The 68981-nt window shown below is 48.0% G+C and overlaps 1 long non-coding RNA gene across 1 annotated transcript; it reads right to left on the bottom strand.

Moving 5' to 3' along the window:
• Positions 1 to 39462: 39462 nt before the first annotated feature.
• LOC144889520 (uncharacterized) lies at positions 39463 to 53863 on the bottom strand. Its single transcript, XR_013621833.1, has 4 exons — positions 53137 to 53863; positions 44456 to 44481; positions 41148 to 41273; positions 39463 to 40153 (listed from the first exon to the last, which is right to left on the bottom strand). It is a non-coding gene; the product is annotated as an uncharacterized LOC144889520 (long non-coding RNA).
• Between the last annotated feature and the right edge of the window lie 15118 nt (positions 53864 to 68981).

Below are 68981 nucleotides of genomic sequence, written 5' to 3'. Positions count from 1 at the left end.
TCTGGTTTAAAAAGGCCAGTGCAAAATGGGCATTTCAATCAACATGCCACGATTGTCAAGGGATCAACGGCAGCGTGCCCTGGGCATGCTGCAAGGCGGACTGAGCTACCGTGAGGTGGCACGTCGCCTTGGCTGTTCACACCAGACGATATCGGCCTTGACTCATCGCTTGACTCATTGCTGAAACAAAACCTTGACTCATCGCTGAAAGCGACCTCGTTCCACTGCGCCAAGGTCCACCGCTGATGCTGCTGACACCATCTCTGTCGGTTGCGGCGATGGGCAACCGTCATCACGGGGCCTCTGTATGGTCTTCTGGCAGTCAGACCATAGTCATGCAGTCGTCTTCGTGCAGTATCATTGGAGATCCGTGGGTTTGCACGCCCCGGAGTTTCTGCCACAGTGCGGGATGCTGGACGGAATCGATCCCGCAGGTGACTTCGGATCATCTGCCTGTCCTGCCTTGCAGTGGTGACTCTTGGCCTCCCTGATCGAGGTCTGTCATCTGCAGAGTTGTGGAGGGTGTCTCTGTCCACCAGGGCCGATATCGTCTGGTGTGAACAGCCAAGGCGACGTGCCACCTCACGGTAGCTCAGTCCGCCTTGCAGCATGCCCAGGGCACGCTGCCGTTGATCCCTTGACAATCGTGGCATGTTGATTGAAATGCCCATTTTGCACTGGCCTTTTTAAAGCCAATATCAAGACATCACGTGCAGCTCATTAAAATCATCCCGTACCCCTTGGCTAATCACTGACAGTCAAAACGGCTGTTCAACAGCTGTGCTATGAAGTGACCATTGAAGGTTCAAGTGACCATCCGTGACCGTTTTGTCTGATAGTGAGGACACTATTGTCCACAAATAAGTTCACACATTTACTACACGCAGTGTTATTGTTGATATTTAAAGATTTCAAAGGTGGTAAGTTTCTTTTGCGTTTCAGTATATATATATATATATGCATATATATAATATATACATATATATATATACATATACACATATATATATACATATATATATATACATATTGTAACGGTTTTGAGAAGTGTTACGGGTTTTGAGAAGTGTAACGGGTTTTGAGGAGTGTAACAATTTTGGAGGAAGGGTAACGAATGTGAAGAGTATGGTTTTGTTATGGTAATGTAAACAATGGTCGCAGCCGTCCTCCTAATTAATTTCATAGAACATACACGCAGGTCACGATATATCTTTTAAATAGTGTATTTCCTTATTCCATGTAGGCTAAGTATGTGTTTTCCACTAGATTGACTTTGCATTGTATCAAACAAAATAAGCGTAGGCCCTTTTCAATTTCCCCAAAACCTCCTTTCCAATTGCCTTCTGCATTTTGGGCGGTTGCCTTCAATCCGCCATTGGCCATGAGGCAGGGTCGGAGAAGAAAGGCGTGTCTCCACCTCGTCATGAGAGGGAAGAAGTGAACAGGCCCTAACAGCCAACCAGCACCGCGGTGAGTGACCCGGTAGGCGTGCCCTCGGAGCCGGCGGCTTAATTCCGCCGGAGGATATAAAAGCAAATGCAAGGGACTGCTTGACGAGTTGAGTGAGAGGGTTCCGAAGAAGAGGAGATGACCTGAGAGAGGAGCGCAATCCACCGCAAACACCACCTGCCTGCAATATCCCTTGTCGTTGGAGAGACGCGCTGAACGGTGGGAGACGGCTCCACCCCAAAGAAGAGGAGCAGGGGCACCGAGCCAGCGCGTGACGGCCGCAGCTACACGACGGAGGGTTTTCCCGCCAAAACCGGGAGGGATTGAAAGCCACTGCCTCCGACCTTGCCTCCCTCTCCAGCAATCTACCTCGAGCCCTTACCTGCCTGCAATATCCCTTGTGTAAGTGTGAACGTCTTGTCCTACTCGTTGTCTGGGGATTAAGTAAAATGAATAGTGTAAGTTAACGATTCGCTGTGTTACTGCTTCTTCCATCTATTGCTGTAAATAATATTGGTCGCTCTAAAATATTGCTTGTGTGTGTATAATAAATCTGTTCTTCCTCCGAACTCTGTCTTCCTTCTCTCTTCTTCTCTTTCGGTCGCTTTAGAGGTTTCCCGATTGAATATCTGTAGCGCGATTAGTCAACGCTCGGGTGGAATCGGGCCAATTGGGGATCCTGTAACGATCGCGGTTGACCATCCGCTCGGCCCAAAGTAACATCTTGTCCGCGATCTGTAACAATATATATATATACATATATATATATACATATATATATATATATATATATATATATATATATATATATATATATATATATATATAAATATATATATGCCGGGACGAGGACTTAGAACTTGGGACTCAGAGAACGCAGAGGACTCAGGGTAAAGGAGCAACGGATATATTTATTAGAACTCGATTACACAAGCTTGCGGAGAAGCAAATGCTGCTAGATACTCACACAAAGTGACCAACATCACAACAAGATGCTCTGAAATAATTCACTTAGAACTTGCTTTATATAAGGAATATCGGGGTTGGGTTTAGCTCACAAGATACAGAGACAGGATGGGCTCATTTGGCCCTCCCACCATAGTCCCATCCTGTTGTTCAGTTAATTAAAGAAAGTAAAGGAAGTTCATCCAAGGCCCTTTATGGGTAAACTCAGATAAGGGAAAGACCAGTCATTATGTGGCAACAAGTTTACAACTTTCAGTATAGAAACTTGGGTATGGGAAAGTACAAAGGGAGGGGATACTCATAAATGTGTCATCCCACAGGATATTGGCAAAGTTATGAAGCAGACAGAAAGATAACAGCTGCAGAACAAGGCCATGAAGGGAAGTAAGAGATTGTGCCCACACAGGCCAAGGGCTCACAGGAACAGAACTCCTTATTAGGATATTACACATCCTCAATGCACAAGAAAGAACTAAGTATTATAAAAGAGTACAGAAATCAGTCAAAGCAAAACACATATTTGGTTATACTTGGTAATTGGTAAAGCAGCAAGGATCAACAAAGGGGGAGGGGCATTACAGCTCCCAGCATACCGCCCTTTTGGATCTAAGATACAAAGTTATCTACGAGCCAATCAAAGGCCTTTATTTCAATCAAAGCAGCAAACAAATCGATGCAGTAAAGTCCTTCAACATATCACGCGAAGGCAGCCCGGCGAGCATGTCCCGTACGCAAAGCACCACACAGCACCGGCAGGATGATTCACGTCTGTATGTGAATATGCAATGTAAGGCCGTAAAAGCAGGGTGATCAAATGGCATGACAAAAAATCCCCCAAGAGAGGTGAGACAAACAGTGTAAAATGTTCACTAAACATACCACGCGGATGCAACCCAGTGAGCATGTCTCGCACCCCAGGCACCACACCGTACTCAGCGGAATCCGCGGGTATGTGGGTGTAAGTGGGTGTATGTGGTTGTATGATGTAAGTCAGGTGTAGATGGGTGTATGAGGTGAGGCCGTAGAGGCATGAAGATCGAATAGCGCGTTGAATCCCCAACGAAGACCTCTGGTTCCACCGGGGTCCACACCCAGGGAGATCTCCGACCCACCCTTGGTCCACAGAGGTGCAGCCGGACTCCCCCCTGTCTGGAGCTCGCCCAGGCTTCCCCAGGTGAAATCCTTGGAGATCTCAGCGCTCAATCGATATTCATGTTCATGAGGTCTCTTACATGCTGTGGATCTGGGGAAGACACAACATCGTCAGTATCAGGTGGCTCAAACTTATGGCCATAAAACAAAGCATAACGATCCAAAGGAGTGAGAGCAACTTCCTTTGGGTCAAAGTCGAGGTCGTCCGAGGCGATGCTGCTTCCACCGTCGTTACCCTTGGACGAATCATCGAGACAGTCGGAGTCGGAACTTAGAGCATCTCCAAGGTAAAGCTTCTCACCATCCAGGCTTGGGTTTGCAGTCGGGTCCAGATCCTGGCCTGGGTCAGTGACGGTTGATTCACTGTGAGCTGGTGAGACATAAAGGTGAGCCCGGGAAACATAAAGAGGCAAAGCCTGCATTGAAACATAAACATCAGTCGGGGATCTTGGCAAGTGGCCCACTTCATCAACAGTAACTTCGTTCTCAGGTGGCGTAGGCCTGCGGCGTCGGTGGCCAGCAACGGTCATAGCCTTACACATCGAGAAGAAACGAGCAGAGTCCCTCAGGAACTCGTTGGCATCAGCATGCGCCATGTTGGGGTCCAGAGTAATCGGCCTCCTGGCAGCCTGAAAGGCTCTGAGGTCCTCAATTGTGTAATCGACATCATTATCAGTAATATCAACAAAGGAAGAACAATCTTCGGAAGCGGAGATCTCATTGTCGCGGCCCAGAGACTCGTTCAGGTCGTTGTTCCAGGATCCGCGATCTGCAGTCACTCTGGCGGCCGGTGTGTCATCGGAGCCCGCAGCCAGCTTATCGATCAACACCATGGCCTTTTCTGTTGTCGTCTTCAGTGTCCATCCTGTGGTAAACTTTCTCACACACGCAAGGACTAAAGCCTTGATTATTACACAACAGATTACGATTCCAAGGACTATTGCCAGGGCGGTCAGTATCCACTTTACTATCGTACCTGTCCATCCTTTAAACCAGTCAGTAAGCCATTGGTGGGAGGCTTCCCGATCCATTCGATCCCTTGTCAATATATGTGCACTCTCTCTTAACCTTATAATAGCAGCACTGACTCCTTGTGAAGGGTCAGGAATAAAAGTACAACATTTACCCTCAATTATCCCACATACCCCTCCTCGTTCTGCCAATAGCATATCTAACGCAACCCTATTTTGCATAACCATTGTACGCAAGTGGACAACCGTGTCCAACATTTCATCGTGTGCTGTAGCGGTGTCGTTGGCCACCTTTTCTAAGATTAACGCAACCTTGTCAATGCGGTAACTACTCATGGTCGTCCCAGCCCATGGGAAGAAGAAACCAACGGCTTTCTCCCAATCGGCGCCGTGTAAGGTGGTGGTGCCGTCGTCGTGCCAATAGGTGCTTCGTGGTGTCCTTATGAGTGCTGGGGTATTATATAAGTGTTGTCGCATTTCCATTTCTGGGAAAACAGATCCTAAATAGCAAGTTCCTCCCCAATTGTCAGGTAAATACGGGTAAGCTTTGTTTCCGCATACAAACATGGTCCCGTGCGGAGCCACTAAATGGGTAGTCATGCAAGCGCGAAGGCCTGGGGTAGTGTTTGTCCCGTTTTCCCCTTCCCATGCCAACTGAAGGTGTGTGAGGTTATGTAAGGGCGAACTTGTAACATTTACTAGCAGCGTGTGCTTCCCTCTCCTAAAGTCCGCGAGGAGGGTAGCACTACACACGGATTTGCCTACCATTACTTGACCCTTTCCTTCTAAGCAGAGGGCCCCCCTTGCCGGCTTGACCCAAATCGGCGCCGGGCGTTCCTCAAAGTGTCGAGGCTGGATGGGGGGAGAGTACTGAAAAACTCGTTTACACGCGGTTCCGTCAGGACCTTGGCTTGTCAGGGTCGTACTAATGCATTTGGTGTCCAGTGGCTTTGAGCACAAATCATTAAGTGATAGGGGTAACACTACCATTGGTATGCCTGCTGTGCTGGTGCGGGGGAGGTGCATACACATCCAACACTGTGTCCTATTCTGCACTGTGGCCATGTGCCGTGCGACCTTCCAGTATGTGTTCTCCTGTGGCTTGCTTCTTACTTCCTGGGCAGGCGGGGTTTTAATAACGTAGGTGGCACAACTAGGCCGTAAGTAGGGTACAGTTCCATTTGGGATTAGCGTGCGAGGGGGCCATATTCCACATTCGAGTATCATTGTTGTATCCGGGCCAATGGGGGTATAATGCAATAAGAGGGTAGTATTCTCAATGCCTTTGCCCCATTGGTATCCGAGGGTACGTCGACCGCTTATGTTCCCTGTGTATGTTCCATTTTTCACTTGCCTGACCTTAGTCAGGACTAGGCGTGGTCTTGTCATGCGTGCCTGTGATGTCTTATTGTGTACCACTATAGCTTCCCCCCATCTTACAGATAGCCATTTAAAGTTTGTTTCCAAGTTACAGCAATTCACCGCTATTTGGTCTCCCCAGCGAGCCGTTATATACTTGACGGGGTGGAGGGGAAATGTTGCGTAGTTGTCAGGTCCTGGGTATTTGGGGAGATCCTTTCTCGATAGCTTAAAACGCAAGAGCCTATCCTTGGCAGGAGGTTTTCGGCAATTACCCAGAATGCCCATCACTGCGAACATCATCACCGCCCTTAGGAGACTGTAGTGCCCTAGACGGTGCATTGTCTTCTGCGGTGTCGGGTGCGGTGTCTTGTGTGGCTTGTGGTGCGGGAATGGACAACTTACAGTGAGTGGCGTGGATCCACGAAGGTTTACCCTCGCAGAAGACTGCCGTCGGTGTGACCAGTAGCACCTGGAATGGTCCCTTCCACCGTGGCTCCAAGGCAGCCTTGCGGGTGAAGTGCTTTACGAGCACCCAGTCGCCGGCCTGGAAGTTGTGGATGGCGTGGCCTATTGGTTCAGGCAGCGCCTCTCGTACTCGAGCATGGATGCTGCGTGCCACATTGGACAAGCCTATGCAAAATCTCAAAAGCATGTCATCCATTACTGGCAAAGCAAGGGTGGACATGTCCGTAGGTGCTGACACGGGCAAGCTCATAGGGCATCCCATTAATATTTCGTGGGGAGAAAGGCCCGTCATGCGACCCGGAGTGGAACGGATGCTCATTAATGCAAGCGGAAGAGCCTCCGGCCACCTCAAGCCCGTGTCTGCGCAAACTTTCGCTAGTTTGTTCTTTAAAGTCTTATTCATTCGTTCCACAAGTCCCGAAGACTGTGGGTGGTAAACGCAATGGAAGGACTGTTTGACGCCCAATGCCTTCAAAATGCCCTTGACCACCTGCGCTGTGAAATGGCCCCCTTGATCTGACGAAATTATCTGGGGAATGCCAAATCTGCACATAAAATCCCGCACGAGGCGCTTCACTACTGTCGGGGCATCGGACTTGACGCATGGGTACGCTTCGACCCATTTGGTGAACGTATCTACGATTACCAACACATAGCGAAACGACATGCTTGGTTCCAATTCTGTAAAATCGAACTCGATAGTTGCGAACGGCCCACTTGGCGGGGGCCGTCCCCCGTCATGTGCATGTCTCGGTGGCGCCCCTCTATTGTGTTGCTGGCAAACCACACACGATCGACACACTTCGGACACAACACGTGCCAGTCCTGGCGCTGCCCAAGTGTAGTCTATCTGGCCCATCACCCCCCTCTGGCACACATGACCATTTTGATGTGCCATGCGTGCCAGCCAAGGCAGTAGGGCCTGAGGTGCTATAGGTTTTTCATCAAGGGTCCACATTTCCCCTGGCCCAGAGCGTATCGCGCCTCGTTTGAGCCAGACCTCGTGTTCGGCCGTCGGTGCAGCGTTCTGCAAATTTATGATATCGTCCTTAGTCGGTGTGGCGGGTGGTCCCACCGTCGGTATGTCAGCAATCTGTGCGGATGTCTTTTGTGCTCGTGTCACCATCGGCATGTTGCGTTCTACCTGTTGGTTGGCGGCCCTTCCTGCCGCCTCGTCCGCCCTTGCATTGCCCCGGGCAACGTCAGTGTCCGCCCTTTGGTGGCCACGACATTTGATTACCGCAATAGCGCGGGGAAGTAAAATGCTTTGGAGGAGCCCTTCTACTAACGCGCCATTTTTTATCACTGACCCGGCAGATGTGAGAAAACCTCGCATCTTCCATATGGCTCCTTTATCGTGGACTACGCCGTGCGCGTAGGCCGAATCTGTGTAAATATTGACGGCAAGGCCTTCCGCCAAGCTGCACGCTCTGGTCAGGGCGCACAGCTCCGCCTGCTGTGCGGAAAATGTAGGTGGAAGACGCCCGCTTTCTACCGTTTTGCTATCCGAGCACACAGCGTACCCGGAAAACAGGGACCCGTCCCATGCACGCCTAGCTGATCCATCGACATAATATGTACAGTCGGGGTATTCTAAGGGATGGTCCTTTAAATCCGATCGCACCGTGGAGACTAGCTGCACAACGTCGGCGCACACATGGGGTTCGCCCTCCTCGGGGGTGGGCATCAGTGAGGCTGGGTTGAGTGTCGTGCAACGTTCGATTTTGATGTTGGCTGCAGTGATCAGTGCGGATTCGTATTGCATTAATCTAGTGTTAGACAAATGCTGTGTGCTTCGCTGTAACAACAGTGAAGTGACGCAATGTGGTACCCGTAACGTTACTGGGTGTCCCATAACGATGTCCGCTGTCCTTTCTACTGCGTACCTGGCCGCCGCCACGGCTTGCAGGCACACCGGAAACCCTCGTTCGACCGGGTCTAACTTTTTACTAAAGTAGGCTACCGGCCGCTCCTTATCCCCATGGGTCTGTGTCAAAACTGACTGGGCGAAACCTCTCACGGCGTGAGTGTAAAGGGTAAATGGTTTCGCGTAATCCGGAAGTCCTAATGACGGTGCCGTGACCAACGCCCGCTTCAGCCCGTCAAAACATCGCTCCAATTCATCCGTCCATACCAAATAATCCAGGGCGGTTGCTTTGGTCGCCTCATACAGTGGCTTAGCTAGCAGCGCAAAATCAAGTATCCAAGTGCGGCAGTATCCCGTCATACCTAGAAAGCGCAGCATTTCTCGTTGCGTGCGAGGGCGAGGCAACGTCGTGATAGCGGTCACCCGTGCAGCATCCAATTCTCGTTTCCCGTGCGAGATGGCGTGTCCCAAGTAAGTTACAACTTTCCGCACAAATTGAAGTTTTGGTCTGCCTACTTTGTGGCCTTTGGCCGCCAAGGCCTTTAATAGGGCCATGGAATCTATTTCGCACGCCTCCTTAGAAGGGGAGCAAATCAGCAAATCGTCAACGTATTGCAACAACACTGACCCTCCCGTCAATTCCACATCCGCCAGGTCGCGGTGCAGCGCCCGGGAAAACAGGGTGGGGCTATCTGAAAACCCTTGAGGTAGTACTGTCCAAGTATACTGGCGCCCCCTATGGGTGAAAGCGAATAAGTATTGTGACTCAGCCGCGATGGGCACAGAGAAAAACGCAGAACAAAGGTCGATAACTGTGAAGTATGATGCGTCCGGCGGGATTGACATCATGAGGGTTTCTCCATTTGGAACTAGTGGGTGTATACCTTGTATTACCTTGTTCACCTCCCTCAAATCCTGTACGAACCTCCATTTGTCCTTTGTCGGCTTCTTTACTGGCAAAATTGGTGTATTACATGGGCTGTTAGTCTCCACGATAATTTTCTGTTCCACTAGGGATTGAATTACTGGTGCTATGCCTACGTCAGCCTCAGGTCGTAGCTTATACTGTTTTACGTTTGGCAAGCGCATCCCTGGCTGCACTGATATCACTAGAGGTTCGGCGTCTCGCATTCGCCCAACCTCACCGTCTGTCTGAGGCCATAAGTTGTCTGGCAGCTCCGCTAGGAGGTAATCTGAATCACCCGGGTCCGTTAGCACTGCCCTCACGGGATAGGTGCCTTTGGGGGGCAACTCTGCCTCTTCGAACACTCCGTCCCTCCGTTCTGCCTTAATGTCAATTGAGAACCCTTCACCGTTTTCGAGCCGTTTCAAAGTCCAGCGGCCCCTCTTACACCGATAACCATGTAAGGGAACTTCTCGTAACCGCCCTACCATCCAACCTACACTTTCCGGCGGCCACCCTTTGGCAGTAGTGAGGGTAACATGGGCGACCGCTCCTTCGGGGTATTGGGTCAGCGCATGCTGACTCGGGGTTAGGACTACCTCAATTCCTATTCCCTCACGCCCGATCCATACCCGTGACAAGTGTAGAGGCGTCCATTTGCCCAGCTTCTCCTTAACCCTTTCCCGGTAGTTCTCGTCCTCACCCGTTGCATCATAGTACGCAGTGCAATGGGGTGGATTATCCTTTAAGTCCTTTATCGAAATTTGGTGTAGTTGCATCCAATCTCGCAGCACTGAACTGTCCAAACACACATTATCTATGATATATGTCCAAGCAGATAAAGCCCCTGGATCCAAGCGCCACCAATACGCGGTGGGGCCGGGACGAGCCAGAGCCGCCATCAACAAGTCGCGTTTAGACTCTGCGACATCTACGAAAACTCCCTCCTCTGTACATGAGATTTGACAGCCCAACCGGCACAGTAAGTCCCGTCCCAACAGATTTGTCGGGGCGGTAGTGGTCATCAAGAAAGCGTGTTTAGCCTCCAGCGGGCCGCATGTTACTCGCACTTCCTCCGAAATAGGAAGCGCTTGGGGTAAGCCTGAAACGCCCAGTATTTGAACATTTCTGGCCGTGGGGCGCAAAGATGGCAATTGCCCCTCGTTAATTGTGCTGCGAGTCGCACCTGTATCGACGAGAAATTCTAATTGTTTTCCCTCCACGTCCAACGTCAAGGTCGGTTCCTCTGTCGGTGTCATGGTCAAGAGAGGGCACTCCTTGGGCGACTCGCCGGCGTCCCGTCAATAGGCCCCTCTATTGTACTGCGGTGGACTATTGTACTGGGGTGGAAACCCCTTGCGAGCACTTGGGCAATCACGTCTCCAGTGTCCCATTTGCTTGCAATAATGGCACGGCTCCTGGGGGACCGACGGTGCGGAGGGCATAGGTCGTCCTACTACAGCGCCCCTTCCCCCCTGTCTGTGTTCTGGCGGCCCCCACTGGGACTGGTTTACTGGTTGCCATTGCGGCGGACCCCGAGGCGGGGCCCAGGTTCCCCTCGGTCCATTTTGCATCCCACTATTGGGGGGTGGCCCAGGGGTTTGGAGAAGGGGTCTTGGTGGGTACCAGGTTTGGGGAGGGGGCCCTTGTACAGTCCAAGTTTGAGGGTTTTGAGGAGGAGGGGGAAGAGGGGGTGGTATTGTCCATTGTTGTTTTATCTCATCCATATTAATTATTCCAAAGTCTTCATCCGTACAACCATCGCAGTGGCGGGTTTCGTGGTGGATCCACTCTCCGTTAGGGAAGTGGCCCTTATAGAAAGACGGACACCCCCTGCCTGAGTCCTCATCATAACCCCGGACAGGCCCCCACTTCTGGCACTGTTCACGTATGTGGCTCTGACTCTGATTCCCTTTTGCATTTTGATTAAATTGAGCCCGTTTCTCTTGAACAAACATTTGCAATATTTCCTCCTTAATATCCTTTTTCTCCTCTAAGGAGGAGCCTGGGCATTGTTCCAGCTTGTCGCATAATTCGTTGGTTGTCATTCCCTTCCAGCCGAAGAGGACGGACTGTACCTGTTTCTTTAATGCCGGCCGAAGCCCCTCGATTAAATATTGATTCACCAATGGTTGGGGTAGCCCTCCCAGCTGCATCGGACCCAGTCCTCCCCAGCGAGCGATGGCCTTTTCTAACCTTTCCCGGTAATCTCCAATTGATTCTCCTGTCTTTTGTTTTATGGCCCCAATTTTTCCCCAATCCGGTCCTCCTGCTGGCAACAGCGCCAGCGCGATGGCCTCCAGCAGCCGGACCTTCAGGTCGTCCCATTGCTGCACTGTTATCTGGGCTGGTCCTACTGCCCTTGGATCTTCCATTGGCCACAGTGCTCTTTGTCTAGCCCTGTCCCACACCTTAGGTGGGAGCACGGACACTCCCATATGAGTTATGTCTCGATAGTCGCATTCGCCCTCTAAAACCCAGTTTGACATGGTTGGCACTATCTGTCGTGGGTCTTCGATAAGCAAATGTTGAACCCTTTCCCGCATTACTGTTAAAGTGGATTCTTTCCACGGTACCCTTTCTCGAACCCCCTGACCTTGAGCATTAACTCCGATAACTTGTAGGGGGCACAATGTTTTCCTTCCCCTTATTTCCTGACATTCCAATGGGGCGGTTGGTGAGGTCTCTTTCCCATTGCAACCTAGCAGCGAGGGGTGTAGCCCATCCTGACCTATCGGTGGTGGGAACCCTGCGGTGTCTGTCCCGTCATCTATCCCGTTAGCCCCGAGCTGAGCAAACAGGTTTCCCTGGCTTGAATGGTTCTGGGGGGTAACGGCCGTCATGCCGTGGGGTATCGAACCCTGGGGTAATTGGGGCGCGATGGTAGCGGGGTTGTAGGGAGGTGGTGGCGGGAGCGCAGAAAGGATAGGTGGTGCCCGGAACCCCGGGGCAGGGCCCAGGTCTGGGGTTGGGGAGGGCAGATGGGTCACTACCTCCCCTCTCGCGGGGTCTGGGTTTTCAACGAGCGGCATCAGTCGCGCGTTGGCCTGCTTTTCTATTTCCTTAATCGCTTCCTCCTGCACCTTGTTCGCCTGTTTCCTCAGACCCTTGAGTTTTGTTACCTCACCAGCCAAGCTGGCCTGTTTCGATTTAGCGTGTCGCTTCATCGCTTCCTCCTTCCACCAGCCAAAGACTTTCCAATAGTCAGGCGGGAAGTGTTTCGTGGTCTGTTCAAACTTTTCTAATGCCCCATACAACACGTCCAATTTTTCCAACGCAAAAGACCCTTCTTCGGGCCACGGTTCGCCTAAATCCTTAGTCAGCGCAACCCATGACTTCCCTGGTCTCGCAGCAGCATAGCCATACCTCCGAAACATAAAAAATGCTGGGGTATTTCTAAGCGGTTCACCTGCCTTTACAGTCTTATTACCCATTCTGTTACCCATCCTATGAAAATTTAGTTTACCGACGTAGCCTTGTACTCGTGAGGATCGCCCGCCTCGCGGTACGGCCGTCTACCTAATTCTTGAGAGGCGCGCAGCCTTGTACTCGTGAGGATCGCCCGCCTCGCGGTACAGCTGTCTACCTACCTACTCCGTAGCCTTATATCCGTGAGGTTCGCCCGCCTCGCGTGATATGGCTGTCTATCCTTTCAATCTTACTTAAAATTCCGACGTCTCCCGGGTAGGCCTCGGATCGGGACGCCGCCCTTATCTTTACCTTTTCTACCCAGAAATCTATCACCCCTTACCCTTTGGTACCCAACGTGGGGCACTATCCTCTTACGTAACGTTACCCTGACGAGTCCATAAACAGTCAGTTGCTCCGGGACCCAAGCGGTCCGTAATTAAATTTAGGTTCGTGGAACAGGTATGAACAGGGAACGGAACGGACGGCACCCGAGCAAGAGAGTGGTTTACAATTTGGCCTGACCCCAGGCTATAAAAGAAAAACAAAAGAAAACCACTGCTCACCTGACCCGGATCAATTGCCAGCGCTGGTCTCACCACTCACTTGCCTGGGACCGCGTCCCGGACTGCTCGACTGATCCCACCGCTGCCACCATTTGCCGGGACGAGGACTTAGAACTTGGGACTCAGAGAACGCAGAGGACTCAGGGTAAAGGAGCAACGGATATATTTATTAGAACTCGATTACACAAGCTTGCGGAGAAGCAAATGCTGCTAGATACTCACACAAAGTGACCAACATCACAACAAGATGCTCTGAAATAATTCACTTAGAACTTGCTTTATATAAGGAATATCGGGGTTGGGTTTAGCTCACAAGATACAGAGACAGGATGGGCTCATTTGGCCCTCCCACCATAGTCCCATCCTGTTGTTCAGTTAATTAAAGAAAGTAAAGGAAGTTCATCCAAGGCCCTTTATGGGTAAACTCAGATAAGGGAAAGACCAGTCATTATGTGGCAACAAGTTTACAACTTTCAGTATAGAAACTTGGGTATGGGAAAGTACAAAGGGAGGGGATACTCATAAATGTGTCATCCCACAGGATATTGGCAAAGTTATGAAGCAGACAGAAAGATAACAGCTGCAGAACAAGGCCATGAAGGGAAGTAAGAGATTGTGCCCACACAGGCCAAGGGCTCACAGGAACAGAACTCCTTATTAGGATATTACACATCCTCAATGCACAAGAAAGAACTAAGTATTATAAAAGAGTACAGAAATCAGTCAAAGCAAAACACATATTTGGTTATACTTGGTAATTGGTAAAGCAGCAAGGATCAACAAAGGGGGAGGGGCATTACAGCTCCCAGCATATATATATATATATATACATATATATATATACACATATACATATATATATATACATATACATATATATATATATACATATATATATATATATATACATATACATATATATATATATACATATATATATATATATATACATATATATATATATATACATATATATATATACATATATATATATATATATACATATATATATGGTATCTGTAATCTGGTTCTCCAACCTAATGCGCGGACAACATGACGTCATCGCCATGCACGTCCGCCTTGCCTGCAAAGTTCCAGAGGAACCATCTAGCAGTGCGTCATTACGGATTATAAATACAGATACTGTCACAAGTGCATGCAAAACTCACAGTTACCGACCTGGTTTCGCCCTTGTTGGGGCTTCATCAGGGCAACGCAGTGAGGCTTTCCATACACTTGTAACTCTGTGACCCTTTCGGTTTTTATATCAGTCACTATGCGACCTTCATATCATCAGTGGAGAACCGCCAGCAAGGTGTCCCATACAGCTGCTGCTGCACCTTGCTGGGAGCGATACGCACCGCCTGCCACGCGGTGACGTTATCTCTGGTATCCACTCATCATATGGAGTCGACCTGGTTGCGGTTGGGAGTTACTAATAATGGTATCTGTAATCTGGTTCTCCAACCTAATGAGCGGACAACATGACGTCATCGCCATGCACGTCCGCCTTGCCTGCAAAGTTCCAGAGGAACCATCTAGCAGTGCGTCATTACGGATTATAAATACAGATACTGTCACAAGTGCATGCAAAACTCACAGTTACCGACCTGGTTTCGCCCTTGTTGGGGCTTCATCAGGGCAACGCAGTGAGGCTTTCCATACACTTGTAACTCTGTGACCCTTTCGGTTTTTATATCAGTCACTATGCGACCTTCATATTGTTACAGACGCGGTTTTGGATGTTATTTTACCGAGCGGTTTGGTATCACCGCGTCCGTACAAGTTATACCCAATGGGCCCGATTCCACCCGAACGTTGACTAATCGCGCTACAGATATTCAATTGGGAAACCTCTAAAGCGACCGAAAGAGAAGAAGAGAGAAGGAAGACAGAGTTCGGAGGAAGAACAGATTTATTATACACACACAAGCAATATTTTAGAGCGACCAATATTATTTACAGCAATAGATGGAAGAAGCAGTAACACAGCGAATCGTTAACTTACACTATTCATTTTACTTAATCCCCAGACAACGAGTAGGACAAGACGTTCACACTTACACAAGGGATATTGCAGGCAGGTAAGGGCTCGAGGTAGATTGCTGGAGAGGGAGGCAAGGTCGGAGGCAGTGGCTTTCAATCCCTCCCGGTTTTGGCGGGAAAACCCTCCGTCGTGTAGCTGCGGCCGTCACGCGCTGGCTCGGTGCCCCTGCTCCTCTTCTTTGGGGTGGAGCCGTCTCCCACCGTTCAGCGCGTCTCTCCAACGACAAGGGATATTGCAGGCAGGTGGTGTTTGCGGTGGATTGCGCTCCTCTCTCAGGTCATCTCTTCTTCTTCGGAACCCTCTCACTCAACTCGTCAAGCAGTCCCTTGCAGCCGCTTTTTATTACCTGCGGCGGGATTAAGCCGCCGGCTCCGAGGGCACGCCTACCGGGTCACTCACCGCGGTGCTGGTTGGCTGTTAGGGCCTGTTCACTTCTTCCCTCTCATGACGAGGTGGAGACACGCCTTTCTTCTCCGACCCTGCCTCATGGCCAATGGCGGATTGAAGGCAACCGCCCAAAATGCAGAAGGCAATTGGAAAGGAGGTTTTGGGGAAATTGAAAAGGGCCTACGCTTATTTTGTTTGATACAATGCAAAGTCAATCTAGTGGAAAACACATACTTAGCCTACATGGAATAAGGAAATACACTATTTAAAAGATATATCGTGACCTGCGTGTATGTTCTATGAAATTAATTAGGAGGACGGCTGCGACCATTGTTTACATTACCATAACAAAACCATACTCTTCACATTCGTTACCCTTCCTCCAAAATTGTTACACTCCTCAAAACCCGTTACACTTCTCAAAACCCGTTACACTTCTCAAAACCGTTACACTGCACCCTCCTTTCTTCAGGCCCGTCCTCGGGCCTACTAAACTTAACTGAGTGTGACACGTAGGTGTAATTCCCTCTACAATTAACCTGACCCTGAGTGTGACAATTTTAAAACACAAATAAGTATGTCCCCCTATTGCATTGCATCCTGTCTAACAGACTCAAGCCCACAGCTAACCGAATTACGGAATTATTCTCAAACTATACATTTACGGTGGGGAGCATTATTTACAATGACGTGATTTCCTATTTACAACGCAACCCAGGACCTGTGTGTTTTTTTTTTTTTTTTCTTTTTAGGGAACAAGAGAAAGAGAAATTCCTGTTGGGAGGGAGGAGACAGCACGCATTGCATCGATGCACCAGTACCAATACCACCAAAGCACCCAAAAGCACCACAAAGCACCAAAAGCACCACAAAGCACCAAAAGCACCACTCGGTGCGCAGTCACCATGGTTCACAACAAACACAACAAAACAACTGGTGGTGGTCTTCTCCTTGTCTGCTGGGCCGATGTTCTTCCCGACGTCTTCTGGCTTCATGCGGCCTAGTTGGAAATAATAAAAAGCACAACTCGTGTCCATTTTTATTTAGGGCCTCAGGGGCCAACTAAGGGTGGTCCACCTGTTTGGCATAGGTGCCACCTTACCGAGGTCCGCAAGCAAAATTCCCTGGCCACTATGGCCGGTCTCCAACAGAGGTGCCCTGCCCCAGAACCTGGGGTCCATCAAGTGGTACTTGGCCGCAGAACAGCGGTCCATAAAGTGGTACATCAACGCAATGCGTGCTGGTTCTGGGAGTCTCGGGCGCACAATGGCCACCTCACGCACGCTCCCCTCGGCACCCAATGGCGCACAGGTCATGTGGGAGACAAAAGAAAGACAATGAGCGAGGGGTAAGGTCACAAGGGTCCACGTCAATAAGGCAATGCAAGGTGAAATGCGTACGGAGGGCGAAGTGAGAAAGCTCGTCCCTACCGTACGTCACCCCCCTGTCACCTACCCCATTCTTGCCCTTACCCCATATTTACAAAATCTACCCATTTACAAATTCGTCACTACTGTCACGTCTTCCCCATATTTCCCTTATACCAAATTCGTCACCACAATCCCTCTACTTCAAAATTTGCCATCATCAATTCATCATCAATCCTCATAAGGAGGGAGAGATGGAATTACAAAGCACAATGTCACACCCACGTCATGATGCGTCTCACAATCCAAACATTTGCATCATAAAAAATAATCAAAACATGGCATGGTGTGGAGTACCTGTCACCTCAGGTGAGTGGATGCAGATGGTGCGAGGAGATCCTTCATCCTAACTATCCTCTAAATGATTTTAACACACTTTACACTACCCGGGGTCTTTCCCTGCCAAACCATTGGCAATCTTACTCTATGTGGTTTTAAAAACCAATTCCCATTGACCAAACTGTGGTGCTTTTCAATTTGGGGTCTCACTCCCCCGATTCATCTCCCGGTGCCCTCGCACAATTTCTGGGCTGTGACGTGTAGCTCTCCCAGCAGGTCCACCCACCTGCACACCTCCACCACTGCAGTTGCCACCCGAGCTTACCTAGCTCCTCACCCTAACCTATCTAACTGGGGAAGACCCCTCTTGGATCTGTCACCCCACTGGTGCCCTCTGGCACTGGGCTCCCCGGGTCCGTCCTCCGGATCCTCGGGCCCCATCCACAACAACTACTACCGGCTCCCAGAGCCCACCTGCGGCCTCACCTGGCCGACATCCTCACAGTGGTGGAGTGCCCAAACCAACTACACACACTAACAGGCTACACGCCCAGCCATTTCCACAACACTAATGCACCCATCCAAATACCATTCTTCCACTCGCACCACAGATGCCAATATCCAACCACAATTTACCTGTACCCTCTACCTAACACTTACACTACCCGCCCCGGGTATTCGTGATGGGGGTCCACTCTTCCCCCATTCACACCTTCGCACCATCCACTCCACTCCACAATTTCCACCATACTCACTCCACGACCATCCATTCCAATACCCCATATATTCCACACTACCATTTATTCCACATAGCCACATACACCTGTTGTTGCACACCTGTGCATTCACACCTGGTGCCACCTGCACCCTCCTTTCTTCCTGGACCACTTGGTCATCACAATACACAATCACCATCACTCACTCATACACTGCTCCATCCACCTGTTCAGTTGCACACCTGTGCACTCACCTGGTGCCACCTGCACCCTCCTTTCTTCCTGGACCACTTGGTCATCACAATACACAATCACCATCACTCACTCATACACTGCTCCATTCACCTGTTCAGTTGCACACCTGTGCAATCACACCTGTTCAATCCTCACACACACGGCATCATCTCAGCTAACTACTCCCCTCTGAAACTTGCGCTTCCCAGTCGTCCCTTTAAACTATTGCGCTCCCACGTCATTATCATCCACGCTAATCTACCTGCGTCCCCACTGCAGGTATCAGTCACTAACTAACCTTAACGTTACCTAATGTCATCTTTGCTAGATCCCTACAATATAACCTAACCCACCCGGGCTAGTTTTCACTGCCATACACCCCATAATCTAGTGCGCATTTGCCCCACAATGTGAGGGATGGTGGATTTGCCATCCCACCACATCGGGGGTCTTCCACTATGAATTTTGCACATCCAAATTCCAACCAATCAAAAATTTTCCATTTACTGCCAATTCTACCCACTATTATAAATTTCGTATCAAATCCACTATCACTATCACCATCATCACAGTCCACTTATCCTAGCCTCGGTGCGTCATGACGTCATTAAACTCGGCTTTGTACAGCCGAGCAATGAATTCGGGTGGTTTGGTCGCCTGCAGGTTGAATCCGTCCGGCTTTCGGTTCAAGGGAGGTGGTTTGGTCGGCCCGAGATTCCACGCACCATCTCGGCGCGGCACCTTGCGGTCCCGGGCCCGATGGCTCAATCTCCCCCGGTCGGAACCCCGTCCCCACGAGGGGGCACCGTTCCGCCTCCTCCCACTCGCCCTTGAACCGGACCGGTCGCCTCGCCCGCCAAGGCCCGGACTCGACCGTGCGGGGCGGGGCCAAGCCCGAATCGGCAACGACGCTTCGAAGAGAAGCGACGCAGCTTCGATCCGCGCCGGGCCCTGCATCCAACAAATCACACCGCGCCCCGAGTGCTCACATCGGCTATCCGTCGCCCTAACCGCTAAACCGATTACCGTCGATGCTTCCCTTGCATGCTCACACCACGCGACCCGTTTCACACTCACAAAGCCCGGCGTTCCAATGCCGTCCGTACATTCCACCAATGCTCTCCCTGTTACACACCACACCTCTCGCGCACACTCTTGCGCACACTTTGGTCCACACCTCTCCTCCGTTACGTCCTCCGTAACACTCACCATGGGCGTGCACTCTTGCATCCACCCACTAACGCGCTCACATGGGCTCTCCCACACCCGCGCCACCACCAATTCAGGTGTGCTTTCTCGCACACGTTCCACCACCACCTTACTCTCCGTGTCACACTTCGTACACCCCGACGTGCATTCTCGCTCGCACTCGGTTTCACACTCGCGCTCCGATGTGCCCTCTCGCACCTGCGCCATCACCAACTCACTATTCGTGTCACACTCCGTACACCCCGACGTGCATTCTCGCTCGCACTCGGTTTCACACTCGCGCTCCGATGTGCCCTCTCGCACCTGTGCCATCACCAACTCACTATTCGTGTCACACTCCGTACACACCGACGTGCATTCTCGCTCGCACTCGGTTTCACTCCCACACTTTATAACACACCCACTCGCCGACGCACACCTTTTCCTCACACGGGACCCTTCACCAACGCCCGGGGGCCATATTGACCCCAATCGCGCGACAATTCTCTTCGCGCCAAACCCCTTACAAAATCTCCCGGCACCACACACAGCCCGTCTCACCTTCGGGGTTCTTCTTCCTCCCTGCACCAACACCTGCAAATCTTTATAAGGATTAGCAAGTACGGCATCAGGATGTGCATTCAGACTTTGAGCAATTTCCATTCCTTCCTCCGACTGTTGCTCTTCTCCGTCTGTCGTTTCTACAATTTCAATTATACCCACTACTGTTTTTTCTTTATTCGCCTCAACGACCGCTGGCTTTAATAAAATTTTCTCTCCTACCTCAGCGGTCGCCGGCTGCCCCATACCCCGGGTCGCGATCTCTATACCCGTCATTGTACCCCCGCTTTCCTCCGCTTCGCTCAACCAGCGCTTTTCGACCCGCGTTACCTCGTCGTGCACCCTTGGGACCCTTTCGCCCAACTTGCGGTCTCTGTCCCTCTGCTCCCTTTCCTCCCTATCGGCCCTCATTCCGTTTATTGTTGCTTCAATTCGCTCACCCCGAGCATCCATTTGGTTCCCCATTACCCCCATTTGGTTTCCCATTACCCCTAATTGCTCACTGTGAGCCCTCATTTCCTCCCTCATTGTCTCGCTATGCTGGGCCATAAGGGCCTTCATTTGTATGAAAAAAAGGTCCAAATTTACCAGCGGCGCTACTACGGTCGCGGGCGTGGCAAAATTTGGTGCCGCTACACCCACGTGCGCGAGGACGCCATTTTGCGCGTCTGACACCCCCTCAACCGCCTCCTCATTGCTCTCCTCCTCCCTTTCTTCCACATACATTTCCCCTGGTTCCTGGGTTACCCCTAACCCGTCTATCTCCCCCACCGACATCCGATCGCCTTGATTGTCCATGGCGCGATCTCAAAATTCGGGTTTTTATAAAACACAATTTCGGCAGCTCGTAATTTTGACCAAAAATTTTTTTCAAAATTTGGGCCTAACAAATTTAGTCCCAGGTCCGAATCCGACTCCTCGACACCAATTGTTACAGACGCGGTTTTGGATGTTATTTTACCGAGCGGTTTGGTATCACCGCGTCCGTACAAGTTATACCCAATGGGCCCGATTCCACCCGAACGTTGACTAATCGCGCTACAGATATTCAATTGGGAAACCTCTAAAGCGACCGAAAGAGAAGAAGAGAGAAGGAAGACAGAGTTCGGAGGAAGAACAGATTTATTATACACACACAAGCAATATTTTAGAGCGACCAATATTATTTACAGCAATAGATGGAAGAAGCAGTAACACAGCGAATCGTTAACTTACACTATTCATTTTACTTAATCCCCAGACAACGAGTAGGACAAGACGTTCACACTTACACAAGGGATATTGCAGGCAGGTAAGGGCTCGAGGTAGATTGCTGGAGAGGGAGGCAAGGTCGGAGGCAGTGGCTTTCAATCCCTCCCGGTTTTGGCGGGAAAACCCTCCGTCGTGTAGCTGCGGCCGTCACGCGCTGGCTCGGTGCCCCTGCTCCTCTTCTTTGGGGTGGAGCCGTCTCCCACCGTTCAGCGCGTCTCTCCAACGACAAGGGATATTGCAGGCAGGTGGTGTTTGCGGTGGATTGCGCTCCTCTCTCAGGTCATCTCCTCTTCTTCGGAACCCTCTCACTCAACTCGTCAAGCAGTCCCTTGCAGCCGCTTTTTATTACCTGCGGCGGGATTAAGCCGCCGGCTCCGAGGGCACGCCTACCGGGTCACTCACCGCGGTGCTGGTTGGCTGTTAGGGCCTGTTCACTTCTTCCCTCTCATGACGAGGTGGAGACACGCCTTTCTTCTCCGACCCTGCCTCATGGCCAATGGCGGATTGAAGGCAACCGCCCAAAATGCAGAAGGCAATTGGAAAGGAGGTTTTGGGGAAATTGAAAAGGGCCTACGCTTATTTTGTTTGATACAATGCAAAGTCAATCTAGTGGAAAACACATACTTAGCCTACATGGAATAAGGAAATACACTATTTAAAAGATATATCGTGACCTGCGTGTATGTTCTATGAAATTAATTAGGAGGACGGCTGCGACCATTGTTTACATTACCATAACAAAACCATACTCTTCACATTCGTTACCCTTCCTCCAAAATTGTTACACTCCTCAAAACCCGTTACACTTCTCAAAACCCGTTACACTTCTCAAAACCGTTACAATATCATCAGTGGAGAACCGCCAGCAAGGTGTCCCATACAGCTGCTGCTGCACCTTGCTGGGAGCGATACGCACCGCCTGCCACGCGGTGATGTTATCTCTGGTATCCACTCATCATATGGAGTCGACCTGGTTGCGGTTGGGAGTTACTAATAATGGTATCTGTAATCTGGTTCTCCAACCTAATGAGCGGACAACATGACGTCATCGCCATGCACGTCCGCCTTGCCTGCAAAGTTCCAGAGGAACCATCTAGCAGTGCGTCATTACGGATTATAAATACAGATACTGTCACAAGTGCATGCAAAACTCACAGTTACCGACCTGGTTTCGCCCTTGTTGGGGCTTCATCAGGGCAATGCAGTGAGGCTTTCCATACACTTGTAACTCTGATGAAGCCCCAACAAGGGCGAAACCAGGTCGGTAACTGTGAGTTTTGCATGCACTTGTGACAGTATCTGTATTTATAATCCGTAATGACGCACTGCTAGATGGTTCCTCTGGAACTTTGCAGGCAAGGCGGACGTGCATGGCGATGACGTCATGTTGTCCGCGCATTAGGTTGGAGAACCAGATTACAGATACCATATATATATGTATATATATATATATATATGTATATATATATATGTATATATATATATATATGTATATATATATATATGTATATGTATATATATATATATATATATGTATATATATATATATGTATATGTATATATATATATGTATATGTGTATATATTGTTACAGACGTGGCTTGGATGTTATTTACCGAGCGGTTTTATGGTATGACCACGTCTGCACAAGTTACCCGACTATACTCGACGTTGACGAAGTCGCGCGATGCTGGCTCAATAAGAAAAAGAAGACACCCGGCTGGGTTATAATGACACAATACGACACCAGGGGTTCAGTTCTCAAGACCTCCGGAGGAGGTTATATTAAGGCGGAAGGTTAGATTACAACTACAAGAGGGACAGCATAGAAAGACAAGCACTTAGACACAATCTTATATTATTCCCGGACAGACGACAGACAAACGGGACAAGGCTGACTCACACGGGGGTTGATGAAAAGGACAGCGGGTATCGATGGCTCAAGGTGCACTCTTGGCTCAAAGCAGGGTCCAGTACGGTCCGGTCCGGTCCAAAGATGCGGGGAGGTATCGTCGCGCTGGGGGTGGCGGTGGCTTCTCTCTCCAAGCTGAGGCGCATCTGACTCAGCGCTCGCAGGTGGCTTTCCTTCTCCAAGCTGGGTGCGCATCTCTCGTCACATCCGGCGCGTGGCCACGTATATCCGGCGGGGAGTGACACGCCCTCGGCTCGTTAGCTCCGCCTCGTGGAATCGGCACGTTGCTTCTCATTGGGTGCGTGCGGGGGGTTTACCAGGCTCCGCCCTTGACGAGGAGCTGACAAGGAGCCCCTTCGTGGTAACCCCGTGGAGCGCATGGTCTATGGCGCTAATCGAGCCGGTGTGAGGACGCATCCTCCCCCGCTCCGCCGCCATCTCCTCTGTTGTTGTTGTAATTGTTGGGGAAGAAGATGGAAGGAGGTATGGGAAAGGTCCTAAACTCACTACTGATGCCATATAATCACATTCTGGTGCAACGAAGAGTCATAATTAATGGAGACGAGGCCTTAACTGACATAGAATAAGAATAACTAGGAAGATGTCCGAAAGTTGTCTACGTGTGGTGCGGTGGACCTGGGCACGACATTTAATGGGGGAATAAGGGGAAGGTCGGCTCTACTGATTGTTATTTACATGCAATGGGACTAGGGAATGGGGGATCGGGGAAAGTTGGGGAGTATTGGAGAAAATAGGGAAATATTTACAAGCGGATATGGAGGCCAAATTCCATATTCGCAACATTGCACCCTTCTCTACCCTCGGGGCGTCCCGACCCGATAAATTTTTACCTACTTTAGTGTGGCACGCAATGTAGTTCCCTCTACTATTAACTCTACCCTGAGTGCGACAGTTTTACAGATATTCACAAATGAGTAAATATGTCCCCCTGCGACGTTGCACCCTTCTCCTCACAGAAACACACCCACAGGATAACCGAATCCGGAAAGAATTCTCAAACTAAACATACAGCCGGTAGGGAGCATTATTTACAAGATTACGCTGATACCTACACTACGATCCAGGACCTGTTTTTGGAGGAACACATGCAGATGTTATGCATAGAGAGGGCGCGCTTGCCAGCATCGATACACCAACACACGAGTGCTCTGTGGCCGACGGCCTTTAATAACGTGCAGAGCACCCTTCCCGAGCATCAAAAGCACCACCCCACCACCAATCGGTGCAGTCACCATTGTTCATTGGAATAAAAATAAATTCGACAACCCCTAACCCTGCAGGTGTCTCTTGCTCTTCTTGTGGTGCACTTGGTGGTAACTAAAAGTGGTTCACCTGTATGGCATAGGTGCCACGTTGACCCATAGGTCCATCCCCGGGTGGTGCTTGGCCGCAAACGAACTGCGGTCCATTGTGGGTGGCCACAAACATTGCGGTCCATATGGTGTATCGATCCCGGCAGCAAACAGCGAAAGTGCAGGCCCACAACTGCGCAGCCAGCACCTCTCTCTCCTCTCTCTCTACCCCAAAGCCAGATCCTCGGAGGTGGGAGACAAAAGAAGAAACAAGTGAGTAAGGTGGTAAGGGCGCAAAAGTGCACGCAATGTAAGGTGATGCACACTGGGGGCACATGGGAACCAGGTGAGACAGGTACGTTCCTATCGTACGCCCCCCCCCACCAGGTAACCTACATGGCCCCTCCCTTACCCCTTACTGCATCCACAAAACACAACACTACCCATAAACATCTACTTTACAAATCGACAAACATCCCTACTGTCTTCCCCGTTCCTCCCATAAACCAAATTCGTCTTCTCTCCCTCCTAACCAATCAAATTTGCCATTTTCAACTCTCATCAAAATTTGCCATCTCCAACTGCACATCAAAATTTGCCATCACCAATTCATCATCAGTCCCTCCTAAGGAGGGAGAGATGGAATCACCCCAATGTCTCATCCACGTCGTGATGCGTCTCACAAATCCACAGCAATCTCATTTCTGCAACACAAACAAAGAAAACACAGGTGTGGAGTCATCATCATCACCACAGGTAAGTGGCTGCGTATGGTGCGACAGGTTCTTCAATCCTAACTATTTCCTAAATGACTTTAACAACTTTACACTACCCGGGGTCTTTCTCCGGCCAAACCATTGGCCCTCTTACTCTATGGGTTCTAAAAACCAATTCCCATTGGCCAAACTGTGGTGCTCTTCAATTTGGGGTCTCACTCCCCCGATTCATCTCCCGGTGCCCTCGTACAATTTCTGGGCTGTGGCGTGTACCTCTCCCAGTGGGTCTACCCACCTGCACACCTCCACCACTGCAGTTGCCTCCGAGCTTACCTGCTCCTTGCCCTAACCTAACTACCTGGGGAAGGCCCTCTGGCACTCTCCCCACTCGGTGCCCTCTCTGGCACTGGGCTGCCCGATCCACACCCGGGATCCTCAGGCACCCACTCACAACTACCGGCTCCCAGAGCCCACCTGCGGCCTCACCTGGCCGACATCCTCACAGTGGTGGAGTGCTCAACCAACTACACACACTAACAGGCTACACGCCCAGCCATTTCCACAACACTAATGCACCCATTCACAACACCATTCTGCAACCGCACCACAAATGCCAATATCCAACCACAATTTACCTGCACCCTCTACCTAACACTTACACTACCCGCCCCGGGTACTCGTGAAAGGGGTCCACTCTTCCCCCATCCACACCTTCGCACCATGCACACCACTCCGTACCACTCACTCCAACTCTCTCCACACACCTGTACCTGCACACCTGTGCTCTCACACCTGGTGCCACCTGCACCCTTCTCTCCCCAAGCGCATTCGCGCTGATCCACACACTCACTACTCATACACTGCTCCACACACCTGTCCAGTTGCACACCTGTGCAATCACACCTGTTCAATTCTCACAAACACGGCATCATCTCAGCTAACTACTCCCTTCTGAAACTTGCGTTTCCCAGTCGTCCCTTTAAACTATTGCGCTCCCACGTCATTATCATCCACACTAATCTACCTGCGTCCCCACTACAGGTATCAGTCACTAACTAACCTTAACGTTACCTAAGGTCATCTTCTCTAGATCCCTACACACAATATCCTAACCCCCCCGGGCTAGTTTTCACTGCCATACACCCCATAAGCTATTGCTCCTTTGCCCCCCACATGGGAAGGATGGTGGATTTGCCATCCCACCACATCGGGGGTCTCTCACTACCAATTTTGCACATCAAATTTCAACAAATTAAAAATTTGCCAATCACTGCCCATCATCTGCCAATCACTACTGCCAATCCCTTGCCAATCATCAAATTTTGTTTTTCTCTAATTTTGGGTCCAAAACACTAACCTCATCACCCAGTCTACTCACTACTGCCTCTCGGTGCGCCAATTCCTGTCCAAAGCCCGGCTTCGTAAAGCCAAGCAATGGATGCTGGTTGTTTTGTGCCAGCGGCTGGCTGCATCCTGCCTTCGGTGCAGGGAAGGAGGTTTACCCGGCCCGAGATCCCACGCATCACCTCGGCGTGGAGCCATCCAATGTCCCGATCTCGACCTGCCGGCACGTCTCAACAAAAAGTGGTCGCCATGACGACCCTTTCTATCGGGCTGCCAGCTCCGCCTAGTGGAGCACGGACGCGGCCGTTCAAAGCGAGGCCCGGCACGCACCGAGGGCCCGCTTCGGCTAAAAGTCGACCTAACCTCTAACCTGGTTACCGTCGATGCTTCACCTGGACGCTTACACCCCGCAGCCCGTTCCTTGCTCACACATCCAGCCGTGCCCATGCTCCTCGTACCTTTCCTTACACACCCAGGTACACTCATTCCACTCACAGCCTTGGTCACACACCTGACCACCGAACATTTTGGCACACATTCGTTGGTCGCACACCTCACCAATACACCGCTTCGCGCCCTCTCCTCGGTCACCTCCTCTGTGACAATCACAGGTGTGCCCTCATTCGCACACCCAACCACGTGCCTCACCACCAACTCCAGCGTGCATTCCCACTCACGCTCTACCATTCCAGGTGTGCATCCTTCCATCCCAGGTGTACATCCTCGCTCACCTGTCACAACTAACTCACGCTCCATGTCACTCTCACTACTTTCACCTCCATTCCTGACAGCGCACTCACCCTTACTCTTGACAGCGCACTCTTTCCTCGTGCACCTGCCCGTCACACACCTTTCTCGCGCACACTCTCCCGTTACACCCTCTGTAACCCTCACCACAGGTGGACACTCTTCCTTACTTCTGACAGCGCACTCTTTCCTCATGCACCTGTCCGTCACACACCTTTCTCGCGCACACTCTCCCGTCACACCCTCTGTAACACTCACCACACCACGCTTCCATGTGCTCCCTCGCACACGCGCTACGACCGACTCACTCTCGCCAGCACACTCACTCCTTGGCACGCACTTTTTCCTCACACACCCCAGAGTCGGACTTTCTCGCACACCTCCTCTTTCGCACACCAGACCTGTCGCACACTTCACCAACGGCCTCTCACGAACACCCGGGTCTATCTCGACCCCCAAGCTTATTAAATCCCCTGGCGCATCATACGCACGACCATATTGGTCACCACTTACACCGGGTCCTCTTCCTCTTCGCTTCTCCTCCATCACCTGCGAATCCCTCATCCGGTTAATGAGCACATCATCACGATCCGAACACAGACTTTGGACCAATTCTTTTACTTCCTCCTTTATCTCTTTCTTATCCTCTCTCCGTCGCTTCTTAATTTCGCTCACCCCTTCTTCCACTTCTTCTAATTTGTGCTTCACCTCTTTTATTCCCCGGTACGTCTCCTCAAGCTCATCCTCTAAGGCTACCTTGACCGTTTCCAGGTGCGTCCTCACCTGCCGGTCCTTCGTCTCCATTACCTCTATCACCTCGTCCAACCTCGTTGTCAGTCCCTCACGTACCATCTGACATTCCCTCTTTGTCGCTATCAAGTCGTTTTTAATTTCTTTTTGTGTCGCCTTTAAACCTCCTAATACCGCAGTGTTCCTTTGAACCTGCTCCACTAACTCCGTTTGTCCCACCGTCAGCTGCTCCACCTCCTGCGTCAGGTCCTCTATGCCCCCTTGTAATTTTACAGTCCCCTTTCTCACCTCCTTCTCCATGTGCTCCTTACAGTGCCTCACCTCCTCGCGCACTCCTCCGACCTCCTCACTCACTCCTCTTCTGATCTCCTCTCCCATCACTTGCATCTCCTGCCCAGATGCCACCCTCATCTGCTCCATTTCCTCCCTGTGAGCATCCAGTTTGGTTTCTACCCCCATTCTGACCCCCTCTATCTGCTGCTCCATTTGTTTAACTTCCCTTTCCGCTTGGTCCCTCATGTCCCTCAATTTGCCTTCCATACTGTTTTCTAACCCCTCTAACCCATTTTTCACTCCCTCTATCTGATTCTCCTGGGCAGCCATTCTATTTTCTACCCCCATTAACCCATTTTTCACTTCTTTTATCCCGTTGTCTAACCCCTCAAAATTATTGTCTAACTTCCCAATTTTCTTGTCTAACTCCTCAAAATTATTGTCTAACTTCCCAATTTTCTTGTCTAACTCCTCAAAATTATTGTCTAACTTCTCACCGGTACCCCTCGCTTCGTCCCTCATTACCCCCATTTGGTTTCCCATTACCCCCATTTGGTTTCCCATTACCCCCATTTGGCCCTCCATTCGCCCACTATCAACCCTCATTTGCTCACTCTGAGCATCCATCCGGTTCCCCAATTGGTTACTCTGCAGTTTGAGGGACGCCTGCATTTGCGCCATAAATTGCTCCATGAGGACCTGCATCTGGGCCATCCCTCCCACTTGTGCAGCGGGTGCGGCCGCCGTAGCTATGTGCGAGGCGCCATTTCGCGCGTCTGCTACCCCCGCTGTTTCGCTCTCCTCATGTCCCTCATGTCCCTCAATTTGGTCCTGGACCGACCCTGCTTCACTCTCCCCTACCGGACTCCAGCCGTCTTGATCCGCCATAGCGCGACTTGCAAAATTCGAGTTTCGTAAAACAAAACAAATTTCGGCCGCTCCAAATTTTGACCAAATTTTTTTTTTCCTCTATTCGTTTTTTTTTTTTTTTTTTTCAAAATTTGGTCGGGCCTCGAATCTCACTCCCGACACCAATTGTTACAGACGTGGCTTGGATGTTATTTACCGAGCGGTTTTATGGTATGACCACGTCTGCACAAGTTACCCGACTATACTCGACGTTGACGAAGTCGCGCGATGCTGGCTCAATAAGAAAAAGAAGACACCCGGCTGGGTTATAATGACACAATACGACACCAGGGGTTCAGTTCTCAAGACCTCCGGAGGAGGTTATATTAAGGCGGAAGGTTAGATTACAACTACAAGAGGGACAGCATAGAAAGACAAGCACTTAGACACAATCTTATATTATTCCCGGACAGACGACAGACAAACGGGACAAGGCTGACTCACACGGGGGTTGATGAAAAGGACAGCGGGTATCGATGGCTCAAGGTGCACTCTTGGCTCAAAGCAGGGTCCAGTACGGTCCGGTCCGGTCCAAAGATGCGGGGAGGTATCGTCGCGCTGGGGGTGGCGGTGGCTTCTCTCTCCAAGCTGAGGCGCATCTGACTCAGCGCTCGCAGGTGGCTTTCCTTCTCCAAGCTGGGTGCGCATCTCTCGTCACATCCGGCGCGTGGCCGCGTATATCCGGCGGGGAGTGACACGCCCTCGGCTCGTTAGCTCCGCCTCGTGGAATCGGCACGTTGCTTCTCATTGGGTGCGTGCGGGGGGTTTACCAGGCTCCGCCCTTGACGAGGAGCTGACAAGGAGCCCCTTCGTGGTAACCCCGTGGAGCGCATGGTCTATGGCGCTAATCGAGCCGGTGTGAGGACGCATCCTCCCCCGCTCCGCCGCCATCTCCTCTGTTGTTGTTGTAATTGTTGGGGAAGAAGATGGAAGGAGGTATGGGAAAGGTCCTAAACTCACTACTGATGCCATATAATCACATTCTGGTGCAACGAAGAGTCATAATTAATGGAGACGAGGCCTTAACTGACATAGAATAAGAATAACTAGGAAGATGTCCGAAAGTTGTCTACGTGTGGTGCGGTGGACCTGGGCACGACATTTAATGGGGGAATAAGGGGAAGGTCGGCTCTACTGATTGTTATTTACATGCAATGGGACTAGGGAATGGGGGATCGGGGAAAGTTGGGGAGTATTGGAGAAAATAGGGAAATATTTACAAGCGGATATGGAGGCCAAATTCCATATTCGCAACAATATATATATGTATATATATATATATATATATATATATATATATATATATATATATATATATATATATATATATATATATATATATATATATATATATGTATATATATATATATGTATATATATATATGTATATATATATATGTATATATATATATGTATATATATATGTGTATATGTATATATATATATATGTATATATGTATATATATATATATGTATATATTATATATATGCATATATATATATATATATATATACTGAAACGCAAAAGAAACTTACCACCTTTGAAATCTTTAAATATCAACAATAACACTGCGTGTAGTAAATGTGTGAACTTATTTGTGGACAATAGTGTCCTCACTATCAGACAAAACGGTCACGGATGGTCACTTGAACCTTCAATGGTCACTTCATAGCACAGCTGTTGAACAGCCGTTTTGACTGTCAGTGATTAGCCAAGGGGTACGGGATGATTTTAATGAGCTGCACGTGATGTCTTGATATTGGCTTTAAAAAGGCCAGTGCAAAATGGGCATTTCAATCAACATGCCACGATTGTCAGGGGATCAACGGCAGCGTGCCCTGGGCATGCTGCAAGGCGGACTGAGCTACCGTGAGGTGGCACGTCGCCTTGGCTGTTCACACCAGACGATATCGGCCCTGGTGGACAGAGACACCCTCCACAACTCTGCAGATGACAGACCTCGATCAGGGAGGCCAAGAGTCACCACTGCAAGGCAGGACAGGCAGATGATCCGAAGTCACCTGCGGGATCGATTCCGTCCAGCATCCCGCACTGTGGCAGAAACTCCGGGGCGTGCAAACCCACGGATCTCCAATGATACTGCACGAAGACGACTGCATGACTATGGTCTGACTGCCAGAAGACCATACAGAGGCCCCGTGATGACGGCTGCCCATCGCCGCAACCGACAGAGATGGTGTCAGCAGCATCAGCGGTGGACCTTGGCGCAGTGGAACGAGGTCGCTTTCAGCGATGAGTCAAGGTTTTGTTTCAGCAATGAGTCAAGCGATGAGTCAAGGCCGATATCGTCTGGTGTGAACAGCCAAGGCGACGTGCCACCTCACGGTAGCTCAGTCCGCCTTGCAGCATGCCCAGGGCACGCTGCCGTTGATCCCTTGACAATCGTGGCATGTTGATTGAAATGCCCATTTTGCACTGGCCTTTTTAAACCAGACCAGACCTTATGGATATAGCGGGGGGACTGGGATGCGGCGTACGTAATATTTGTACCAACTCTCTCTCTCTCTCTCTGTCTCTCTCTCGTAATGTTCGCTTCAGAAGGTACCCTCGCGCAGATCTCTCAGCAGTGCGCTCTCTCAGTAGTCCAGTCCAACGTCCCTGAGCGAGTCCCTCATAAAGCGCCTCTCCCGCAGAAGTCCGTGAAAGGGCTTTCCGCTCGCGGTTATATCACACGGGTGTTGATTAAGCCACGCTTCATCGAGCCACGCCCAGTCGCCCACCAGCGAGCTCACCTCAGCCCTGGTTGGTTGGCGAGGGCTCGCTGGCTGCACCTTTGACGGCGAGTTGACAGGGGCCACGCCTCCTCCCGGCGTTCCGCCCTTCTTCTCCAGCTTGACCGCGTGCTTAATGGCATTTACAACCAAAAGCGCGTAACACCAATTTCCGAGAGAGACTGGCAAAATGTATGGAATGGGGCCTATGTTATTTGATTAATGCAATGCAGATTCAACTATTGGGAACACAGTCTTATCTGAAACACATACTAAGGAAATAACTAAAAGTCCTATGGTGTCCTACGTGTTGTTGTGGCCTAACTATGGGTGCTCCTATTACCTTTTACAAATGGAATATTTACATGAATTATTTACAAGTGTGGGTTCTAAAACCGCAACAATATATTAAAAAGATTTAAAACAATGATGTATAACCCTCACTGATTTGAACTTTCTCCGACCCTGTTTTTCTCTTAGAGATTGAGAAAAACCGATGTCCTCAGTCACGCGAAGGCATATTATCTATGAGAAACAGAAGGCTTTGTTTATTTTGTAAGATGTTAGAAATCTCTGTTTTCTCTATGACTTGACATTTTATGGCTGGGAGAGTTGCATTTGAAGAAAGAAAAGAGCTGACCCAAGGAGTGAAGACACGCAATGCTTGTTATCTTTTTGAACCTTACCTGACCCTGCTCTTTGATCTCTGACCATAAAAAAAAGCCATGCCACGGCACCCTCGGAGAGTTCTTGGTTCAGTTGTAATGTATTAAATGCAGTGTGTTGAATGTGGCGTAGTGATTTCGTTTTATTCGTGTATGTGTAACTCAAATGGAAGTGTATTCTGGAAATACCTTTGGTGAAAGTGAATCAAGTATTACTATGTGTCATTAAATCATTAATTGTCTTCTGAGACGAAATGTGGACATTTAATTCTCTTGAGTCTTGTCAAATCAATTCAAAGGCTAATATTAAATTTAAAAATTCCACAACAAGAGCAATCGGTTGGTAAATAAGGGATGGGTAGGGATCCAAAGTTTGGGTGGGGGGAGGGTGTGGGTCGGGGGTATAATGATGAATATCGACCCTTTAGGTATTGGGTACAGAGAGTCGGTATTTTGTGAATACGGTATTTGAATTTGTCCATGATCAGTATTTATTTATTAGAATGACAATTTATTTTCATGTTCAGACTTTTCTTAGAAATTTTCGTTTTTCTTCGCTTTGCATATTTTCTTTTAGTATTTTTTTTTTCTTTCTAGAAAGAAACTTTCTCAGAAAAGACTCTTCTTAGATTTAAAATTGAAATACAACAGAAGATAAAATTTGAATTCCATCGTTTTTTTCTCTGAATATTTTCATTTTCTTTTGCAGATGAAAATCCAGAAGATGAGGAGACAAACGATAGTCAGGTAGACAGAGAAGCAGGTAGACCGGTTACCTAACCTTTTTATCTTTGTTACCCCTAGAGTTATTCAGGGAAGTTGAGATTACCCCCATCATGAAAATTGCTGAAAATAAACGACAAAGGATTATCTGAGGAATAGTTTCTTACTTTGTTAATTGCGAAAATCTAAGCTTTTTCAAGTATATTGGTTTGTCTTGTGCGTTATTCTGTCTGTTTGTCTGTCAATCTTGACAGGTCAAGATTTTAAGCCTATCTTCACAAAAGTTCACTAGATGGCAGAGGTGGTCAAAAGTAAGAAGCCTATTGATTTTGAGGTAAAAAGGTCAAAGGTCAACTCAAGGTCAAACTTCTTAAATCCTCAATTTTCATCTGAAAAATCATCACTTTTCTTCCGATTAACTTGAAAAGTAAACAGCAATTGCATGGTGCATCATTGAATTGGGAAAGCAACTATTTTGAGGTCAAGAGGTCAACTCAAAGTCAAACTTGTTGTGGACGGATGAAAGATCTCGCGAGATCTTGCCGGCGAGGGCACAGTTTTTTGAAGCTGCGCAGGCTCTCCACGTTTTCGAAGATAAGTAATTGGCCACAATTGTATTTTTGTCGAAACTATTTATCTTTCGGTGTGTGTACCTACAATGTGTCCCGAGGAAGATTCTCTGTGTTAATCTTTCATATCTGTATAAAAACATCGTCGGTTATTTCGTGCCGCGTTTTTTGCGGCCTTCTACCTAGTTTCCTACCTTGAGGCTTTGTTTTCTCAGCGGTCGATTGTGGTCCATTTACTTTTGTTCAGTTTTTCCCAGTCTTTTCACCCCATACTTCCTTGTTTAAAATCTGAACAAAAAAACAAACAATAAAAAAACCAAAACATTTCCTTCTTTGTTCTTCTTTTTTGTTCTTATTCGTTTATTCATTGTTCTTATTCGTTCGTTCGTTCTTCGACCACGTGTTTCACCCTCAATTCCCCAGATAGTTTTCACTGTTCAATTTTAAAATGTTGAAACTTTCCCCTGAAGTGCTGTATTCTGTCGTATATGATAACACTTTTTTCTTCTTCTTTAAAAGGTTGCTTTTGACTTTCACACCAAATCAATTCATTCCAAAAAAAAATTCCATCTCTTACAGTTCCTCTTTCCTGCATTTCCTAAACTCACCTCTGCACTCCGCCCCCCCCCCCCCCCAGCATCCTTCAACGTATCTCTGACTCGAAGGTCACAAGAAACTCATTTTGCAATGAATGTTCGTTTCCCATCAATCGTACAACACTTTCTAAAATCCAAACTTACCCCGCCCCTCCAAATCCTCCCCATCACCCATCCCTTTCAAATCTCTCTCCTTGCCCCTTCCCTCCTAAACTCCCCCCGCACCCCTCCCCTCCAAGACTCCCCCTCACCCCTCCCCTCCTAAACTCCCCCCTCACCCCTCCCCTCCAAATCTCCCCCATCCCTATCAAATCCACCCTAGCCCCTCCCCTCATAAACTCCCCCCTTACCCCTCCCTTCCAAATCTCCCCACCCTCATTTATTCTCCATTTCCCCCCTCTCACCCCTCCTCCTCAAAGCGTCCTCCCCACTTCTTCCCCCTTCCAACTCTCACCTCCATCTCCCCCAACCTCTTCCTTGCTCTGCCCCCCCCCCCCTCAAATAACACCTCACTGTTCCTCACCCAATCACCATCAAACCTTTTGTCCACCCCATCCTTCCCTTTCTCCTAGCTATTCTGAAATCTCTGACACACTTTCAACAGCTCTCCCTACCTCTTCCACATCTTACCCTACTCACCCCCCCCCCCCCCCTGTTCTGTGTCCAATGCTCCCCCTTCCTCTTCGTTAATGGTATGGACCTCAAACATCCGGGGCCTTCGCTCAAATTTGACTGATCTCTCCATACAGGTTGCTTCTGACAAACCAGACTTGATCTGCTTAACAGAAACTTTCCTTCTTCATGATGTCTCTGATTCCTTAATATCTCTCCCGGGTTACTCCCTCCTCAGGTATGATAGACCTGAGCCTCGTCCTGGAGGTGGGGTTGCTATCTTTATCAAAAACTCTCTTCCTCACTCGCCCTGCACTGCCATCTCTCCACCTCACCCCAAGGAGTACCTCTGGCTACGGCTTCCCATTCGCTCCCACCTTTTGTTCATACGTGTGTTGTACCGTCCACCAAACAGTGATGACTCCATCTACATCTTGCTGTCTGATAATATGGACCAACTTCTATCTACTCATCCCAACTCTCTCTTCCTCATATGTGATTTCAATTGTCACCATACCAGTTGGCTGGGTGTGGGTACCACTCTCACCAGCCATGGCTCCTCAGCAAAGGACTTCTGTGACTCACTGGGACTGACACAATCTGTCAATTTCCTGACCCGGATCTCAGTCAACGGAGCATCTTCTCTTCTAGACTTGGATATGACTAACTTCCCTGCAAATGTCTGCTGCTCTTCTTCTGCTCCAATCGGCTCATCTGAACATGTGCTTGTTAAAGTGGACATCTCTCTGACCATTCTCAGAGAGCCTCCTCAGCGTCGACGAGTCTGGCATTTCACTCAGGCCAATTGGCACGGTCTTCAAGGAGCCATCAATCATCTGGACTGGTCTCCCATCTCTACTGCCTCTGACATCAACTCATCCTGGGAATTCTTCCAAACTAAATTGCTCTCTCATGCACAGATTTATCCCATCTTGTCTTCAGTTGTCATACCCTTCCTCCCGTCCATGGTACATGGAATCTTGTGGTGAGGCAGTTGCTCAGAAAGAACTTGCCTTCGCCTCCTGGAAAGCAAATCCAATGGAAGGAAATCTCATTTCCTTTCACAAAGCCCGAAACAAGTGTGTGTCCACCCTCAGGAGAGCCAGGAAACAATATCTCTCCACTCTCAAGACCGAACTCTCAAACCTGTCTCCCTCTTCCAAATCCTGGTGGCGCCTGGTCAAATCTGTTTCTGGTGTTTGCTCCCCCTCCATCCCCTCCCTTACCTCAAACGGCTACACAGCTGACTCCGCACGTGACAGAACTGAATGCCTCAACTCTGTGTTTGCCTCTAAATCTCATGTCCCAAACCCATCCCTCTCTGTACCCACCGTACCCAGTCGTACCCAACTGCTCCTGGACTCTGTGTCCTTTCCTCCTGACAAGGTGGAGAAGTTTCTGTCAACCCTCGACTCTGATTTTGCAACTGGACCAGACGGCATCAGCCCACGGGTCCTAAAATCCTGCTCTGCCACTCTATCTCACACTCTCTCTGTTCTTTTCACCCTCTCTTTTGCTCAAGGTCATCTGCAGCATGTTGGAATATCAGCAAACATGACCGCTTTACACAAAAAGGTGAAAAACAGATCCTTGCAACTACAGACCAATCAGCCTGCTCCCAATTATCAGCAGTCATGGAATCCATCATTGCTTCGGATATCGAATCCTTCCTCTTCTCCAATGGCTTGATATCCGATCATCAATTTGGATTCAGACCAGGTCATTCTATTCTGGACATGTTGCTTCTGCTGTCTCAACAATGGATGGAGGTCCTCAATGCCAAACAGGAAATCAGAGCTGTCTCCCTTGACATATCACGTGCCTTCGATACGGTCTGGCAGCCCGCTCTGCTCACCAAACTCTCCTCACCAAACAAGTGGAACATGTCTTTCAATCCTGATAAATCTCACACTCTTACTATGTCTCTCCGAAAAGACCTACTGGACAATCCTCCCATCCACTTTCTGAACAATCCTCTCAAAGAAGTTCTGTCACTCAAGCTTTTGGGTCTCACTATCTGCCATGATCTTTCATGGGAAAACCACATTTCAAATCTGGCCTCCAAAACCAGTTGCTCCATCCTCCATTGTGCGAAGTCCTTCCTTGGCACATCTGAGCTCCTCACCACATACAAGGCTTTCATCCACAGCTCAATGGAATACTGTTCTCCCCTCTGGGCCGGTGCTCCTGCTTCACACCGAGCTCGGCTTCACACTTGAAACCAAAGCTTTCAGAATCATTGCAATCTCCCGCGATGAAGCTTACTCCGAGGGCCTCTCACTTGCTCACCGCAGGCAGGTTGGTGGTCTTTGTCTTCTACCAACTCCTCTCCGGCCTTGCTCCCCCAGCTCTCTATGGGCTCTGTCCCCCAAATATTCCTACAAGTCGTACAAGATCCGCCTGCAACCCTCTTATGGTTAAATTGCCAAAATCAAGACTCTGCTCACCTTCACTCCTCTTTTCTCCCGCATCTGGAACAAACTCCCTCTCTCTTCAATCCCACTCCTCCCTCCAGGTCTTTAAAACAGCTTCTCTCCCATCTGAAACGGTATGGACCTCACCCACATTGGAACCACCATCTCTTATCTTCCCCCATCCAAACCTTGATCTTTTCTACCCCCACTAATTTCACCCCAGATCCACTTTTCTGAAATACCAACTTCTTTCCTGGAGGTCCTTGCAGTATCCTTGTGTTTTATACTTCTCCCAAACGCCTCCGCCCCCCCAAGCCCTCTCCCTCCCACAGATCTGATGTCCCTGGTCTCAAATGTTGTTTGTGTGCTTCCCCTTCTCTCCCCATCTTGTCTACCGCTCCCCTTATTATATGTTTTGTGTGTCGGTTTGACTTTTTGTGTGATTAATGTTAGCTCTTTCACGAGCCTCGATCTTGTATCCAAAAAAAAACAAAAAAAACAACTTCTGGTGAAGAATCACTTTAAAATTATATTTGCCGAATCCGGATCTTCACCAAAATCTAATCATTTCGTCGGTGTCACATACACCTCTGCAAAATTTCGTCCGAATCCGTCCACATCTTTTTGAGATATCTTGTTCACAGACACAGACAAACAGGAGTGAAAACATAACCTCCATAACAAAACCTCATTCATATCATAATAAACATAACCTCATTCTATCATATGTGAAACCCTCTTCCTAAAGCTCGGTCTCATCTTCAGGATTTCAACCTGCTGCTCACAACCACCTCATGGTCCCTCTCATTTCTACTTTAACTTCTGTATACCCACCAAGCCATGATTCCCCCTTTTCACCTCCCATGCCTCTTTGTGATGTTGTGCTTCAATTTATTATTGTCCTTCTGTTTACTCCCCTTGCCCCACATTCTCTTTTGTGACCCTATGCCCTTGCTGTTTTACTCTTCCATGCCCCTTGACACCAGTTTAACTTTGGTGGCAGAGGTAACAACAACAACAGGCATTTTCCCTGCTAGAGCGTGGGTTAGCCTTGCGGGCCCCATGACGATCTCTCCATTTTGCCCTATTTTCTGCATCCCCCCTTAACCCCCTTGCCAGCATTTCTTCTTCCACCATCTTTAGCCAAGTCTTTCTCGGTCTTCGCCTTCCTCGACTTCCTTCTACATTCATTTCAATCACTTCTCAACCAGTCACTTTCATCCTTCAACACATGACCAAACCATCTCAACCTGTTCCTCTTCACAGCATCAATCACAGGCTCTATTCCCATCATCTTTCACACTTCATCATTTGTCTTCCTCTCTCTCAACGATACTCCGCACATCCACCGAACCATTCGCATTTCCACCCTTTCCAGCTTTCGTTGCTGCTTTACGTCCATTACCCATGTCTCGCTCCCATAAATCATAACACTTCTCACACATGCAGCATACACCTTTCCCTTCAGGTTCAACGACACTCCCCTCCTCGTCAGCACGCCAATCAGTTCCCGAAACTTCTTCCATGCACATCTCACTCTAGCAACCGTTGCAGAGTCTGGTCCCCCTTCTCCATTCAGCATGTCTCCGAGTTAGCAAAATGTTTTCACACCTTCCAGCTTCATGCCGTCTCCAAGATCCAACTCAACATTTCCTTCACCTGCAGCTCCCTCTGTGCACACCTTCCACTTGAATGTAGCTGCCACACTGGTTAATGACCCTTTCAGACCACTACATTTCTGATGAACCCACTCGTTTTTCAAATAGATAAATTTCAAGGTAATAAAAGTTTATTGGATGTTATCTCAACCTTTCAAAAAGTTCTCAGAATACCAGAAATTCACATCTAGATATTAAACTTACAGAATCAATTAAAGTTCAACGATTTCTTTTCATGAAACTCAAGTCGTTATTTGAAGAGGAATAACAATCCATAGTTTGTGGAAGAGTGGTTGAAGTTCATTTCACATCAATTATGATAAACAAAACCCATTTAATTAATAAACTTTATTAAAATATAAACATTAATCAGTAATCACATCGTTATTCACAAGTACATGATTTTATTTATTTGAACCAAAAATGACTTTCTCTTTGTCCATCTCATGAAACAACCTTTCGTCATGAACAGAACGGACGAACAAAATCAAGAAAATGAGCAAAACCGCACTGAATTACCAACATAGTTATAAACCCCAATAGCGGGTTTAACGGAGTTCATGAAGTTCCCCCTGAAGACATGCACGACCTGTGAGTCCATGAAACACCTCAACTCTCCCAGCTCACAATCCAACAAGAACCCAAACCGTTCAGGATTCTCCGGCACGGTTAGGAGGGTCCGTTCATCGTTGTGACATGCTGAGTATTGGTCATCATATTTCTGTAAACACCAAGACTCAGGGTTCTCTCCCAACCAACACTCTTTCCCTCCTCCTTTCCTCCCCATAGAGGTTGAAGAGACTCCTATTCTGCAATAACGACTCAAACTCACATCAACCTCCCAGTAGTGACAGCCCGTGGAGAAGCTCTCGGAGGAAAGAACCTGTGGATAAACGTCAAACCGATCAGGATGTTCCGGGTACTTTTGTTTGGTCCTTGTTCGAGTGGCCGTCTTGAGGTCCTGGGAGATCATGATCCATTTATTTGCGGAGTTTGAGTCCAAACTCGGGGTCCCTCCATCTGTGGACACGAGATATTGTCACAAACCTTGTTGGACATATGAACAGAAACACAAACACACTTGTTCTAGAATATTAAACTCAAATTAAAACCTATGTATAACCTATAAAAAACTAAATACAGGTGTATTTTCACCTCAATCTCTCCTCCGGTGAGAGAATAAACATTGAGAGGGAACATCTTGTGAAGGGTGAGCTCCCCACCACAAATATGTCCACTTCAACATTTTGCTTCTCACCTGCAAGACTCAAAAAACTGACTTGCACCTTTAAAGATTAGAGAGATCCTCATACCGAAAGTGTTTGCATTTTCCTTCAAACTCCATTCATCATTCTTCGTGGACCTGAAAATGTCACCTGGACCCCGCACTCACACACTATGGCGTTTGATCTTTGTCGATTACCGCCCCAAAACTCTGGAACAATCTTCCTCTTCCTGTCCACGATGTCCCTTCATTAGACATTCAAATCTACACTTAAAACGTATGTTTTTATTTTAGGCAGGAGAGGAAGGGGGTTCATATATATGCTGTTGGGTGAATGTGGCGTTCATCACGTTTCTGAGTTAAGTGTGATGCCCATCAGGAAGAAGAAGAAGCCGTACGACCACTTCGTACACTTCCAGAATTGTTTGATTTATTTGTATTCAAATGTCTGGTGCTTGTTTTGTATTTATTTATGCGAATGTCTACTTGCATATAACTGTCATTAATTTTAAAAGGCCTAGGCACCATCGAGCGATTTTTTTTTTTTTAACTCCAAAAAAACGAAGTTTTTATTTTTCCAATTTTTTTTTTTTTTCTTTGCCTAAAACACTCCCAGGCACTCACTGATGAACCTCAAAGTTTGACGAAGATCCGTTCAGCCAACTCTGAGAAAAATGGCGACACAGACGGACACACACACACACACACACACACACACACACACACACACACACACACACACACACCTCTTATATAGTAGATAGAAGATTCTCTTTTTGTGTTACTCACTCTATCTCCTTCAGAATGTGCTCGTTGACTTTGATAAGCAAGTCCAGATTTTTTTCTTCTTGATAGACGTCCAGCATTGAGAATGATGCCATACTCACGGATTTAAATTGTGATATCGATTCAAGTCTGGGCAAAAAAAGAAAAAAAAACGACTCAAAAACACGTATGACGTGATTGAAAGAGAAAACGTTTGTAAAATAAGTTTTTTTTTTCCCTTCTCAAATACAAGTTTCCCAAAAAAGTATGGGAGAAAAAAGTAATTGAAAGAATATTTTTGTATTGATGAAGAAATGTTAAATGGGAAATGGACAAAAAGGATGGATGCACTTAGTCCATGTTTATTTTTTCAAGGTCCAATGAGGACCTCACTATCAGGTGCTCTCACTATATGACATCACATCATTTGAGGATTTGGTGGGACATTGTTTTTAATTTTATTTTAGGGGGGAGGGGACATGGGGAAGGAGAAAACAATTATATACTGAACAGCAATAGAAACGTCACTTCATAAAATATAATTCCTGAACATTTCCCATAGAAATATCAGTGCATTTCGTTTAGATATCTCGTTATTTACATTAGTCTGTATCTAATTTTTAATCCTAACTACCTACAGTGGTGCACACGTGGATAAAAACAGGTCACCAAAACGCAGGCAAAAAATGACCATGGTACAAAGTCGTGCATGATTCCCATGGAAATCAAAATGCACGTGTGTCTCCTTGTGACTTTCCCTATGAAAGGCACCCCAAAAGGTGTGTTCATCATTCGTGTTTCGATGCCAGCGCCATGCCCAGATTTACGAGGATTCAGAGAGACCAGGCTATTGGAAGATTGCATGCTGGACAGACTGCACGAATGGTTGCCAATGCTTTCCATGTCAACGTGAGAACCATCTACAGGTTACAGGAACGATACAAGGCCACCAACAGCACCGATGACCGCCCACGCAGTGGCAGACTGAGGGTAACAACACCACGCCAGGATCGACAGATTGTGCGTCATCACATCTAAGATCGCTTTACCAGGGCTACAGAAACTGCAAGACAAACAGTTGGAACCCACCAGAGACACATTAGTGGTGATACAGTCCGTCGACGTTTGAAGAACAGGGATGTCCGTTGTCACAGGCCGCATCGTGGCCCCATTCTTATGCCTAAGTCACACATAGGCAGATATTTTGGCGACTGCCGGCGATCAAGATTTTTCGGCGACTACTGGCGATTTCGGGCGGTCAAATATGGTCAGGCGGCAGTATGGCGACTGCAGGCGGCCACATTGCGACTGCATTACGACGACGCCCCGAGTGGGATGGCGACTGTTGAAGATCGACGACGACTGCATTGCGGATGCACGGCGGCAGCGTGGCGTCAGTCTGGCGGCTAGATTACGACCGATGGCGGATCGCGGCGACTGCATTGGGGCCGGGTGGCGGTTTACTCCGACGTCCGCAAGACTGCAATAAGACCGCCGGTGATTGGAGACGATTCACACAATTTTTTAATCTTTATTTCTCTATTTTACATTTCACTTTATTCATTTCAATGATGTATGACATGAAGCATAAAGATGTTTGATGTACAATAAGAAAGTTAATAAAGATGTATCATTGTAATGTAATAATCAAACTTTTCTGCAGGGAGAGAGAATGGAAATAAAGTCCAACAAATTATTTCCACTGGTCCCAAGTCCCATAAATAAAGTTTCCAAAGGACCAAAGTCCCAAAAATAAAGTTCCCAAAAGTCCCAAGTCCAAACAATAAAGCCATATCCTTGTCGGCACCACAGGACCTCACTCCACGGAGACCCTCACACCATCCTGTCTTGCCATGGAATCGTGGTATGTCGTAATGCAGTCGCCAGGCAGTCGTATCTCTGTCGCCAGTGGCCGTAACTCGGCCGCCACTAGTCCTATTGCTGTCGTCGTCAGTCTCCCATAGCCGCAGGGGAGACGTGGCAGTTCTTCTGTAGTCGATATGCAGCCGCAACAGTGTCGGCCAGTAGTCGGGAAGATGCCGCAGGAAGGCCGTATGGCATTCGCATCTCTGCCGTGCTAGCTGGTGGGGCGATTGCGGAAGACTATGAGCGACTGGGTTGCGGCCGCTTTACGCTCTTATTACGGATACCGACGACAGCATGGCGGTTCCATCACGACAGCATGGCGGATTTTTTTCGAGTGCGACTGAGCGCGCCGTTTTTAAACATTAAAAAATATATTTGGCCCCTTTGCGGCTCTTGCCGACTGCAGCCGACCTGGGGAGGATAACCACGACTACAGGCGACCGTCCATTACGGTTTCATTACGATTGTCGGCGGGTGGTGGCGATTTTTCCAGTCGCCAGTAGTCGCCGACAAATCCGCCTATGTGTGACTTAGGCTTTACAGCTCGACACTGCCGTGACCGACTACAGTGGGCCACGCAGCATCAAAATTGGCGTTACCAGCAGTGGAGAACCGTTCTTTTCTCAGACGAAAGCCGATACTGTGTTTCCATGGCAGATGGCAGAGTGAGAGCTTGGCATAGACGTGGGGAACGCTACTCAGATGACTGTGTGATGGAAAGAGACTCGTGGGGTGGTCCAAACATGGTATGGGGTGCTATTGCTCTCAATCACAAAGTCGGTCCTATGGTGTTCCAGAATATTGGTCCAGTAAGAGGCAATGGTGTCACAGCTGCTCGCTACATCGATCAAGTCCTCAGACCTCACGTCGTGCCACATTTTGGACGTCACGGAAATCATATCTTCCAGCAGGACAATGCCCGTGCCCACACTGCCAGAGCAACAAGGGACTTCCTGCAACAGAATGGCATCCAAACCATGCACTGGCCTGCGCTCAGCCCCGATTTAAACCCGATAGAGCACTTGTGGGACGAGGTTCAAACAAGACAGAATGACGTTCGACCAAGGCCGACAACTGCAGCTCAACTCAGTCAGGCGTTTCTCAGAGTGTGGGCCCAAGTGACAAATGCCTTCATCAACCGATTAATCCACTCCATGTACAGACGATGTATGGCTGCCATCAACGCTCACGGGGGTCACACAAGATACTGATTTTGACCTCCCTTGTTCTCACCTGGTCTTGTGTTTTTCTTATTCAGAACATTTCACATTATTGTTTGAACTGTGGTGACCATACCTGTAATGTTTCATGTTGACCCTAAATCTAAATTAGTGTTGATCATGACTTGAAAATAAAGACTCCAAAATATTGATTCTGACTGACGTTTCTTTTGCTGTTCAGTGTATGAGAGAAATAATTCAAATATCTAATAATTTTAAAAGAGTGAAAATATGATGGACACCTACCTTTTTTGCAAGAGATCCGTGTAGCCCTGACAAGTGAGAAAACAAAGGGTTAACTCAAAATTTCTGAATCATGTCATGTTTCATTCATTTCATAAAAATAACAATGCAACAAATAAGAAATTGCCGGCAAAGATTAGGGTGGTGGCGATGCTGGTGGAGGCGAGGGGTTGACGTTGACGCCGGTGGAGACGAGGGGTTCGTGTCGATGCTGGCGTAGACAAACGGGTTGGCGGCAACGCCGGTGTTTACAAACAGGGGTTGGCGGCGATGCCGGTGGAGACAACCAGGGGGTTTGTGGAGGTGAGGGGTTGATGAAGACAAACGTTGGCGGAGATCAGGGGTTGGCGGAGAGATGCTGAGAGAGAGAGGAAAGGGGCGACACCCTGGGGGAATGGAGAGGAGGTGGGATGCTGGACGAGAGAGGACGGAATGCTGGGGGAGAGGGAAGAGGGTGGGACGCTGGGGGGAGAGGGAAGAGTGTGGGACGCTGGGGGAGAGGGAAGAGGGTGGGATGCTGGGGGAGAGGGGAGGAGTTGGACACCAGGGGAACCGAGAAGAGAGGGGGCGGGAAGCTGGGGAAGTGGAGAGGAGAGGGGTTGGATGCAGAAGGAGCAGAATCCTCATATGCAGTGACTTCAAGTGTTGCCATGCTAATTGACGGAGTTGGTACCTCTTCAACGAGCCGTGGCATTGCAGCAAAGGACGTCTATGACTCTTTGGGCCTCAATCAATCAGTGAACTATCTGACCCAGATTTCTCCCAATGTCACGTTATACCCTTCTGGACTTCATGCCAAATTTTCTGTCTAATGTCTCCAGTTCCTCTTCTGCCTCAATAGGTTCATCTGATCATGTGTTTGTGAGAGTTAACATCGACCTGGATATTGTCATTTAATTGCTTCACTGCCGTAGAATTCGGCTGAACTCTCAAACCCGTCTCCTCCTTCAAGTGCCTTGTCAAGTCTGTCTCTGGTGTATACAGTCGTGGCCAAAAATATTGGCACCCTTGCACGTTTTTCAAATAAATCACAATTTTCTCTAAAACGAAGTTGAAATTGACGAAGGTATTTGGTCTCCACAATTCTTTATTTCACTGTTAATATTACAGGGTCGATCCCTGGTGTTGGGCTAGCGGCCAGGGTGCCGGCTTAGGATCCTAGGATCCTGGGTTCGAATCTCGGTCGATCGCCGAATTAATGCCAGGGGGGTTGACTCAGCCTGAACCATCCTTCCGAGGTCGGCTAATTGAGTACCAGTTCACTGGTAATTCCCTGTTTGTCGTTGAAGGCGGCAAAAAGGGTTGGCGTCAGGAAGGGCATCCGGCCGTAAAACATTGCTTCAAAAAGGGGACCAAAAAAAAACAAAAAAAAAAACAACAACTACCACGGTCCCCGAAAAGGCCAACCCCCGCTTTGCGGGGAAAAATGGCCTCTAAACGGTGGTTTTTTTTTACTGTTAATATTACAGAACCTTTGCTTTTGATTCAGCACTGAATATATCCTTTTACATCAGAAAATAAAAAAAGAAATGGCATTGACAAAATTATGGACACCCGAGACTTAATATTTGGTAGCAAAGCCTTTGGGCAAAATAACTGCAATCAAGGGCTTCCTATAGCCATGAATGAGCTTCCTACACCTCTCTACTGGCAGTTTGACCCACTCTTCTTATGCAAACTGCTACAGTTCTCCCAGAGTTGACGTTCTGCTACAGTTCTCCCTTCTCCCAATTGCTGTTTTCAGATCTCCCCACAGGTGTTCAATGGGATTTAGATCTGGACTCATTGCTGGCCACTTCAGAACAGTCCAGAGTTTGTTCTTGAACCATTCCTGGGTGCTTTTTGAAGTGTGTTTGGGGTCATTGTCCTGCTGCAAGACCCATGACCTACGACAGAGACACAGCTTTCTGACACTGGGTCAAACATTGCGCTCCAAAATGCCTTGGTAATCTCCTGATTTCATGATGCCATGCACACATTCAAGATACCCAGTGCCAGAGGCAGCACAGCAACCCCAAAACATCACTGAACCTCCTCTATGTTTGACTGTAGGGAAGGTGTTCTTACCTTTGAAGGCTTCATTTTGTTTTCTGTAAACATAGAGATGATGTGCTTTACCAACAAGCTCAAATTTGGTCTCATCTGTTCACAGTACATTCTCCCAGAAGGATTTTGGCTTGTTCAGGTGTGTTTTGGCAAACTCCAGTCGGGCTTTCTCATGTCTCTCTCTCTCAGCAGTGGGATCCTCCTGGGTCTCCTACCATAGAAACCCCTTTTATTAAGTTGGCGACGGATGGTGCGAGTTGAAGCTGTCGTACCTTGTGTCTGAAGGTCAGCTTGAATCTGTTTGGCAGTTGATTGAGGTGCTTTCTCCACCATTCGAACAATCCCTCGCAATCTTCGATCAAGTTTTTTCTTGTGGCCACGTCCAAGGAGGTTGGCTACAGCGCCATGGGCCTTAAACTTCCTGATAACATTGCGTACGGTGGTCTCTGGAGATGGAATTGTAGCCTTGAGATTGTCCATGCTTGGCTACAATCTTGTGTCTGACCTCCTCAGACAATTCTCTGGTTTTCTTTCTTTTCTCCATGCTCATTGCGGTACACACAGTGACACAAAACAGCAGAACGACTCCTTTTTTTCTATTCAAACTGGTTGAATGATTGATTTTTATATTGCAGCCACCTGCAACTCTCCACAGGTGAGTCAATGAGTCCTCGTCACACACACAACCAGTCCACCAATACTATTGTCCGGGCCATTTTAGGATTTCTGGGTGGAATAAGCTAAGATTTAGTAATTTTTTCAGCTTTTTTTTGTTTTGTTCCACTGCAAACCACAGAAATATACATATGTGGATACCAAAAGATTTTTTAATTTCAACAATTTTCTGGAAGAAATGGTGCATTATTTGAGAAAAGTGCAAGGGTGCCAATATTTTTGGCCACGACTGTACTCCCCCTCCATCATTCTCTACAGATACAATGCACTCTCGTACCCAACTGCTCCTGGGCACTGCATCTTTCTCACTTGAGAAGTTGGACAGGTTTCTGGAAGCCTCGGCTCCGATTCGGCAACAGGCATCATTGCATGTGTCCGACAAACCTGCTCTGCTGCTCTTGCTCATCCTTTTTCTGCTCTGTTCACTCAATCATGAACCCGTGCATGCGAAGGAAAAATCAGGCTTAAGCAATTGAAGATCATAGAATTATAACCAGGCTAAGTCACATTTTAGTCATTTCGAGAAAAACGTGAAAAATATTTTGAAAAACGTGAAAATAAAATAAAATGTGACTTAGCCTGGTTAAAATTCTATGGTCTTCAATTGGTTTGCTTCTGTCCGTCTGTCCTTCCACAAGCGTCACTTTATGATCGACGAATAACCTGATTAAAATTGAATGTTATATTTTGAACAAGCATCGGAACATGGATCGGAAAACAAACCTGCTGTTTAGCAGAACTTTGACTCCGAATTTGTCCCTTTCACACATGAGCAGAGGAGTGGGCTTACCCTTTTTAGCGATGACATAAAGGGCACAAGCAATAGTCATGAATAACAATAGGCACGAAATAACGTTTTAAATATGGCGGTGTAATAGCCACGGAGTAAATGGCGGTAAACTTATGAAATTAAATTTTTTTTTTATACGACCTTCACAATCTTTATTTCATTTAAAATTAATTATACTAGCGGGGTCACCCGTGGGAATCCCACGGGCATGGATGTGTGTGACATTTCGACATATTGAGTTATATGCTGCACATTCATTTTTACAAAATGGTTACTGGCAAGTCATCAGATCCAGAAATGGTGTGAATTTAGTTATTTCACATAATATGTGACCCCTCACTCCTCTCCACCTGACACTCTCCTGTCTCCACCTGACACTCTCCTGTCTCCACCTGACACTCTCCTCTCTCCACCTAGCACTCCTCTCCTCTCCAAACCCTCACATCCCTCTCCTTTCCAATCCCTCACCTCTCCAATCCCTCACACTCCTCTCCTCTGCAATCCTTCACACGCCTCTCCAATCGCGCCTCACACTCCTCTCCAATCACGCCTCACACTCCTCTCCAATCGCGCCTCACACTCCTCTCCAATCGTGCCTCACACTCCTCTCCAATCGTGCCTCACACTCCCCTCCAATCACTCCTCTCCAATCGTGCCTCACACTCCTCTCCAATCACGCCTCACACTCCTCTCCAATCGTGCCTCACACTCCTCTCCAATCGCGCCTCACACTCCTCTCCAATCGCGCCTCACTCGCCTCTCCAATCGGCTTTCCCCGTCTCGTTTCTCTCCTTTTTCTCCCGTCTCGTTCTTTTTCTTGCTCCAAATCGGCCCGTCGGAATCGGAAATCGGCCCGTCTCGCCCGTCGGAATCGGAAATCGGCCCGTCTTGCTTTTGTGCTTGTGCGTAAATAAATTGTGTTCATGACACCATTTCTGGTGTTGGGCTAGCGGCTAGGGTGCCGGCTTAGGATCCTGGGTTCGAATCTCGGTCGATCGCCGAATTAATGCCAGGGGGGTTGACTCAGCCTGTCATCCTTCTGAGGTCGGCTAATTGAGTACCAGTTCACTGGTAATTCCCTGTTTGTCGTTGAAGGCGGCAAAAAGGGTTGGCGTCAGGAAGGGCATCCGGCCGTAAAACATTGCTTCAAAAAGGGGACAAAAAAACAACAACTACCACGGTCCCCGAAAAGGCCAACCCCCGCTTTGCGGGGAAAAATGGCCTCTAAACGGTGGTTTTTACACCATTTCTGGATCTGATGACTTGCCAGTAACCATTTTGTAAAAATGAATGTGCAGCATCTAACTCAATATGTCGAAATGTCACACACATCCATGCCCGTGGGATTCCCACGGGTGACCCCGCAAGTTTGCATTGACGTTCGTCGATGGACTCGTTCGCCCGTCTCATTCGTTTTCTTGCTGCATCCTGTTCAAGTCTGCGTTCTTCATCGATCGTCTCATTCATTTTGGAAATAGAAGTTTCCACGCAGCGCATGAATTGTCACGATCCTCAAGAGGAATTTGTCTCGTAATCATCAAATGATAAATGGCAAGTAAATTATATTGTGGAAAATTAAAGATTTCAAATAAACCTATTTAAAGTGTATTCGCACATAACTAATTTTAAAAAACGAAGAAATATCTCTCGGTAATTTCCTGAAACATATTTTACTTCCGGCTAATAATGTTGAATTAAATAAAAACGAAGAAATATATGTCGGCATCATTGTTGACGTTTTTGTGACGACTGTCATCAAACGAAAAAGTAATATATCTTAACGGAAAAGCAAAAGCGAATTTTTAATATATATCGACACGTTGCCGTCGGTGTCATGTTGGGCGGTGTATGATACACCATGACGCGATTTTTAAAAATATATCTCTGCATTTTCCCGCGTGTGTGGAATGTTCTCAATTATTGCTGACACCGAGTCCAAAACCATCGATAAAAATGAAATCATATGGTGAGTTAGATTGGAGATAAAGGCGTGAGAGAGACTCAATGGCCTTGAAGTTGAAGTTACAGGCGTTTGAGAATTCATTTCGTTCTATAAACGGCAACTTTCATTGGATTTCCTTCCCGTTTTTTTTCAACCGAGTCGAAAACTATGTTAGCGACTGTGAAAAATGAAATGATATATCGAATTTTTAATATGTATCGACACGTTGCCGTCGGTGTCATGTTAGGCGGTGTATGATACACCATGACGCGATTTTAAAAAATATATCTGCATTTTCCCGCGTGTGTGGAATGTTCTCAATTATTGCTGACACCGACTCTAAAACCATCGATAAAAATGAAATCATATGGTGAGTTAGATTGGAGATAAAGGCGTGAGAGAGACTCAATGGCCTTGAAGTTACAGGCATTTGAGAATTCATTTCGTTCTATAAACGGCAACTTTCATCGGATTTTCTTCTCGTTTTTTTTCAACCGAGTCTAAAACTATGTTAGCGACTGTGAAAAATGAAATGATATATCGAATTTAAAATAGATATCGACACATTGCCGTCGGTGTCATGTTGGGCGGTGTATGATACACCATGACGCGATTTTAAAAAATATATCTCTGCATTTTCCCGCGTGTGTGGAATGTTTGTGGAAAATTAAAGATTTCAAATAAACCTATTTAAAGTGTATGCGCACATAACTAATAAAAAAAACGAAGAAATATCTCTCGGTAATTTCCTGAAACATATTTTACTTCCGGCTAATATGTTGAATGAAATAAAAACGAAGAAATATATGTCGGCATCATTGTTGACGTTTTTGTGACGACTATCATCAAACGAAATAGTAATATATCATAACGGAAAAGCAAAAGCGAATTTTTAATATATATCGACACATTGCCGGCGGTGTCATGTTGGGCGGTGTATGATACACCATGACGCGATTTAAAAAAATATATCTCTGCATTTTCCCGCGTGTGTGGATTGTTCTCAATTATTGCTGACACCGAGTCTAAAAGTAAAACCATCGATAAAAATGAAATCATATGGTGAGTTAGATTGGAGATAAAGGCGTGAGAGAGACTCAATGGCCTTGAAGTTACAGGCCTTTGAGAATTCATTTCGTTCTATAAACGGCAACTTTCATCGGATTTTCTTCCCGTTTTTTTTCAACTGAGTCTAAAACTATGTTAGCGACTGTGAAAAATGAAATGATTTATCGAATTTGATTTGAAATAAAACTGGGGGAGAGCAAGACACCACGGGCCTACAAAACAGGACTCAAAGCTATGCGAGTTAATAAAATGGTGGATATTTGTTTATAGCCACTCCCAGAATGGGTGGAGCTATGGGTGGAGCTACTCTGCAAACCGAGTAAGCCACACCCCGGACAGACACCCAACAGATAGACAGACAGACAGACAGAATCATCTACGGCTATTATAATATAGATACTTGACCACTGTAGAACAAAAATTGCCTTCTTGTCACTTCAAAGAACCTCGCAGTTTTGCAGTACTTGGACATGTTACACAAGGTGGTGTATAAGATTGCTTCAATGGCGCTAAACTTCCGGATTTTTTTATATAACTTTCAAAATCATTACTGCATTTAATTAAATTATATACTAAAACATTGTGTGGGGTAAGGTGTTCCAGGAACTCTCTAGTTCTCTCTGGATCAGTTTCCATATGAATGATAAATTAGCCAACACCACTGCAATACACACTCATTGCAAAAAATGGGTTTTCTTAACTAAAGCCAATTAGCTTGCTTACAATCATTTTCAGCAAGGTCATATTAGCTACCATTGCAGTTAATATGAATCTCCAACTGACTGGTCTCAGATCATCAGTTCGGTTTCAGACCAAGGCCTTCTACCTTGGACATGCTGCTTCGACTCTCCCAACAACGGATGGAAGCCCTCCATCTCCAAAATGAGATCAGGGCCGCCTCTCTGGACATATCTCGAGTAACTGCAACAATCTGAACCCCCCTCCACCTCCCGCCTTGATCTCCAAACCCTCTGCTTATGGCATCCAATACCACCTCCTCTCAGGAATCACCGACTTTGTCCTCTCCCGTAATCAGCGTGTTGCTCTCAACAGGATCCTCTCATCTCGCCTCCGTGTCAAGGATGGAATGTCCCCAGGCAGTGTCTTGTTCCTCATCTTCAATTATGATCTTTCCAATTCCCTGGAAAATCTAGCTCATCTCTTTGCTGACGATTCTACACTCTGCAATTTATCTTCCTTCAGACAGGCAGGCAGCAGCCTCTTCGATCTCTACAGACCCTGGATCCAGAGCTGATCCAACAATTGAAATGTCTCCCAACCCCGACAAATCCCACATACTCACCCTGTCGCTAAGAAAAGGCCATCTGGCAAAAACCCTTCCATCTACTTCCCAAAAAAAAAATTTAAAAAAATAACCACCTTTAGAGGCCATTTTACCCCGCAAAGCGGGGGTTGGCCTTTTTCGGGAACCGTGGTTGTTGTTGTTTTTCGGTCCCCTTTTTGAAGCAATGTTTAACGGCCGGATGCCCTTCCTGACGCCAACCCTTTTTGCCGCCTTTAACGACAAACAGGGAATTACCGGTGAACTGGTGCTCAATTAGCCGACCTCGGAAGGATGGATTCAGGCTGAGTCAACCCCCCTGGCGTTAATTCAGCGATCGACCGGGATTCGAACCCAGGATCCTAGGATCCTAAGCCGGCACCCTAGCCGCTAGCCCAACACCAGGGTTTTCCCAAATAAAGCACTTAAAAGGTTAAGTCAATAAAACATTTGGGCCTCACCATCAGCCATGATCTTCCTTGGGCAAACCATATTTCCAAGATAGCTTACAAAGCCAGCCACCGGCTGGGCATCCATCATGCGAGGTCTTTCCTTGAAGAATCATAACTTGTGACAAACTACAAAGCCTTCATTCGCACCTTGATGGAGTACTGCTCTACCACCTGAGTTACCAGTACTATTCTACCATGTTATAGACATTACAGATACAGTGGTTGACTTACGAGGGTGACATCACGGCTCAATGTGAAGAAGAAGAAGATGATTTCGACTTTTAATCGCAAAATTACCCACATTGGAAATCGTAAAAATACTCGTATCTATTTTGTAGGGTGTCAAGGGATTTTGTAGGGTAGCGTTTGGGTTCCCCTTTAACAAAAAAAGCATTCCACATTTTGTAACATGTTTATAATAACACACACCTGGAGAAAAGAAATGTCCTGCAGCTCCTGCAGTGCTTTTTTCAGAGTGAATTTTGCTTGACAGAGATACACAATCCGATTATTCAGCTTCGCCATATGCATTGCAAGCAGGGAAAGCTTCTCCTTTTGCCTTTTGTTGACACAACTCTTCACCAGATCCACAGCTTCATCCACAAATTGGTACAACTGTCTTCTCTTCCCCTCCAGCCTGTCCACAGTATCTCTACCTGAATGCTGGGAAAAAATTTTGTTTGACTTTAGTTGAAAATCAAGAATGAAGATTCAGACAAACAGTACAATGTACAATTATGGCTGTTAAGGGTCAAAGGACCAATTCCAGGAGCGAGTTTAGAAGGAAACAATAAAGTGAACGTATACAGTCTAAAGCTTACTGGATGAACAAATCTTACAAACTAGAATAGCACTCGGTGGAGCACACACCTCCGCCAGGCTGAACAGTTTATGTTTTATATCCCACTGATAGCCCGAATCTGGATTCGGACCTGAACCAAAATCTAATCGCTTGTTCTTGTCACCGAACCAACTCATCCACCTAGTTCAGTTATAACTCGTTCATAATTTTTTTTAAATATCATGTTATATATTGCTTTTCGCCCGATCTCTCAAGGGTGAAGAATCACTTAAGAATTAAATAATTCTCGTATCAGAAGCCATATTAGGATCTTTTCCAAAATCGAATCGATTCTGCCTTGGAACACACTCAAACGGTCCACCAAGTTTGGTCCAAACCCGTCCATAACTTTTTTAAATATCATGTTATATATTCCTTTTCACCCGATCTCAATGGTGAGGAATCACTTAAGAATTAAATAATTCTCGTATCAGAAGCCTTATTCAGATCTTTACCAAAATCTAATCATTTCGTCCATGTCACATACGCTACCTCTCTGCCAAATTTTGTCCGAATCTGTCCACAACTTTTTGAGATATCTTGTTCACAAACAGACAAACAGGGGTGAAAACATAACCTCCATCTTTCAAGAACCCAAAACGGGTGGAATGAACAGAACGTTGAATGAAGTATCTGAACTGTTAAGGGAAGGAAGGAGAAGCTGAGGTTTCAGGTGTCATAGCCTCAGCGAAAGGAAAAATATTTTCCTGTGATTTGCTCCGACAACAACAAACAACAACATTCATTTTAAGGCCATTTTCCCTGCTAGAGCGGGGGTTAGCCTTGCGGTCCCCATGACAATCTTCTCCACTTTGCCCTATTTTCTGCATCTCTCCTTGTTAACCCCCTTGCCCGCATTTCTTCTTCCACCATCTTTAGCCAAGTCTTTCTCAGTCTTCCCCGTCTTCTACTTCCTTCTCCATTCATTTCCATCACTCTTCTCAACCAGTCACTTTCATTCCTCAACACATGACCAAACCATCTCAACCTGTTCCTCTTCACAGCATCAATCACAGGCTCTATTCCCATCATCTTTCGCAATTCATCATTTGTCTTCCTCTCTCTCAACGATACTCCGCACATCCACCGAACCATTCGCATTTCCACCCTTTCCAGCCTTCGTTGCTGCTCTACGTTCATTACCCATGTCTCGTTCCAATAAATCATAACACTTCTCACACATGCAGCATACACCTTTCCCTTCAGCTTCATCAGCACGCCACTCAGTTCCCGAAACTTCTTCCATGCACATCTCACTCGAGCAACCGTTGCCGAGTCTGATCCACCTTCTCCATTCAGCATGTCTCCGAGGTAGCAAAATGTTTTCACACCTTCCAGCTTCATGCTGTCTCCAAGATCCAACTCAACATTTCCTCCATCTGCAGCTCCCTCTGTGCACACCTTACATTTGAATGTAGCTGCCACACTGGTTGATGACCCTCTCAGACCACTACATTTTTGATGAACCCACTCAGCGCACATTGTACATTGAATGGAGTTCACTCCGACACCCTTCCTGCACACAGCACATGGCCACTTCCCAATTCTTTCCACCTCACCACATGCTTTCCCACTTGCCATCACCTTCGTCTTTCCGATATTCACCTTCAGACCTTTTGTCTCCATACATTCCTTCCACTTGTTCATCTTTTCCTTCAGTCCATCCATACTTTCCGCAATCAACACCAGATCATCTGCATACAACAACTCCCACGGTAACCCCTCCTTTACGGTCTGAGCCAGCACCTCCATCACAGCTACAAATAGTAGTGGACTTCGTACCGACCCCTGATGCACTCCCACTTTCACCTCAAACTCACCACTGTTCCCGTCCTTCGTCCTTACAGCTGTGCGCGCTCTTTTGTACATTGCCATCACAACTCTGATCAACCATTCCTCCACTCCTAACTTCCTCATTGCCCATGTCAATACTTTGCGTGGAACCCTATCGAATGCTTTCTCCAGATCAACAAACCCAAGAAACAACTTCTTCCTCTTCTCCATGTACTTCTCCTGCAACTGCCTCACAATAAGGAGCGCGTTTGTCGTTCCTCTTCCTGGCATAAATCCAAACTGCATTTCGCCGATCTTCACCTTCTTCCTTATCCTCCTCCTCAACACCCTTTCCAATACCTTCATTCCATGCTCCAATAACTTTATCGCTCGGTACAAGCCACACTCCAGAGGGTCACCTTTCCCCTTGTATAGAGGGACGAGGGTACTGTTCCCAATCCACTGAAATGCGACCTTCTTTCACAACCAGATTACAGATCTCTGCCATTCTCTTCACACCCCAACTTCCTGCTGCCTTCAACATATCTCCCACAACTCCCGTCGGCCCTCCCGCTTTTCTACTCTTCATTGCTTTTATCGCTTCCTCAACTTCCTTCTCAGTTATCTTCTCTGCCGGTCCAAAAACTGGATTACTCTCTATGTTGCCATCCAAATTCATTCTCTGTATTCAACAGCATTTCCATATATCTTTTCCATCTTCCTTTAATTCCATCTGGGTCCACAACGATTTGTCCCACTTCATCCTTCAAGCAACTCACCCCCATCACATCACACCTCTCTTTCGCTATCTGCTTTGCAATCCTGAATACCGCTCTCTGACCCTCTTCCGAATCCAAGCGTTCTCCGAACATTTTCCTACATGTGTCCTGCGCCTTTGCTACCTCTTTCTTTGCAGCCTTCCTGGCTGCCTTATAACTTTCATGCTCTGCTGTTTCTGCTCCCGTACCCTTCGCCTTCTGCCACTCCTTGAACTTCTTCCTCTTCTCGTCAATCCTCTTTCCAACTTCATCATCCCACCACCATGTTTCCGAGTGCCTCAGTGGTCCTTTTGTCCATCCACATACCTCACCAACGGCTCCCAACAGACTATCTTTCATTGACATCCAACCACGTTCAAGCTCAACCACATCATGCTCTACCCTACTCAGCCTCTCTTTTAATGCCTCCCTTACTGTCACCTCTTTCAACCTCCACACCTTCATTCTTGGTTGGTACTTCACCCGCCGAGCTCTCCTCGCACTTTTCACCCTTATATCGCAGACAACCAAGTGGTGCTGTGAAACAGCCTCCTCCCCTCGCATACCTCGCATACCTCACATACCAATGACGAATAAAAAAAGTCAGCGAGCCTGACGTCATGCGTCACATGGTTTCAGGGTTATGATGTTTTTAAGCATAAACTAAAAATGCTATCTTCTCCATAATATGTGAAGATATCGAGATGGAACTTTACACAAATGTTCCCCATGGGGGGGAGTTTATATAATACTTGACGTTTTGATAAGTCACATGGTTTGGCCGCAATAAATAATTGAAGGAAAATCCTAAAAAGCTTCTAACTCTTGAACCACTGCATTGATCGACTTGAATGTTTAATGCATTGTAGATCTCATCAAGCAGGAACAAGTGTGTAAAATTTCAACATGATTGGTTGTGCGGTCTCGAAGCCAGAAGTCTTTATTGTTGAAAGTAGAAACGCAACATTTTGTCTTACCAGGCCATGTGACTCAGTGCTCCTGCCATTTTAAAGACTTTTCTTTTTTTGTGTACAAGATCGAGGCTCATGAAAGAGCGAACATTAAACACACAAAAAGTCAAACCGACACATAAAGCACAAAATAAGGGGAGCGGTAGACAAGATGAGGAGAGAGGGGGAAGGACACAAACACAACATTTGAGAGCAGAGACATCGAGAGAACTGTGGGAGGGAGAGGCCTTGGGGGAAGGTGGGAGAGGTATAAAACATATGCACACTGCAAGGACTTCCAGGAAAGAAGTTTGAATTTCAAAAAAGTGGATCTGAGGTGAATTAGCAGGGGTAGAAAAGATCAAGATTTTGGATGGGGGAAGCTGGGGCAATTAAAAGCTGAGCTGAATTATAGTCGTCAATCTTCTATGGCCGGGAGTAAAAGCTGAATTATAGTCGTCGATCTTCTATGGCCGGGAGTAAAAGCTGAATTATAGTCGTCGATCTTCTATGGCCGGGAGTAAAAGCTGAATTATAGTTGTAAATTCATTCAAAAAGAACCCGGGCAACGCCGGGTGCATTCGGCTAGTCATAGATAAAATTTCGATGTTCTTCAGCTTCCAAGATCTCTTGACCTCATTGGTCATTTTCTTGATTTCTGTGTTGTTTTGGCCAAGATCGCTGGGTACTGATATCTCAATCATCAATGCTGTCTTTTCCTTTTTGTTCCTGAGTACAATGTCTGGACGCAATGCTTTGTTTTCTATGTTCACGCTTGATGGAATCATCAGGTCATGCGTGAGTTTTTCAATGATTGCCCTTGGTCCATGTTTCCATGAGTTTTCTGGTACTGGGATGTTGAATTTTTTGCAGATATGCCAATGAACCACTTATACCGTTATCACATACTTTGTTGTGCTGTTGTGTGTAAAGTTGTTCTGATAATAGTTGTTTGCACTGAGAGCAGGTGACTAGTATATTATATAATTTCAATGAGTGGAGGAGTCATAACCGTGCTATGAGGGGAGAAGCCTGAGGGGAGGAGTCATAACCGTGCTATGAGGGGAGAAGCCTGAGGGGAGGAGTCATAACCGTGCTATGAGGGGAGAAGCCTGTGGGGAGGAGTCATAACCGTGCTTTGAGGGGAGAAGCCTGAGGGGAGGAGTCATAACCGTGCTATGAGGGGAGAAGCCTGAGGGGAGGAGTCATAACCGTGCTATGAGGGGAGAAGCCTGAGGGGAGGAGTCATAACCATGCTATGAGGGGAGAAGCCTGAGGGGAGGAGTCATAACCGTGCTATGAGGGGAGAAGCCTGAGGGGAGGAGTCATAACCGTGCTATGAGGGTAGAAGCCTGAGGGGAGGAGTCATAACCATGCTATGAGGGGAGAAGCCTGAGGGGAGGAGTCATAACCATGCTATGAGGGGAGAAGCCTGAGCGGAGGAGTCACAACCATGCTATGAGGGGAGAAGCCTGAGGGGAGGAGTCATAACCGTGCTATGAGGGGAGAAGCCTGAGGGGAGGAGTCATAACCGTGCTATGAGGGGAGAAGCCTGAGGGGAGGAGTCATAACCATGCGATGAGGGGAGAAGCCTGAGGGGAGGAGTCATAACCGTGCTATGAGGGGAGAAGCCTGAGGGGAGGAGTCATAACCGTGCTATGAGGGGAGAAGCCTGAGGGGAGGAGTCATAACCGTGCTATGAGGGGAGAAGCCTGAGGGGAGGAGTCATAACCATGCTATGAGGGGAGAAGCCTGAGGGGAGGAGTCATAACCGTGCTATGAGGGGAGGAGTCATAACCGTGCTATGAGAAGAGAAGCCTGAGGGGAGGAGTCATAACCGTGCTATGAGGGGAGAAGCCTGAGGGGAGGAGTCATAACCGTGCTATGAGGGGAGAAGCCTGAGGGGAGGAGTCATAACCGTGCTATGAGGGGAGAAGCCTGAGGGGAGGAGTCATAACCGTGCTATGAGGGGAGAAGCCATAATCATGCTATGAGGGGAGACGCCTGAGGGGAGGAGTCATAACCATGCTATGAGGGGAGAAGCCTGAAGGGAGGAGTCATAACCGTGCTATGAGGGGAGGAGTCATAACCGTGCTATGAGGGGAGAAGCCTGAGGGGAGGAGTCATAACCGTGCTATGAGGGGAGAAGCCTGAGGGGAGGAGTCATAACCGTGCTATGAGGGTAGAAGCCTGAGGGGAGGAGTCATAACCATGCTATGAGGGGAGAAGCCTGAGGGGAGGAGTCATAACCATGCTATGAGGGGAGAAGCCTGAGCGGAGGAGTCACAACCATGCTATGAGGGGAGAAGCCTGAGGGGAGGAGTCATAACCGTGCTATGAGGGGAGAAGCCTGAGGGGAGGAGTCATAACCGTGCTATGAGGGGAGAAGCCTGAGGGGAGGAGTCATAACCATGCGATGAGGGGAGAAGCCTGAGGGGAGGAGTCATAACCGTGCTATGAGGGGAGAAGCCTGAGGGGAGGAGTCATAACCGTGCTATGAGGGGAGAAGCCTGAGGGGAGGAGTCATAAGCGTGCTATGAGGGGAGAAGCCTGAGGGGAGGAGTCATAACCATGCTATGAGGGGAGAAGCCTGAGGGGAGGAGTCATAACCGTGCTATGAGGGGAGGAGTCATAACCGTGCTATGAGAAGAGAAGCCTGAGGGGAGGAGTCATAACCGTGCTATGAGAAGAGAAGCCTGAGGGGAGGAGTCATAACCGTGCTATGAGGGGAGAAGCCTGAGGGGAGGAGTCATAACCGTGCTATGAGGGGAGAAGCCTGAGGGGAGGAGTCATAACCGTGCTATGAGGGGAGAAGCCTGAGGGGAGGAGTCATAACCGTGCTATGAGGGGAGAAGCCATAATCATGCTATGAGGGGAGACGCCTGAGGGGAGGAGTCATAACCATGCTATGAGGGGAGAAGCCTGAGGGGAGGAGTCATAACCGTGCTATGAGGGGAGGAGTCATAACCGTGCTATGAGGGGAGAAGTCATAACCGTGCTATGAGGGGAGAAGCCTGAGGGGAGGAGTCATAACCGTGCTATGAGGGGAGAAGCCTGAGGGGAGGAGTCATAACCGTGCTATGAGGGGAGAAGCCTGAGGGGAGGAGTCATAACCATGCTATGAGGGGAGACGCCTGAGGGGAGGAGTCATAACCATGCTATGAGGGGAGAAGCCTGAGGGGAGGAGTCATAACCGTGCTATGAGGGGAGGAGTCATAACCGTGCTATGAGGGGAGAAGCCTGAGGGGAGGAGTCATAACCGTGCTATGAGGGGAGAAGCCTGAGGGGAGGAGTCATAACCGTGCTATGAGGGGAGAAGCCTGAGGGGAGGAGTCATAACCGTGCTATGAGGGGAGAAGCCTGAGGGGAGGAGTTATAACCGTGCTATGAGGAGAGAAGCCTGAGGGGAGGAGTCATAACCGTGCTATGAGGGGAGGACAGGAGTCATGTCACGACGTCACACCTCCTTGACTCGGAAAGGCCTCAGCCTCTATTCCACCACAAGAACACAAAACAGGCCGATTTTATGAAAAGTTATTGAATTTCACCGGACTTTGTTGTAGTCGAGTCAAACGCTATATAAGCGACTACATAAAATAGCAAGAGATATCGGATTGGAGCTAACTTAAACTTAGGAGGACACTCAGAACTCAGCTTTGGCTTTGCCCACCTGCAGTCACCATGCTTGTGGTCACCAAGGCATGCTACAAACATGGTTAGACCTTGTAAAAACTTACAACAACCATTCAGTGATACGTATAGCATTGGTAGAGTTAGTTCCTGCACACATCTTTATTCACAGCACACAGCAAGGTTCGAGAACTGTTGAGGTAACTCTCCTAAAAATTATCCGATTTTCACCAACTAAAATTTACCAGTGGCTGCGTAGACCCCTATTTCTCACTAAAAGAGAAATCAGAACGTAAATCGGAATTAAAGAAAGCCCGTGAGGTCGCTCCATGCGGCAGCCTGCACGTCTTGCATTATGATTTATATTTTATGGCTATGCGTGAATTATATAATTGCCATCTCGAGGCCTGAGGTAAATGGGCCAAATATTATCAGATTTTCACCAAACGCGATTGCGATGGTTTCGTGTTCAACCACCTTAGTGACGACCAAATCCGAAAACAGAATAAAGATCCAAGTTAAAATAAACCCGTGAGAGCCCAAAGCAAAAACGCACTTTTCACCTGAGGGATAATATTAACATTGGAATTTTTTTTTTTTTTTTTTACAAAGTCCAAAATCGTAATTCGTAAACCATCCATCGACAAACCACATATGTATGGAAAGCTCATAACCCCAGGCATCCGGTGATATCAAAAAGAAAAATCCAAAAATTAATTTAAACCCCTTTAGTCGCCAAAAACCGGCGCGGCCAAGCATCAAGTCAAGACCATGGCGCGACCTGAGGTAAAAGCTTAAAGCTTTACACGACGATAACTTAAAAACTACAAAGGTCACAAAAATAAAACCTACCTTGTTTTACTCCTCTTGATCTTGTCTCTCGAAATTACCAAGGGTCCACCACCTCCCAAGAGTATCTTCACGCCGCTGCCAGCACGATGTCCGTGAAGTTAGCACCCTTTACCCTTCACCCGATTTACCCGATTTCGGGTTGTACCATTACAAAAATGGGGGGAGTTTGCATTGCTCTGGATCGTACCATTAAAAAGGGGGTGCACTACCCGCCCTTGCCCCTCTGTTGTTCAGCCAGACGCGCGCGCCAAGTGTCTGAACCTTCGGTTCCTCTAGTACTCACAAACATTGAGAATGTGGGGTGGGGTTGGGAAGAGAGGTGAAAGAGGAGGTTGGGAAGAGAGGTGAAAGAGGAGGTTGGGAGGGTAGGCCTTCCCTCTTCTTGCGGTGGAATTTAATAGCACTGTGTCCGACGTGAATGCTGGAGTGAGATGAACTGGAAAGGGGCAGAGAGCAGGCTTGTGTTCTATAAAAATCGCTTTTTCTGCAGTCATTGCACGGATTGACAGGGAATTTTCACCACAGGTGCGCCTGGGCATTAAGAATGTTTTCAGGATAATTATGATGTCACAGGTCACGTGGTACGGCCGCCATCTTGGGAAAACCGAAAAACTTTACATCTCTGTATCTCCAAAAGTCCGACGAAGAAAGGATTGAGACATATCTCATTGTAAAGAACTATCCATTGAGAATAAACCTTGTGAATGATGATATCATATGTGCCACCATTATGACATCATAATTCTAGAGGATTCTTAATCATTACTGATCATTATGTTTGTTCTTATGTCTTTCAGACCGTGTTCATTGTTGAAGTTGCAATAAACCGCCAACTGGATTAACAAAGAGAACTGGTATTATTTATGAACACGGTGCAAGTTGACCAAAGCCACGATGCCCAATTGCCGGATGTGACTACACCACTGAAGACCTCGATCCTGCTATCGTGGCCGCACTCATCACTACTGCCCACAGTGCCATACACGCCCCTGGACATGCCGCCAAGGTTGAAAAAGTCAAAAGGCCCACAATTGTCGCCGCTGGCTCCAGTGAAGAGTGGGCTTACTTCGAGTCACGATGGTCTGAATACGTCGATGCAACCAAAATCACTGGCCACGATAAAGTAGTGCAGTTACTAGAGTGCTGTGACGAACTTCTGCACAAGGATCTAACAAGATCGACAGGTGGTAGCCTTTCAAACAAACCCATCGAGGTGGTAATGGCAGCCATTAAAAAACTTGCAGTTCGCGGGGAGAACACTATGGTTGCCAGAGTAGCACTACATAATTTGCGTCAAGACCGTGATGAGACAGTGCGCAGCTTCGGGGCCCACCTACGTGGTCAAGCGGGAATATGCAAATTCCTAATCAAATGCCCTAGTTGTGATGCTGAAGTTAACTACACAGAAGCGATCGTGCGTGATGTTCTTACACGAGGAATTGCTGACCCTGAAATCCAGCTTGACCTCCTTGGTGACAAGAACCAGGACATGATCCTGGAGGACGTTTTCCAATTCATTGAGGCCAAAGAATCTGGCAAACGTTCAGCATCTACACTACTGGACACACACTCAGTGGAAGCAGCTAGCAGCACATATCAAAAGGCCAAGCAAGTAACCATCAAGGACAGAAACGACCTATGCTCCTACTGTGGCAAAAAGGGACACGGGAAGAGCGCTCCAGCCCACGTTCGCAAAACAGAATGCGCATTTGCGCGCATATGGTCACAGATGTGGGCATTGCAATCGCGATAATCACATGGAGAGTGTATGTCGCACTGTCGCAGTAGGAACAAACCCAAACACATGAGTGCCTCTTCTAATAACAGTGAATATGCTGTGTTTGATACTTTATGTACTGTCCACTTATCAGAACAACAGTCAAATGAAACTCCTAACATATCTGGGCATGAATGTAATGAGTTTGATAATGTTATTAATTCGGGTCGATCACGCAGTGAGCGTTCCATCACCCTTGACCACCATGTTTATGACAAACTCTCTGGTCGTAGTCAACGTGTGGCCCTAAATGGATTTCTCTCATCTCCCCTTCCTGTTCAGGCTGGAGTTCCCCAAGGCAGTGTGCTGGGCCCTGTGCTTTTTCTGGTCTTTATCAATGATCTCTCCGACTCTCTGGAAAATCCTCTCTATCTCTTTGCTGATGACTCCACTCTCTGCCGCTCCATTCCTCATCCCTCAGATCGGCAGTCTGCAGCCTCCTCACTCTCTACAGACGTGGACAAAATCACAGACTGGTGAAACAAGTGGAACATGTCTTTCAATCCTGACAAATCTCACTCTCTTACTATGTCTCTCCGAAAAGATCGACTGGACAACCCTCCCATCTACTTTCTCAACAATCCTCTCCAAGAAGTTCTGTCGCTCAAGCTTTTGGGTCTCACTATCTGCCATGATCTTTCTTGGGAAAACCACATTTCCAAGCTGGCCTCCAAAGCCAGTCGCCGACTGGGCATCCTCCGTCGTGCGAAGTCCTTCCTCGGCACACCTGAGCTCCTCACCACATACAAGGCTTTCATCCGCAGCTCAATGGAATACTGTTCTCCCCTATGGGCTGGTGCTCCTGCCTCACACCTGGCCCGGCTTCACGCTGTTGAATCCAAAGCTTTCAAAATCATTGGAATCTCCCGCGATGAAGCTACCTCTGAGGGCCTTTCACTCACTCACCGCAGGCAGGTAGGTGGTCTTTCTGTCTTCTACCGACTCCTCTCCGGCCTTGCTCCCCCAGCTCTCTCTGTGCTCTGTCCCCCAAATATTCCTACAGGTCGCACAAGATCTGCCAGCAACCCTCTGATGGTTAAACTGCCGAAATCTCGGCTTTCTGCTCACCTTCACTCTTTCATTCCTCTTTTCTCCCGCCTCTGGAACAAACTCCCACACTCCCTTCAATCCCACTCCTCCCTCCAGGTCTTTAAAACAGCTGTTCACCACCATCTCTTATCTTCCCCCATCCAAAACCTTGATCTTTTCTATCCCCACTAATTCACCCCAGATCCACCTTGTTTGAAATTCCAACTTCTTTCCTGGAAGTCCTGGCAGTGTCCATATGTTTATACCTCTCCCACCCACCCCCCCCCTTCACATGCCTGCCCCCCAAAGCCCTCTCCCTCCCACAGATCTCTCGATGTCTCCATGTCTCTCGGTCCCTGCTCTCAAATGTTGTGTTTGTGTCCTGCCCCCTCTCTCCCCATCTTGTCTACCGCTCCCGATGTTATTTGTTTTATGTGTCTGTTTGTCTTTCTGTGTGATTAATGTTCGCTCTTTCACGAGCTTGTATCCAAAAAAAACAAAAATAAAAAATAAAAAAAAACTCTAATACATGGATCAGGAAGGGTTCAAAACCTCAACCATTTGTTAGTGTGACTGTCAAAATCATGCGCGAAGACTACGCATGCGCAGGCTTTGACCTTTCCACCCAGACCATGACTTGCCATGTCCCCGCGATGGCAGACACAGGGTGCCAGAGTTGCCTTGCTGGTATAAAGGTCATCCACCGCCTTGGTTTGCGCAAATCTGACTTCATCCCAGTAACCATGAGAATGCGCACTGCCAACAATGGAGGCATCAATATCCTTGGGGCCACTGTACTCCGCTTGTCGGGCAAAGACAAACGGGGTCAGGCTGTTGAAACTAGGCAAATGACCTATGTCACAGAAAGCTCTGTCAAGCTCTTCCTCAGCAGAGAAGCCTGTGTCGCCCTTGACATCATCCCAGATAACTTCCCCAAGATTGGTGTAGACCTGACAGCACAGCAGCCGGACGCAACAGCAGTCTTACAGGCAAACCCCACTACAGCATGCCGTTGCCCTCAGCGTCGTCGACCCCCACCACCCCCGACAAAGCTGCCGTTCCCCGCAACTGATGCTAATCGCATGAAGCTACAACAGAATCTCCTTGAATACTATAAGTCAAGCACATTTAACACTTGTGAGCATCAAACATTCCTCTAATGGATGGCCCGCCCATGAAACTGATGGTGGATCCTAATGCTGAACCAGTGGCACACCACACACCGGTACCAGTCCCACTACACTGGCGGGATGTGGTCAAAGTTGGGATAGACTACGATGTACAGTTGGGTGTGCTTGAACCAGTCCCCATTGGCGAACCCATCACCTGGTGCCATAGAATGGTTGTCTGTGCAAAGAAGAATGGCCAGCCATGCCGCACCGTTGATTTCCAGGCCTTCAATGCCCATGCTACACGGAAAACACATCACATGCCATCACCCTTTCATCAGGCTAGATCGGTTCCGAACGGTACGAAGAAGACGGTCTTTGATGCGTGGAACGGTTACCACAGCGTGCCCATCTGCAAAGAAGACCGGCACCTGACCACCTTCATCACACCCTGGGGTAGATACCGCTATAAAACAGCCCCTCAAGGGTATATTGCGTCTGGCGATGGATATACAAGACGTTATGACGAGATCGTGTCTGACATCCCCAATAAGACCAAATGCGTTGATGACGTCTTGTGGTGTCTGACTCGCTGGCAGACAGTTTCTTCCAGGCTGTTCAGTGGCTTGACACCTGTGGACAGAATGGAACCCTGACAAGTTTGTGTTTGGCGAAGATTTAGTGGAATTTGCTGGGTTCGAAATAACTCCCAATAGGGTCCGTCCTTGCAGGAAATACCTACGCGCGATCCTCGATTTTTTTTCCCCCCCATTTTTTCAACAGCCTAGGACATCACAGATGTACGTTCTTGGTTTGGACTTGTCAATCAAGTGTCATATGCTTTCAGTATGGCTGAGAAGATGTTGTCGTTCCGGCAACTACTTAAACCTAGTACACCGTTTAAGTGGGATGAGCACCTCCAAGATGCATTTGAAGAGTCGAAAGCTGTGCCAGTGAGATGCCAGTGAGATCGAGGAGGGTGTCCGGATATTCGACCCAAGCAAGCCCACGTGCCTCGCTACAGACTGGTCCAAGACTGGTATTGGCTTCTGGCTACATGCAGAGCCTTGTTGACCTTATCGAGTCAGGTATCCCTGAAATCCGTCATGAGCTCCCTGGACCCCTACGCGAATACTTCCAATTTCGAGATAGTCTACATATAGTTGATGGTGTCATACTCTACGAGGATCGTGTCCTTATACCACCGTCTCTCAGGGACGAGGTGTTAGCCGCTCTGCACGCTGCCCATCAAGGGGTCACCTCTATGACTGCGAGAGCCGAGTCTTCCATCTTCTGGCCTGGCATCGCCCCTGCCATTGCGACCCTTCGTGCTGGGTGCTACCATTGTAATCGGATTGCGCCCTCCAATCCAAGTGCACCACCCACTCCTCTGACACCTCCAGATTATCCATTCCAATGCATGTGTGCCGATTACTTTCACTACAAAGGATGCAACTAGTTGGTAGTGGTCGACCGGTTTTCTAACTGGCCGATAGTTGAGAGAGCCTCACATGGTGCAGGTGGACTCATCGCTTGCCTAAGACGTACCTTTGTCACATTTGGTATGCCTGATGAATTAGCTTCCGATGGTGGTCCTGAATTCACAGCTGTCGCTACACGTCAATTCCTCAAGGACTGGGGTGTACATCATCGACTCTCCTCAGTAGCTTATCCACATAGCAACTGCCGTGCTGAAGTTGGTGTCAAAACTGTGAAGCATCTTCTCATGGACAACACTAGCCCTAATGGAGGCCTTGATACCGATGCATTCCAACGTGCACTGCTCCAGTATAGAAATACTCCAGACAGAGACACAAAACTCTCTCCAGCGATGTGCATGTTTGGCCGCCAAATTCGAGACTTCATCCCAATACCACCTGGCAGATACAAACCTCTTAACACCGGCCGTGGGACTCTGGAGGCTCGGGAGGAAGCACTTTGCAACCACCACATGAGAGACGCTGAGCGCTGGTCTGAACATACCAAGAGACTCTTGCCCCTTGTTGTCAGCGACTGTGTTCACATCCAGAATCAGACCGGGCCACACCCCCTCAAATGGGACAAAACCGGCATCATCATCGAGGTTCGCCAGTTTGACCAATATGTGGTAAGAGTTGGCGGTTCAGGAAGGTTACTCTGCGCAATAGGAAATTCCTGCGAAAGTATATTCCTGTGCTCACACCCCTACCAAGATTGACGATAGATGGTGATATTGGAGTGCAGAGACCAATGGTTCGGCAGAACATCCCACACCCATACATTGTGCACACCACAACCCCGGCCAGTCACAAGGAGGCTTGTGGCCCATCCATTACTAGTCCAATGCCACAGCAACATCCCACCATCAACTCTGACACCACTCCACCGCAGCCACCTGCTACGTCTCCTGTTGAATCACCCAGGGTCAACCGGAGCCCTCCTGGCCGCCATCAGCTCTTTGATGATGCTACATCCCCATCTATGGCTAGGTCATCGCAGGTAACTCGGCATATCAGTGCAGCACCTCCAATGTCACCTCCTCAGGTCAGTGGTCCCAAACCCAATACGGTTACCACACGCCCTGCGCTTGACAAACCAGCTGCTGCACCCAGACGGTCCGGCCGAAGCACTAGCAAGCCTGCCTGCCACTCTGACTATGACATGTGATTCTGGCATTGACAATTACTGACATTGTGTTTGGTTTCTGGTTCACCAGTTCTTCAATTAGCTTCAAAGTTAGTTACATATATTCTTCATATTCTCAGTCTTTGTCATGCCAAAAGACACACATACTTGTTATACACTTGTATTTTCCATGCCAAAGACTTGGGGGGAGATAGAGGATTTTTTTTTTTTTTTTTTTTTGTATACAAGATCGAGGCTCGTGAAAGAGCTAACATTAATCACACAAAAAGACAAACCGACACACAAAACACAAAAAACAAGGGGAGCGGCAGACAAGATGGGGAGAGAGGGGGGAAGGACACAAAAGAGAGGGGGAAGAGGGGGAACGACACAAACACAACATTTGAGAGCAGGGACATCGGGAGGATTTGGGGGGAGTTGGGAGAGGAATAAAACATATGAACACTGCAAGGACTCTGGGGTGAATTACCGGGGGTAGAAAAGATCAAGGTTTTCGATGGGGGAAGATAAGAGATGGTGGTGAACAGCTGTTTTAAAGACCTGGAGGGAGGAGTGGGATAGAAGGGAGTGGGGGAGTTTGTTCCAGAGGCGGGAGAAAAGGGGAATGAAAGAGTGAAGGTGAGCAGAGAGCCTAGACTTTGGCAGTTTAACCATAAGAGGGTTGCAGGCAGATCTTGTGCGACCTGAAGGAATATTGGGGGGACAGAGCACAGAGAGAGCTGGGGGAGCAAGGCCGGAGAGGAGTCGGTAGAAGACAGAAAGACCACCTACCTGCCTGCGGTGAGTGAGTGAAAGGCCCTCGGAGTTGACTACATCGCAGGAGATTCCAATGATTCTGAAAGCTTTGGCCTCAACAGCGTGAAGCCGAGCAAGGTGTGAGGCAGGAGCACCAGCCCAGAGGGGGGAACAGTATTCCATTGAGCTGCGTAT

Source organism: Myxine glutinosa, chromosome 1, assembly GCF_964187855.1.
Source record: "Myxine glutinosa chromosome 1, kmMyxGlut1.1, whole genome shotgun sequence".
Lineage (NCBI taxonomy): Eukaryota > Metazoa > Chordata > Myxini > Myxiniformes > Myxinidae > Myxine > Myxine glutinosa.
This window is presented reverse-complemented; position numbering and strand designations above follow the sequence as displayed.